This window comes from Onychostruthus taczanowskii, unplaced genomic scaffold, assembly GCF_017590055.1.
Source record: "Onychostruthus taczanowskii isolate IOZ18803 unplaced genomic scaffold, ASM1759005v1 scaffold4, whole genome shotgun sequence".
Lineage (NCBI taxonomy): Eukaryota > Metazoa > Chordata > Aves > Passeriformes > Passeridae > Onychostruthus > Onychostruthus taczanowskii.
Genome location: NW_024501459.1, coordinates 20,506,036 through 20,578,124, shown reverse-complemented (window position 1 = coordinate 20,578,124; position 72,089 = coordinate 20,506,036). Strand labels below are relative to the sequence as shown.

The window sequence follows — 72,089 nt, the reverse complement described above, 5'->3', positions numbered from 1 at the left end:
ACACTTCACTTTTTCAGGGTGCAGCCATTAATCCACAGAGTCCTGTTAATCTGCACAGCCAGGATAATAATCTAGAAATAGCTCTGATGTTGCTATCATATTTTTAAATTTATAAATTTACTTACAGTTGAAAAAAGCTGGCTTTGAACCAAAACCCCTTGAACGATCCTATTTCAATTAGTTACAAAACATTAAAAAAAAGAAAGTTTCTGGCCAAAAGTTTGCAGTGTAAATTTTTTTGTGGGGGAAAATAAGTAAAGTAAAAATTCCTGACCAGTTGTGCTCTGCGTGGCATTTCACTGGTGCTTACTCCAGATCTGCAAGTTGTTCTCCCCTTGAGAGCCAGCCTGGGGAGTGCCTGCCTCACCAGGCAGGGGATTTAAGAGGTTCCTGCTGTTCTCTGCCTCCAGTTACGCTACCACTGCCTCTGTGCCACTGGCTCCGTGTTTTGTGTTGTTTTCTTCTGGACCAGATCAGCAAGAAATGCAAAGAAAAGCCTCTGCTAAAACATGTTTTGGTTTCCTGGATCAGTTCCCTGATGCAGCCAAAGCATTACATTGTCCTGATGAGGGCAGTGAGAAAGAAATTGCTGTGGAGCATCTTGCACATCTGCTGGTCACTGGAGGAACCCTGAAAAGCAACTTTACTTTTAAAACACATTAATGGGCCCACAAACTGGTTTGGTCCCAAGCCCTTTGCCATCCCTGATCAAACAAACATAGATTCACTCCTGGGCAGTGTCAGACCATTCTTCAGAGCAGCATCATCCCCCCCATTCAGCTGAATTTTTTTATTGAGGTTACTGTACCTTACTCTCAGGAGGAGTGTGAAGACCTCCTGAAATCACAAAAGGAGAAACAAGGATCATGAAGCTGAATAGAATCATTGAGCTGAGTAGAAACTGCACCCATAAGAATAAGGTAACTATGAAAAAAACTTGAAGGTTCCAAAGCTGTTGCCAACAGCAAGAGTTGCAAAAAATATCCAACCAAACCAAAAAGGTTTCAGTGAATGAAGCTGATGGAGAAGGTGAAGAAATACTATCAAAAAGACTGGAAAATGCAAAATTTTAAAAGGATGCACAGTGCTTTTAATAGTAACAAGGGGACAGTGTGAGAACAAAGCAGGGGGGATGTATATGAGGTTTATTGTGATAAGTTAGATAGGTCATGCAGGACAGTTTAATAAAACTTGGAAGACAAAAAGAATTATCAAAAGCAAATGATAACCAGAAGCAATTTACTCCAAATTGTGACAATATGACAGAGCTAAGAGAGATAAAAATACCTGCTCTTAAAAAGGGTGAGAGGTAGAGAGAGGGTCTGGAAATTTACAACTTAGAGAGCTTTGCAATGATTTAAAGTTATTCAAATAAATGCACATATTTAGGAGCACCTAGAGAAAAAATATTATAAGAAACAGGAGCATGAAATTGTCAAGAACAGATCTTGTTAAAGTAATGTACTTTTCCTCTTTGAAAGGAAATCTACATCATGGAAAAGGGGAAGTATATGTGATGTCTCTCAACTTTAGTAATATTTTTTACATTTTTCTGATGTTCTCATGCAGAAACTTAGCAGTCTGGCCTAGCTGAAACTGCTGTGGGAAGGGTGCACAAATACTTGGAAAATGTAGCTGAAAAATACTCAGAAATTAGTTCTTAATAATTTCCTGACAAACACGAATAGTTGCATACATGAGGTTTCAGAGAAATCTGTCCTAAGCTTGGTACCATCCTGCATTTTCATAATGACTTGAATGATGGAAGACCAAACATACTTGTGAAATTCACACATGACCACCACATTGGCAGGCTTTTGGGGGGGTGGGGGTGGGTGGGCAGGAGAGGAATTTAAAATGATCTTGATAAATTTAAGAAATGGTCTGAAAGCAATTAGGTGAAATTCAATAAGGACAAGCACAAAGTCCTAGACTCAGGATGGGAAAAATCTATCATATAAAGACAAAATAAATGCAGGAATGATTCTTTCCAAAAATAAGGCAATTTTTGAAGCAGAAAGGAATCAAAATTACAGTCCAATTTTTGTGAATCCTGTGGACATTGAGAGTATCAGGTAATAAATGGGCACTCCTCTAAGACATAAGCCTTAATTTTTCACCCCCAGGAAAGATCACAGAAGTTCTCACATTGCCATTTCCTAAAAGACTGGAAAGGGGCAGTAGGCTGGCTTTGTTCTTCCCAGATCTTGAGACCCTTACTGCACTACTGCTGTAAGTTAAAGTGCATTTGGAAAACCTAGGAGGAAAGAATGAGGAAAAATATATGCCTTTTGTTTTCTTCATAAATATCAGTATCTCAGTATTGTGATCCTCTGTTTTCCTGGCTGATAATATCCTGCTTGCATGGAGTTAAATCAAAGCAGGCTGTTAGTGAGAAGCTAGCAGGAAATGAAACAATGTAGGGCCATAAGAAAGTATAAATATATGAGGTCCCATCATGGAGAACACCGAGACTCACTGAGAAAGCAATGGGAACTGATCCATGAGACCCAGCCCTGTCCATGGCTCTGAGTGTGCACGGGGTTTTTCACTGAACAGAGATTTTGTGTCCTGGTGGGGAGGCACGTGGCCACCACAAGAAATCTTTGTTGAATGCCAGCTTTGCATTCATCCCAACGTAAGATCAAAAGGAGAGCAGCAGGCCAGAGGTACCTGGTGTGGAAGGAAATTTGGGCAGGGAACCTGGAAGGAGCTGGTGCAGGACAGGCCATCCCCAGGGAGGGGACAGGCACCTCCTCTGCCTGTGCAGCGAGGAGGAAGGAGCTGCTGCTCTCACCTTCGCTGCTCTGCAAGAACGAAGAAATGAAACTTCCTTTTAGTGGTGTTATTGATCTCAACTCCCTCAGACTTGTTTATAGTGTCAGCATTTTAAATATCCTTACAGAGATCAAGGCAAACTCAGCTTTTAGAGCAGCAGGAGGGAGACACGGGAGGCTTTCTCTGCAGAGAAGGATGCACTGCCTACAGCTTCCTCCGCTCCCCGGGGACTGGGTGTCCTCTGCCTCCACCACTTTGTGTGGTGGGGCTCTGCATCTGCTACAGTTTAAAAAAAAACCCCAAAACATTCTCGTGGATATGCAGGGCGTAGGCATTTCAGAGACCTTGGGAGTTAAGTGGGTGTAGGAGATAGCGTGTATGTCCTACACAGAGCGGCAGAGAGAAAGGGAGAGACGGAGCAGCGCTGGAAAAACTGAGCAAGTGACAAATGTTCTCTCTCTTAGTAAATGAGTAAGCAACGAGAGAAAATAAATACAAATTCTCTGGTTTAACTCAGAGGCAGCTTTTGCTGGCTTTGGTGTGCATGCTTCTTCCTGAGCACTGCAGCCTCCAGCACCATGCATTTTTAATGATGTCTCCACAGACACAAAGATGATTTTTGGGAAGATCAGTGGGACACATGAGTTGCTACTGTCTCCTTTGCAACCTATAAGAAATTGGTGGCAATTCTGAAAACAAGCCAAAAATCTCAATATTAATATTCCACTTAGAGCCACTTAGCAAATAACACCCACTTTTCCAAGGATGCCACTTGATTAAAATAAAAGCTTCCATCAAGTCCCCAAAGAATCTCAGTATTAAATCCAGCTATATTGCAAGCAGTGGCACATTTTCTCCTTGTCATTATGCTTTAATGACAAAATAGAGACAATATTTAACCTTCTATTAATTTCTCTGGGTTTGATTACATTATTAGTCCCATAAAGACTGTCAACTGAGAACCAGGTTCACGACAATATGACTGGCTGGTATAAGTGAGCTGTGGCTGTGTGGTCAGATGTGATGGTGTCAAACCAGTTTTTGCTGCCTGAAGAGAGACACTATTTGCGGAGGAAACTTTTTCCTGTGCAGAGGTGCTTAAATCTAATTCGAGCACTTAAGATTTTGAAGACTGGTGATTATCACTCTGTGTGTATTTACCTTCTCTCCTGCTGAAACCAGCTGAAGAGAGATCATTGCTGTCAGCTCTGAAGTACCAAAGTGGATTGGAGGGGGAAACATCACCTGAGGCTGACCCACAGCCCTGCAGAGCAGCCTGGCAGGCGATGGGGACACCTGGGCTTTCCTCTCTGCCAGTGAGCACTGCAGGGAGCCAGCTCAGGGCATCAAGCAAGACCCACAAGGCTGCAGCCTGGCAAAGAGACACTGAATTCATATAAGGTATAAAGGGAACACATTTCACTTGCAGTTGTGGGTGGGACAGCACTGAAATACAGCCACCGGCCTTTCTTGCAGCACCCTTTTCTGGGTCCAGGTTTTCTGTTTTTCCACCACAAACACAAATATATTGCCCCTCCTAGCTGCAAAATATAAGAAGTCCAAATGTAGGAGTTGTGGTATCAAATGCTATGGAATTTATGTTTCCTAAATTCTTCAGCTAAAATCATGATTGTGTTCCAAGACCATGCTGTCTCTAGAGGTATGGACTTCAGGCTGTGGTGCCTTTGCTTGCCAATTCTAAAAGAAAAAGGAAGGATAAATTAATCTCTTATGTGCTGAGAATGTGTTCAGCGAGCCACCTAGCTTGGAAGGGGTTTATGAAAAGGCTCAGTTCTACAAATATTTATTGCTATATTACTGTGCTATTGTTCTCACACAAAATGTGGGCTTCCTATCAATTACCTAGGAGAGAGAAAAAAATCCTAAACCAGGATCTTAACTTTAAATTCTCGTTTTTCTTTTGAGGAGTAAGTAATTTCAACAACATTGGCTTTTATTTGTTCAGGTCTAAATTACTTGTAGTCAATTAAATTTTATGTAAGGGGAAAAAAAAATCACAAATGAGACCAAGCAGATCAGATAATCTCTTAGTCTCCCTGTGGACAGGGTGAGGTCAGTTCTTGCTTTTACTTTGCACCATACTGGTTGCAAAGTATTATTATTCTTGTTGCCATAACATCTTTTTAGTCCCGCAGAATGCACCCACATGGCAAGATGCTGAGTACATCAAGATGATTTTCAGTGTTCCTTCCATGCTCCCCTGCTTTGGCTTCTCTGTCCCTCACCACACTGTCCTTAGATGATTCTTTGTCACATGCAAATGTTCAATTTTTTATAAAGCTGAGACCTTGTGATTTTGAAGTATCTGCTTTTGCCTGTGGGAAATCATTAAGCACACTAGTCAGCTAAAGAGTTGGGGGAATGTCAGTGTCTGTTGGTGTACACCTCATAAATCATAAAGTAACTCAGAGCTGCAAGACTGTGTAAGTTCCTGCAGTACCTAGGTGAAGGTTGCAGCTGAGATCCCTGCTCCCCCTTGCTTTGCTCACCTTTGGAGGTATTTAGTCTGAGTTTCCCATCCTCTGCAGGGTCAGGCATCCCATTTGGGATCAGCTGTGTTGATGGAAAAGAAGCAGCATCTGCTCATGTTCTCCATCCCTGTGCCTTGCTCCTGGGGATGCAGGTGAATGTGCTTTGGAACCTGACCTGGGGATTGGCTCAGGCCAGCAATTTTAACTGTCTTAAGTCATACAATAGGATTTGGGCTTGCCTGCTTGGAAGGACAGGGGTGGTTATGTTCCCTTGGGTGCTTACAGAGTGGAGGACAGCAACCCCCACTGCCCCCAGAAAGGCAGGCTGCACCCTTGAATCTGACAAGTGCACTGGCTTAATGGAATCCATTTAAAGCTACCATAATTAATGCAGATGCAGAACAGATGTGAAGTCTCACCTGGCATTTTATGGTTGCATTAAATAGAATTTGAAGCACATGAGAAAAGAACTTGCACCTTCCTTGCACTGGCATCTTTGGACACTCTTGCAATACTTAGAACTGAGCCCAACATGAGTGTTGTTTGTTAGTCTTGAAACTGGAAAGAGACATTAGTGGGATAGTTTTCACTGGGAAATTACATCATGTTAGAACATGTTGCTGGAGATTCCTGGGGACTGCTACCACAGTGTAGCTTCCTGCCATAAACAAGGCCTGGGAGACAGCTGTGGGGAGGCCAAGCATCCTCGGGCTGGGCTGATCCTGCTCGTGTTGGCAGCTCCTTGGGCAGAGGGTGACTCAGCTGCAGCCAGGACAGGGCTGAGCCCAACTCAGCATCATTCCAATGACACGGTGCAGGCATGCTCTGCTTGCTGCCTGTAAGTGCCAACAAGCTTTTTGTTTGGTTGGTGGTTTTACTTTTGATTTTAACAGCCTATAAAGAAGTAGATCATGCTTTCTTTTTTAACAGTCTCAAAACAAGCAAAATCACCCCTCTTCTAAAAATTTTGCCTATGAAACCTCTATTAAATTCAAAGTTTTTGCCTATGATTATTCTCCACTGAATAAAGAGGAAGCATAAACTGTAAGAGTTTAGTTCTTGTAGGGCTACAATACTTTAGCCATCCCTTTGGGAGCTTTCTCTACTTAATTTAAAAACACCTCCCTTTCAATTCTCTTGTGGTCATTATCACACACAATTTTGCTGAGAAGCAGCTCAGACTGAACCACTTCAAAGACAACATTACATTTACAAAGGAAGGAATTTCTCTCTGACAGTTCAGCAGGCATCAGCATGTCCTGGAAAATAAGCATGCATCACAAGACAGTGTGCTGCACATGGGGAATCCTAAACAAAAAACTGCTTATAATGAGACTGCACACAGAGAGCTCACATGATTCTGAAGTAGCTGCTTTCAATGCCTTGGAGCACTGAATTAAACTGCTCAGAGCAAAGAGAAACTGCTCCTGGACTTCATGTGAAAATCATTATTAGGGAAAATAATTATCATTTACCATGTTTGTACAGTGAAGTCTTAATCGGTGTTGTCAGATTGCAAATTTTAAACAACAACAAACAGAAAGTGCCCCTTTCTTTCTTGAAAATATGGGGATTACAACTTCAGACAACATATAATTGATCAACTGGCATTGAACCAATTTATTGCAAAAGATTGATACTTGCAATATGCTGTTTAAAACTACTGACGCAGAGAACACTTGTAACCCATACCTGAGGCTGATGGGTGACCTACAAAAGCTAAGATGTCTGGCAAATATATTTTCCTTTGGCATTTTTCAAATCAGATATTTACTTTTCTTCATTATTCTTTCTCTTTTTTGTGGGAAGATGTGCTTTCCTGGCCAGTTTTTAAATTCTCATTCGGAAACCTGAGACTGAGTTCTGCTTTTTATTAGGTTTAATTTTAAAAACAAACAAAAAACATGATTGCAAAAAAAAAAAAATCCATTTTACAAGCAGCTTTACCACTGCTATGTGTGCTAGTGGTAGGAAATCCACATCTGGGGACATGCAAGACAAAAATAGCTCAAGGTTATTTTAGACCTGAAGGTTTGTGCAGTGCTACAGACCCAATCAGCTCCCAGCCAGCGGTCTGTGCCCTGACCCCCATCCTTGCACCCTGCAGCTCTGCAGCACACCAGGCAGCCTCTCCAGCAGGCTGCAGCACAACCTGCCATGCAGCAATGCCAGCTGAAAGACATTGTGTCCCAAATCCCCTTCCCTCTTGCCACTGGGGATGTACATCCATATTTTGACTAGGAAAATATGACTTGTGACACTGACTTGGTGCCTGCCTGGCCACTGGGTTTTCTTGTCTAACCACGCAATACTTTTCACTAGCAATTAGAATTGGTTTTTTCTTCTTCTCTTCAGCAGTCTCTGTCTACACTTGGAGTTTCAAAATTAGCAACCTCAAGAGTTATATAGGCTAAAAAAAATGCTATCCCAGAAGGATGGGATTACATGTAATGCTTTAATATATAAAGGACGGCTCAGAAGCCATGTTCAGGCTTAAGGGCATAATCTCTACTTTCCCATTCCCATATCCCAGGACAGAGGGGAAAAGGAGGATGTATACATACAAAAGATTCATCCTGACATAGCATAAAAATAGAAAAGACAAGGGGCTGAGACAAGACTTTACAGAAATGACAAACACAGCTTGCATCCAATGTAAAAAGTTATGGAAAACCTGTTCTACACTGCAAACTCCAAAATACTATTTCTTGGAGAATTAAAATCACCCTCTAGGAAAAAAGGAAAAAATAAAACCTCCTCAAAATGTCAAAGACACAAACTTCCCCTGGCTCACAGTTTCTGTGCGGATTTGAGCTATTTATAAAGGCAATCTCCACGGTTTCTGTCATGCATTGCTGTTCCGCATGTCCTGAGCTAGCAAACCGGTGGATACAAACCTGATCTATATAACCATGGCAATAAGTGAAGATATCTGTGCACACTCCATGTTGTGCTTATTAAAATAACAGGAATTGCTGCATTTGATTTATAAAGAGATGAGTAGGTTTCTGCATGAAACTCCACTAATAGTTGAAAAAGCCTGTTCTACTGTGGACTGAAAATGGTCTGTCCCCACCCACACATTCATCTGGGATTTGATCACCAACCTTTGAGAGAAGCTCACAGAACCTATTCTACTTAGCAGATTATATTACAGGGCAAAGGAAAACCCTGCAGGCTCAAGATTTGAGGGGAATCCATTTATTCCACATGTTTCCGCAAAGACTGGATGAAGAATTGGAGGATCCGCAGCACCAAAACCTCTCCATGTGCTACACACATAAGCCACTCTTGATTGAAATCCTATAAATCTTTTCCTTATATGATATGTTTCCTTGTCTGGTATAGCTTGATTTCAATTTCAACTGCTCTTTTTTTCCTTTCCATCATGTTCAAAACTATCATAAACAGTCTGTAAACTCTGCATCACAAATGGCTTTCTAATGATAACAAAGGTATTTTCAAATGAAAGATCAGTTCCTCATGTCTAAGTTGGAAAAGGGACAGTGTCATTCAGTTAGAGGTTAAAAAAATCTATTGATCTTAAAATTATTATAATATGCTAAAAATATAATAAATACAGAAAGGAATGTTCTGCAGACCCCAAATTTCTGGCAAGAAAATTAATACTTACTCCAAAGAAAGTTAAAACTCATGAAACATCCATGATGGAGGTATTTTTATATATATATATATAATTTCTATTCTATTTTTTTGAATACATATTCTAACAAAATGGTCTCTGTCTAAAAAATAACCCACATCACAGTGAAAAATATTTTTCTCCACTAGCAAAGTAAGGTTTCTCTTAAATGAGGCACTTAAAATCCATCATTTGCCTGAAGTAAATGTAATACACCTCCAGGACATACCCTTGCAAAATCCTGTTTACTTTCATGGCGATAGTATTCCTCACCAAAGCAAACATCTGCACTTCTGCAGCAAATGCTTCAGGGATCTCTACTTGCTTTTTCAGGAAACATCTGTGTCAATATACCTCATTGAAGATGTTCCCTGCAAAGGAAGTCTATCACCATGTTCTTGATTTATTATTATTTACTGTTGTTCTCTCCAAATAATTCCAAATTTTATCTCCATCTCTGAAGATCTGTATGTTCTGTGCTTGCTTGAATGGTTTTACAAGGATGAAAGCAACATTTCCAAAACACTACAGTGAGTATTGCTGTGGTTACAGCAGAAAAAAAAAAAAAAAAAAAAAGGGAACTTTGATCTTTGGTATTTATAAAAGCTAGTTTATAATCAGGATATCTTATGTGTTCTTAGAACACAAAATAGTTCATTTATGAAAACAGAACTCTTATGGAAATAAACCTATTGGATCTTAATTTAAAATGCAAAGGCATAAAAGGGTTTTGTCCTTTGCAATGTGAAGAAAACTTGTTTCCATTTCGTCAAATATTTTAACAAGGAATATTGTGTATATACAAGGTTTGTGATATCAATTGACTGGTTATTAAACATAGTTCAGCTCTTCCCCTGCTCCCAGCACACTCACAGACACATGTGATATTCATGTTAACAATTTATTTCTTGGAGGGAAGAAACCAGTGTGTTCTCAGTCCAGTTATCCCAGAGGTTGCCTCAGGTTATTTTACTTTTTATGTTTAATATTGCAGGGATTTTATGGATTTACCAAAATACCATAATTTTTATTTTTAAATCACTATTTTTTTAAAACAGATTCAATCCAGATCAGCCCTTATCATACTCTGTTTCAGTTCACTGCCACCATATGTAAGTGTTGTCAAGGCTGTAATCCATAAAGTATCTGGCTCCAGGGCTGGTTTCAGTGTGGTTTTGGAATACAGATTTTATAATATGCAGTTTCCTTCCTCTGAAGTCAGTGGGCTATTCAGTGGAATAAGGTTTCTGAGGCACAGGTCAGCTCTTCAAAGGCACATAGGCATCCAAATCCTGTTTAAGGATATTCCAGTGATTTGAAAGAAGGTGCCTGCCTTATTCCCTCCAAAGAAGGGGGATTTCCTAAACCATAGATAGAGCCAGGTTAAACAGGCACTCAGGCCCTCCCCAGGCAGTTTCTCAACTACTTGTCCCCTACCCTTACTGCCAGGGCACTTACACAAGACATAGGCAGGACATGCCCTTCTTTTGAGACTCAATTTATTCAAGCAGGACCATCCTCAGATTGATCCAGCTCATGCCATGGATGAAACTGAAAGAACTGATGGATTTTTGCCTTTGGATTGCACGAGTTTCAGTAATGTTGCTGCATACACATGTGCAGTGAGCTTGCTGCACAGACCATCTGCATCCACGTGCCTCTGGTGTGGACATCTGGTGCTTCTGGGAACACCAGACTTGCTGAGCTGGAGCAAAGCAGCTGAATAGCAAGCAGGCAATAGCATTGATAGTGTCCAGAAGCTCTGTGCTTTTTGTGTCTTCTCTATGAATGTGCAACCTCTGAAGTTGCCTCAAAGCATCAGATCTGCTGTGTTGGTGTGTGGTGACAAGAGCACGTGCCTCCAGCAGAATTTATCTGCTGCAGCACAGTAGTCACGGCTGTGAAATCTGGAGGGGTGCCAGTGCACTTGGAGCTGTTGTACTGGACCTTCAACTAAAGCTGCTGCACACCCAGAAAGTCAGCCAAACACAGCAAAATCCTCAAAACTAAAGTGAAGCTCCAAGACAGAAAAAGAGGACATGTTTTGGGAAACTCAAATGTATGGCTTTTTGACTCACAGCACCAAAGGAATGTCACTTTGCTCAGTTGTCCCTTGGGTTCTGACTTTCTTATTTGGACTTTCTGATAGATCAGTGTTTGGTGACTTCTTGGTATGTGGACAATGGCAGACCTAGGTCAGAATTTACACAATAATGGTTTCAGCTCTGTACATGTTCATTAGGGAAAGCAGTTTTGAAGGGGCCTTGTGGCTTTAGCTGTTTGAAATGGTGCATATGACTGGAGGAATAAGAAAACATGCACACAAGAGTGTGTGTATGCATGTACAGAACTTAAATCATCAAGCCATCAGGGTGTGGATTGGGCATGTTTGATAGTAGTACAGGTCCTGCCATAGGACAGGTAATAGGAAGCAGGGAAAAGTCTTGCAGCAGGTTACCTTACTCTGAAAAGCTGTCTTTGATTTCAATAGGAGAAAATGCAATCCTCAGATACCTATATTAAAGTAGAAAACTTAATTTGAGCAGATATTAAACTGGGTCATCCAAAGAACAGCTTTGGCCTTCTGGCATTTTCCAGAGTGGGAAGGAGTATGTCAGAGAATAAAAAAAATGCATCACAATTTTCCTGCTATTCATATTTTTTTCCCTAAGTCATCAAAAAACACTCTCTGTGCCCACCTCCTTGGTGACTTCTCATGTTCATTCATAGCCAGAGTAGATACTGCTGCAGTGTTTGGGGTAGAGGTGTATCTTCCCTAACTACAAATGTGAAAAACAGGGCTCTGGATCCTCAGCAAGTTCCCCTCTCCACTCTTGTCATGGATTTGAGGAAGATGCAGGTCTTTGGGTCCATGCTAAGAAACCCCATGGAGATATAGGTTGAGAACAGGACCAAACCAGGCCTCTCACAGACCTCTGGATGGGGAGAAGGATTGAAGGCAGAGCAGATGGGCACGTTCCAAGGATGGAAGAAGTAAGCAGATATTTGAGCAAAACCTCACAGGCAATTTCTTCCAGCTAATCCCTGCCATAATTCTTCTCCCAGCAAAGCTGATCTGGTTCATCATTTCCATGAGGCAAAAGGCATTTTTTGTAGCTGCTCACTTCTCAGAGGTCTTAGACACTTGCTTTTAATCATATAGTGTATGCTGACATCTGGTGGCATTCAGCAACAAAATCTTCATTAAACAAATATGTTTCAGTTTTAAGGAGTCAGCATCCTTACTTTCCCTTAGCTGGGTGCAGAAAAGAATTCCTCCCACATCATTTCAGACTGGGGTTCACTGTAACACATTAGTATGGGACTGGCATGTCCTGGAACTCTTTTGGAACGTGTATGTGAGCAGTGACCTCCAGGTAAGGAAGGGACCATCAGCCAAGGCACCTGACTGTGTTCAAATGCAGTCACAAAACGGAGCACAGGGCATCTTGTCATTCCCTCTTCTGATGCAAAACTATCATGGGTTTTAGCAGGAACAGAACCACTGTAAAATCTTAGGTGGTAACATTTCTGAAATTTATTTTATCTTTATTTCAATTTGGAGGAAAAAAAAAAAAAAACCAAAACAGCATGTATGAACAGCCAGAGAGATGTACCAAAACCTTGTTTCATGGTATGTAATAAGTAGCATGGAATCAGCTGTCACAGTTAAAAGATACCCATGATGTAGCTGTTCCATTAAAAGTTGGATTAAAATCATGTTTAAATTTCATTTCCTTCAGTCCTTATCCTGCTTTTGATTAGTTTTAAAAGCAGTTGATGGTCTTATGATTTGAAGATTTTGCATTTTAAATTTTGTGTACATGGTCTGGAATTTTATGTGAAATTGTGTGTTTGATCTTTGACCTCTGTTTACTACAGTCCTGATTTGCCACTAATTTGATAGCAAGACATGAGGGCCTACTGTAAACAAGCCGCTCACTTTACATAGCTATGTTTGGCTCCTAAATGAAGAAGTATGTATGGAATATACTTTGAGCACTGTAGCCTCCTAAAGAAATAATAAAAACCACATCACTGCTTAGTTCTCCAGGTAACGTTTACATTTGGAGAAAATAAGTTGCATGCCTAATAGAGAGAGAAAATGCAGTTCTTATCCATTTTGGGTTTGTTTGCTTAAAATTAATAGAGAGAGAAAATGCAGTTCTTATCCATTTTGGGTTTGTTTGCTTAAAATTATTCTTTAAAGTACTTGAAAGCTGAGGCTGTCTCTTTTGAAGTCAGTGGGAACTTTGACATTGATTTTAAAAGGATCAGGATTAAGCCTAAATTGGTAGGGTCTAAAAGGCAAAAATGAAAATGTCCAAAGTCTACAAACCTCTCACTGATCCACCATGCAGAAAGGAAGGACAAAAACCTTCTCCAAGGTCTGTAATTTACATCTTGATTCCAGAACTTCTATTTTTTGTACATTTGTAGACTTCAAGATGGAAAGCAACTTTCCAAAGGACTGTAGTTTCCAGCATATGAAGTAGTACACACTTGCACCATGGTCTTGTAAAGCTGCTGGGGGAAGGGAGATGAAAGCTACTTATAAAAATCAACTGACTGTTGGTACACATCTTCCACAAATTGTCCTGCAATATCCATTACACATTATTCCCTGCCTGCAACCTGCTCCAGGCAGATCCCCAGCTCACAGGTACAGCCTTACACATAGTGAGGGACCAGAAAAACTTTGCTTGTAGACATTTAACTCTGATCTTCCTGCTCAAGCTCGGCACTTTTGGCACACATCTGGCACTAGCAGCTGGGTAAAAGCAAGGTCTTCAACTCTCACCTGTACCACCCTGCTGGAATCATCTGTCCGAACACTGAATTTCCCATCATCTGGGCTCAATCCTCACAGTGGAACATCTAAGTACCCTGGAAAAAGGGTACTTTTGGAAGAGAAGGAAACCATTTGGCAGAGAAGGAAACCAATTTGGCAGAGAAAGAAACCATTGACTCTTTAATTCTCTGTCCTGGGAAGTCTCAGTAACTGTGACCAGAGCCGAGTAGTCAAGGACGGGGACTCTTCTCAGCTGAGAGTGTGGCTCATGTACAATAGCAAAGTGTAAGCTCAGAGAAGTCATGGGGCACAGGCAAGCAAACATGAAAAGCCCTCTTATTTCCTCTTCAGACACCCAAGTGCACTCACTGAGTATCCCATATGCAGGGGCGCCGGGTCAAGCTCTTCATGGATGACTTCCAGGGGTTAAAGCAACCGGGGTAGGAAACTGCCTACTCTGTTGGTTTATGAAGTCCCAATATCATACAAGCCAGAGTTCAGGGAGACACACAGATCAGGCACTGTCCCACATCATCTGAACCTGAGCTGACAAAGCATCCATTGCAGTCTCCAAATCCTTGTGACCAAATAGAGGAACAGAGGGATGATGTTTGGCCCAAGAATAACAGATAGAAATGCAGCGTCCAAGTGAGGGAATCCGTGCAATTAATACCCAAAACAGTCTCTTGCATCTCCATTGCTCAGAAATATACCAAGGTGTTAAAAACTAGATGAGATGTAATCTCCCAGGCTGTGAAGTCCCTTCTCTTCTACCTAAAAATTACAGGCAATAGAATGAGAGGAGTCAAACACTGCACCTGCAGCTTACTCTCTTTAACCAGCCTTGAGATTTCTCAGCAAACCAACTCAAGCAATGTCTACTCCATCTTCACAGGTGCTGCCTTGTGCTGTGTGCTACTCCACGGGAGTGAGATTCTACTTACAGGGAGAAACAGTCCTGTCCTGATACTGACATGGTCAGCCACCACAGAGACACAAATCTGCACATCTGTTGCCTTTGCCCATGTATAAAAACAGACAGATCCAGCAACAGCAAGTCAGGTCACCTTTTATTGAGGTATTTTTTGAGCTACCCCAGTTTCCCCACAGCACAACAAATACAACAACCAGAAATGCATAGAGAGATTTGTACATGGTGTGTTCTGCACATATCCCCAGTGAAGTGACCTTGCTAATGTGTTGTAGTACCCACTGAAAATGCCTTACATTTCCATGTTTTTGAAATGGCTGTAGTCTATCCTGCCGGCCCAGCTGGCAGAAGACACCCCTGATCTGAAGACGCCCCTGACCCTCAAATGGAACTTGAATTTGGGAACAAATTTTCAGCACAGCTGTGTGCCACTGAAAACTGGGAGTAATGTTCTCAGTTAAAACATCCTGCAGATCCCATCTTCTGCTTCCACTGCACGGGACATTTCCTCAGGATATTTTAGGATCCAGTCCTAAGGACTTAATACATTTATGCCAAACCTCAGCTTCACTTTTAGCCTGAAAATAGAAATGCACAAGTGTAGGGACTTTGGTATATAGTTGTTTTTCCTAGTGGAGGGTAGTAACTGAGCAGAAATAGTTTTTAAAATATTCTTTAATATTTTAATAGGGATGGCTTACAATGTAAAGAAAAGTTAAATTAATCTGAATAACTGAATAACAGTTTTATATGCAAGACAATCAGAGATCTTTAACAAATAAAGGATGCCATATGAGCCCCTGGAATGTTTAGACTGAGCTGGTATGTCTGGACCCAACTGTGGAACAACGATCTGTCACTGTTAGATCAACTTCAAAAGCAATTCAACAAGGGCTCCATGCAGACAGCATTACAGAAAACCTGTTCCAATAGCTTTCTTATGCAAGAGAAAACCACAGTCATATTTGTATTTTAGGCAGTGAACCAACAAGAATGAAGCAAAACAACAGCAACTGTCCCCAAGAGATATTTTGGGCTGCTCCTCTCCTCCCACTCCCCTTACACTCCTTTTCAATCTCCTACCAATCTGGGCATTTTTTGGCAGCAGAGAACCATACTGAAAAAGTCATTGGCAGGCTGATAGGGACCACTGTGGCTTTCAGCTACCAAAGACAATTTCTCCAGCCTGGGGGACCATCAACCTCTTTGCTCCTTATTTTGAGCTGGGGCAGAGGTGACTGCATGAAGAAGGGTGAGGAATGGGAGAACTTTCCTCAGCTCAGCAACCTTTGACAATCATTGCTGCTTTTCCTCTTCATCTCAGGATCTGCTATACAACAAGTGCAAATTGAGAATGACAAATAAGAACATTAGCCTGGTGTTTCTGCTCAAATGATCCGCCTTGAAGTAGCTGATGCTGACACTTAAATTGTCAGCAGACCTCTAGTGTAGCGCTCCAGTTAGAAGAATGGGTCCTTTCACACTTCCCTCTGGGCTATTGTTTCAACTCTCTCTAGACAGGGCAAATATCATTGCAGCAGTTTACACTCCAGTTTCACTGCACTGCTTATTTTGCAACCATAATCAAGATTGCCTAGAATTTTTTTCTATAATGTAAGCTTAGACTGCAGAGAATAATTACACAACACTGTAAAAATAATCTGCAGCAATTTACACAGCCATGAAATACTGGAGCTGGTTTTTTTCCAGCATACCTATATATACATGGCTGCAGCTAATTCCAATATTTACAAAGGACTCACTGGAGCTGTGATCACTGAAACTGGTATTTCAAGTTAGGCCACATGCATGAACAAAACATTTATTGTTGTAAGACAAGATTTTGTATTTTGGGGTGTTATACCATCATCTAACTGAAGCATTACCTTGCCTCTTCTGACTTTTCTATATCTGGATTCAAATAACCTTGCCTCTTCTGACTTTTCTTCTGTCTGGATTCAAATAACATCCTTGTGGCTAAGACATTATGCATTCAAGTTGGAAAGCATTAATTTAGCTACAGTTTCTTTCCTGTAATTGTGTTTCTTCTATTTTTGACCAAATTAATCATACTGGCAGTCAGCTTTGCTGCTGCTCATTTCTGTTAAGGATCATATCTCCTTGCCTGCTGGAAGCTCGGTCCCCAGCCTGCTCTCCTGCATGCTGACTTGTTCTCTCTCAATGCATCTTGCTGATGGTAGGACCACAGGCCCTACTGGGACTAAGCAATCAATACCAGTTCTTCTTAAGAGTAGGAGAAAGCCATTGTATCAGGGAGCAAAATATCTGCCTGCTGACCCTTGTCTGCTGCAATAATTGTCAGGATTCTGGGTGCTTTCAAACCCAGCTAAGCAAAGGAATGAGCTAATACATGTTGGTTCCTCCAAGGTACAGTATGAGCTCTCTGGATTGCACACAGTTGTATTTGTTGTCAACAGCCTGAAGATGTGGAATGTTAATATTTCTTTCTATGCTTTTCTGGAGAGGCCTACTTCTGATTCCTATGTAATTCTGCCAAGCTCAACCTTGTAGCTTTACACTCCCTTTAATGAGCTTGTTTAGTTATTGTTTTCCCCAGAAGAAACAAATTATAAAATCAAAACTAAAAGAATGAATGAATAAAGCCACAGACTGGGAACGAACACATTGCCTGAAGTCTCTGCAGAGAAACTATTCAGGAAATAGATAGAAGAGAAAAATACAGGACATAAGTAAGAATTTACTTATAGTAAGTGACTATCTGCCTTTGGGAACAAAAACTTCTAAGTTTTGCAATCTAGCAATGAGGAATTAATACTTAACCATTAGGTTTAGGCAGTGATTTGAAGGAGTTAAATTCCCAGGCTGCCTCTTCAGAGCAGGGTGGGGCATTGGGGAAGTCAGAGACTGAAAAAAAGGCACCTGAATGCCCTGGGAAGGAGCAGCAAAACCTTCTGTCAAGCTCCTCTTCCTCTCTTATGCTCCAACTACTCTCCAGCTAAGGGTGTCCTGGTGCACACCAGCAGCTGCATGCAGGGTGACCCATGAGAAGATCCTTCCTCACATCAGGAAAAGAGTGCCACATCCACCTCCTGTTCGCCTCACAGCCACCCCTCCCCACTGGTGTGACATTGCATGGCATGGCCAGTGGCTGGGACCTGAGGGCAGGGACATGGACATCATCCCAGGCATCTCGGAATGCATCCTTTGGGGGAGCAGGAGCCGGGAGTGAGCCCCTGTCCGGCCCCTGGTACAGCGCACACAAGGTAAGTGCCCAGCGTGCAGCACCAGCAACAAGAGGGCTTGGGGAGAGGGGGGCCAAATTCAGCCTCTGTCCTCTGAAGAGCCCCATTCCAGCACCTGTTTGCTGCTGGCTCTGCTCCCTCTTCACCCCATTGTCCAGCCTGCACTGGCCTGGCTCCCTCTCCGAGCCGTCCTTTCTGAGCAGGAACTGGGCAGAGCTGTTCTGTTCTATGCTAGAGCAGCACTGGTTTTTGTCATCTGTGTTTCTGTCATTGTCAGTGTTGACAATGGATTTAGGCAACTGCAAAAGAGACTGAAGCAGCCCTAAGTGCTAGCAATTTGAAGCATCTGCTAACAATAAAAATGAATTGGAGGTTGATTAAACCCTTTACCTTTTCTCTGCTTTTGTTTCCCGAGATAGAAGACATGGAAGGATATCCAGGATATTCTTGATTTTTCTCTGCATAAGAGGCAAAACACTTTGTCATGATGTAAAGTATTGATATAAATTGTGCAAAAAATGGCTTACAACTAGCTGCTCTCCTTTTCTAGGAGCAGCCCAGTAGCAGGTGACAGCCTGAAGAAGGTCCCAAAAACTTTCCCCTCTGGATTCTGCATTTGCTGCTGGGTGGATATCCATTTGGCAGGGTGCATTTTTCAGCCCCATATTCTCAGAGCAAAGGAAAACTGAGAATTCCTGTGCACAGGTCCCTGGAGCAGCAGGACACCTGGCTGGCAGTGCTTCCCAGGACTAGAGCTGGGGTCTTCTCCTGGGAGATAAGAATGTGGAGCCAATGGTTTTACTGTGGGTTTGTGAATTGGGGTCCCAAGGCTTGCCCAGCTGCCAAGAATATGGCAGCAATAGGGAATTCCCTTGGCACGGGGATACCCACTTTCATGTCAAAGTGGGGGGTTTTTGTTTGCTTGGAAAACCTCCCGGTCCTGTTCCTGTACTCCTTGGGGTTGTTGCATGAGTATTGCTGTTTTGTAAACGTGGTAGTTTTCTGGGTAGACCTCAATAATATTTTAGAGATGCTTGAGACTGATATTATTTTATTTTATTTACTTTAGTTGCAGCTTTGGAGATGTAATGGGTAACTATGGGTCATGTGTTGATGCCAACCTTAATTTTTCCAATAATTAAATTTTTTTGTCTGCCCCCTTTTCCACATTTTACTTTTTTTGAAGCCTCAGAAATAATTCCCTCCTCCCATTCATGGCTATCCTGGCTGTGATTCAGTGGATCATTCCATTTTCAGGTCTTCACACAGGGCTCTTTCCCTTCCCCTTTTCTTGAGGTCATTTCGTCCCCTTGTTTGAAAAGGAGCTCTTTGTTTTCTCCCTCTACAAGGACCATAACTGCACTGGCTCTGAGCTGCCGGGGAACAATCCAAGACAGCTGAGGTGAATTACTTTTGGGGGAGTATTTTTCAGCCCGTTCAACTGCATGAGGAGGTGAAAGAGTGAGATCCCCTTTCAAGAGCTCCTAGACATGAGGGGCTTGGCACAGCTGCCAGTTGCAGTTGCCTAGTCCACATGGGCATCAGACACATCCACCCAGGAGCAGGAGATCTGATACATTTTTTAGGGAAATCCATGGCACTGGACTAGGCCTTCAGTGATGTCTGTAAACACTCAGCTCCCTGGAAAAACTTACAGTGGCTGTGTCCATGTGGCTGTGTAGTATAATGCTTCTTTCTGTTGGAATTACATTTCTTTGTCTTTTGATTTAATTTGGATTATTCTCCTGAGAGGTCCCTGATCAGGCTGATTGTATGCTAGCTGTTGGCATAAGGGTGGAAGGGGGCACACATGGCCATGGGGAAGAACAGTGGAGGTAGGATTTCTCCTTGACATCATCACAGCTGATATAGCTTGGTTGATACTGCCTGAAGTGCTGCATCTCTGAAATCAGCCACACCCAGGCCGTGCTCCCTCAGCCCTCCCTGTACAGGCAAGGTGTGTTATGGGACATGTGTTTAATGGTGCAGTAAAATCTGATGAAATATGTACTTAGAAATACCTGAAGTATTTCCTGCAAAATAATATTGTAATATTTTTGTGTCTGCTGGAGTAATGAGTGTAGGAAGCCACAACATGTGGGCTTTGTCTGCTTAATAGAAAGTGTATGTAATTGCCTCAGTGTAATAAATTTTTATTTCCCTCAAGACTTCTCATAGGTTTTTTACTTATTTACAATATTGATGTTTATGGACAAAAACAATTTGCAGGATTAGCTGAGATTACTATCTACAGTACTGATCTTGGTTTGACTTTGTATTATCAGAGTAGGAGAAAACATCTGGATGAGAACGGTCACTGAGAGCTCAGATGTAATAGAATCATAGAATGGTTTGGGTCAGGAGGGACCTTACAGGCTGGCTGGTTCCATGGGCAGGAACAGCTTCCACTAGACCATGTTGCTCAGAGCCCCATAACAACTCTCCCATAACTCAGCATTTCACATATCTGTGGTGTGTAGACACAGTGTGTAGTTATACAAGTGCAGAAGCTGAGCCAGAGAAAGAAATTTATTTCAGTTCTGCTTTTTTCCCTCTTTGCCTGCCACTTCATAGACTCTGAGTTATTACTGGCTGCCCAGACAGACACCTTGAAAGATTGTCTTATATTGTGGGTTGCAGGAATAAATCATTTCTGCTGTGTATTTAGGGGTTGACAGTGCTGACAGTTCCTTCAGATGGCTCTGTGGCCTCTTGTCCCCTCACAGTGTATCAGAGCCTGTCAGCTGGTGAGTGTGTGCCTGATGCCTCGAGGGGTCTCATCAGCCAGCGGTGCTGGCTGCTATCACGTGTGGTGAGAAATCCCACAGATTAAGCAGATTCTTGTAGAAGTTTTTCTACTCTGCCTTCTAACATATAGATGAAATCTAGAATTTGTGTGGAATGCCACAATTGAGGTTTTTAGCTCATCCTGTTCAAGAGAAGCATCTTCAGTGCTTCAACTCTCCTCTCTTTACTTGGGGCTTGATGTCTAGTGCCACTGAGCCTCAGAAAGGTGGGAGCATCATTTGGTCTCATTTTTTTCAGTGCCTGCTGGTACTTTTGATGCCATGAGGGCTGCTTCACCTGTGCTGTGAGGGACTCAAGGCAGGAAGGTAGGGAGCTGTCTCCATGGAGAGAAACATTTTCTCTCCATTTGCCTTGGCTGAGGAAGCACCCCAGAAACAGTGAGGGTTCCTTCAGCTGGGACCATTACCAGAGAAAAGTGTTGTCATGGTTCATCACTAAAAACATTCACCAGGACATTTTAAACACTTAAGCAATGGCATTTCCAACCATGGCTTTCAATTAGGAAAAGCCCTAGAGCAAGTCAAGGTGTCCAGTGGAAGTGTGGTGGAATCACAGGACAGCATGGCCACAGCACAGGTGGGTTTCAATCAGGACATCTTTGCTCTGCAGGAGGGAAGAGAAAGGCTGTTGAAGGCAAACTTTCCTGGGGTTTTTAATGCTATTTTCTCAGTCTCTGTAGGATACCTCAGTCTCCAGTCTGCTCCCTGATGCACTGCAGATGTTGGCTTTTTCAGGTTAATCAGTAAACCAGTCCCTGAGCGTGGGGAAAATAGAGACAAATGTCCTCACCCAGCTTTCTGCTGGTGCACTCATCTCTGAAGACTGCAGTGAAGTTTTTCCTGTTCAACACCATCCCTTCAGCTCTTTATTCTAAAACTCTTCACTGAAAGCAAACAAGGGTATCAAAACACTGAGTCTATTTCATCCTGTTGTCCTTTACCTGTCAGATTTCAGAGTTCATGCAGTTTCAGTTTCTTTTATCTTATTGGGAAATGTGTTTGGGAGAAAATGCATACATTTCTTAGGTATTAGAGAAATGTGTATTATTTTCAGCCCTAATAAATCAAAACTTAGGAAGAGGACTATGTTCAGACTTTCAAACACAACCTTTTTGAATCTCTTATAGGGGAATTCAAAACTTAAATGTTATAATGAAGCACATGATCACAGAATGGGTAAGGTTGGAAGGAATCACAGAATGGGTAAGGTTAGAGATCATCTAGCTCAACCTCCCTGCTCGAGTAGGGCCCCCTAGAACACATTACTCAGAATTGTGTCCAAAAGATTTTTGAATCATTCCAGAGGAGGAGACTCTACAGCCTCTCTGGGCAGCCTGTTTCAGTGCTCTGTCAGCCTCACAGTAAAAAAGTTCTTCCTATGTTCAGAAGGAATCTCCTATATTTCAGTTTCTGCTCACTGCAGCTAGAAGCAAGAAGCTTTGCACGATTTTCCGGTGTTGTTCTGCTGTCAAGAATCCAGCAACTTTCCATGGTTTAGTGCCCATTTAACTATTTTCTGGTAGAAAACAATTTGTGGCTTTGGCTCACAAATGCAGGACTCTCAACTGGGCTAGCTTGCAGACAAGCTCTCAGGCTCTGCCAGAGCTGTAGGTCTGATTTGCTGAGGGTTTGTTCTCATTAGCTTTAGTGTGACCAAGAAGCCGACACAAGAAGACAAAATTGAACACTGCTTAGAAAATATTGCCCATATCTTTTTTTAACCTCATTCATCCACTCTGCTGTGCTGAACATCAACTGTCCCTGCAGATGTAAAGATCACATCTCTGATGTGAAATGAGCACACAGCTTATAGACTGCAGCCTCCAGCTTAAAGAGAGATCAGCTGCTGTTTGGGAACTTACTCATGACTCAAAGGTAAGGGAAATAAGTACAGGAAAGCATTAGCCCTTGCCTGTCCTTTTGCACAATACTGTAAGCATGTCTGTATCATCCCAGCTCTCAAATTCCATGGGAAAATATAGGGGTTTTTCCCATCAACCACTGCAAGCAGAGTGGGAGCAAACCATGAAGCTGTTTATACCTGTGAATATAGAGGAGGCTGGACATGGGGCAGAAGGTCTGGAACAATGCTGCCCAAAGACTGGAGGCAATATGCAGTTTTATGAGCCTGCTTGAGGAGTCACCTGCTTATCTGGTTTCCACCAGGCACTTTTTGGGGTCCCAGAGCAGAATTTCCGTGTGTGTGTCATTGGCAGGCTCTAGTATTCTGCTTGGGTTCCCCCTACAAATCCTGGAAGGAGCCATGTGCCCGTGGCAGTTTCCTGCTAAGCCCAGCGTGGTGCTGACAGCAGAGAACAGCAAACCAACCCAGCTCCACACCCTGAGCTTGGGGCACACAGGCTCAGAGCAAATGCTGATGATGGGAGAGCTCACAGTCCATCTATTCTGGGCATTTTCTTCTCTTCAGCATTGCTGGCAGAGCTGCTTGCAGGAGTGTTTTCTTGCCTGACAGACAACAGAAGCTGGTGAGAAAAACCCTTTTATTTAGGCTGATAGCTCACAATTAATTTTGAAAAAGTCTTGGTAGCTCTTCCTGGACACCAATGCAGGACATTGGAAATGAATGCTCTTACAGAGCTGGGGCCATGCTAAGCACCAGCTGTATCTGCTCCAAGTGTCTGTTGCCTGATTCTCACTGGGCTATTGTTCACAAATATTGTTCACAGTTCTCTGACTGTTTTCCATGCTTCCCTTCCTAGCAGATGCTATAGTAAAATGAGTTTTAATTTTTTTCTGAGGACATCAAAGAATATTTGCATTCGATTTTTTTCTTTTTTTTACTGATGATTGAGGTGACTGCAAGTTAAACAGGAGCTTTGTAATTATACTAATCTGTTTTAAGAGGCGTGATAATGTTAATTAGGAAATTTCTAGGCTGTAAGGAACATTACAATACTTGTCATTTGTCAGAAAGTGGGGTGCAGAAGACAGATGCAAAGAAACTTGAGTCACTAATTACACATATCCTACCTAGAGCAGAATTTAGTTTTGCTTCAGACTACTTCAAAATGGTATGTTGAAGAAAAATGGGGTGCATAGTGCAGGCTGTGTCTGCTATCCAGCTTAGCCACTGACTGGAGGGCTTAAACTGTGGAGCCAGCAGAGCAGGGCAAGTCCTCCTCTTCCCTTAGGCAGCACTGAGTGGGAAAGACCAGGCATGGCATGAATCTGAATCCCTGCACTGCTTTGGACGTGCCTGGCTCAGTGTAGTGCTTTGCCCTTTCTGTCCCCATCTTCCAGACCTAGTCTACAAAGAATGCCTTTAAATTAAGCTGGCTGTGGCCGCTGTGTTGATTTTTCAGTCTCACAGCATGTCTGTGAGTTGCAAAGTGATGGAGGGTGAGAGACTGGCTGCTGATACAACACCTGTCTGTTCCTGAGATTTCATGAGGTTGCTCTTTGGATCTAGGACATTGCTGTCACACAAAGGAGTAGTGCTGATCCCACCTTGAATCTCTGCTTCTGCTGCTTCATTTGCCCTAGCACTCATTTGACCCCTTGATGAGGCAATTTTTCTGGGTAAATTGGCAGGAGAATACTCACTGATGTAATTTTTAAAATAAAAGTCGACTTTCATGTAAAATCTCACCTGTAATACCTTAAGATTTTGTGATCCAAAGACTGCATTGCTCTTTGTATCTTAAGAATGATCCTTCTTTTAGTATGGTCTTGAAGTTTGCTTTGGGAATTAACAAAAAATATGTCTGAATCTTATCCTTGCTTGTCTCCAATAGTCTGCCATACCTGATTAAGTCCTCTTTGAAGGAAGCACAGAACCCCAAATTATTCAAGCAGAAATCTGACCAAACTAAAAAAAAAAAAAATCTTTAAAAAGACGAACATACAAGACCGTGCTCTTCAGTCATAAAGGAGGTGGGGACCTTTGACTAACCTGGTAACTGAAGATTGAGATTATTTCACTTGGAGTTTTGGTGACATGTATAAACGGTTATGCTCATGTTTATAATGTCACCATGGTTGTCCCAGAAGAATGGCATTCACTAATGTGAGCAGTGGGGAGATATGCTTTCCATGCTTTGACTAATATGAACTTTGAAACATGCGGCCAGCAGCTTCAAAGAACAGCCAGTTGGTGTGTGAATCAACACTGGCCTGGAGCAGAGCTCTTGTGGAAGGGATATTTGCAGTGTGCTCAAAAGTAAATAGTCAGCATCAAACTGAACAGATGTGTGCTGCTTGGACTGAGGTTATAATGGTGTAACTCCACTCTCCTCAATGACATTCATGGCTGATTTACATCATCTAGCCTAGAAGCTTTGGCCTTGTTTGGTGATATGAACTGTTTTGCCCACAATGGGGAAATGAAGAGAGGTTATGGAACTCTAATAGTGAGAAGTCACAGAATTGTGAAACTCTTGGATGAGGCCACAGCCACTCTGGCTATATTTCCCTTTGTATCCTGCTGAGGTTTGCAGAAATAACACTGTAATGTAGAGCTCTCTGGTAAAGTGCAAGGTTTGGAGGAAGTCCCTCCAGGCACAAAAACAATGACTCAGAGCAAAGCAAATACTGGCTCCTTGGGCAGGACTTCATGGTGGTGAGGTGAGGTGGTAACACAGAAATGCACATCCCTTTGTGGGCAAGTCTACCTCTTGCTGATTTAATTCCCTAGAACCAAATCAGCCGCATGGGAGCTGAGGTCTCCACCAGAGTCCTAGCTAACACGTTCAATGACTTGGCTGTCATCCTGGTGGAAACAAAGTAATTTTGCCAGCTGATACGGATTGTACTCGAAGCCCTTTTCTTCAACAGCCAAGGATATTCCACTGTAAATATGTTCCTGTGAAAAACAACAAAAATATGGGGTTTGTATGTATAACAGACTTGTACTCACACAGTTAACTCTCAATTAAAACCTAGTTTATTTTTTTGGGCTCCAGCTTGGGAGTAAATAGATCGTGACTCCATTTACTTTGCTTTATGACTCTAACATACTATTTCTTAATGTTTCTTTTCCATTTTTATTGAGGGTATTGTCATGGGTTTGGGGATTTTTTTCTGCTAATTGTCAAAAGGTTCTTTTATTTTTGACTTCATATCATATTATTTACTTTCCTTTGTTTCTCTCTCTTTCAGTAACAGCCTTTTGCTCTCAGCAGTGACTAAAGCACCATGAACATTTTCATTCAGGTCTGTGTTATCATGCAGCAATGACTCAGTCATCATGTCAAGATGACCAAGAGCAAAGCTTGCCATGTCTGCAGAAGCTTCTGTCAAATAAATAATAGTAGCTTTCACCTGATCAAGTCTCTAGATCCATCTCTTGACTATTGTACTTGTTTTTGCCAGAGTTAATGTTCTTCATAGTAATTTGTGTGGCTTATGTTTTGGACTTATGATAAAAAAGTATTTCTAGCAATCAGGATGTTTAGTTACTGCTGAGCAGTGCTTGCACAGCACTGAGGTGTGCTTTGTTTCTCATACTGCCCCATCAGTGTGTGGGCTGGGGATGCACATGAAGCAGGAAGGGGACACAGCTGGGACAGTGGCCCCCAAGTGACCAAAGGAATATTCCATACCATATGGTGCTGTGCTCAGCATGTAAAGCAGGGGGAAGAAGGGAAAAGGGGGACATTTGGCATTGGCTCTCCTAGGTCACCATTACCCATGATGGAGCCCTGCTTCTGTAGAAGTGGCTGAACACTTATACACCGATGGGAAGCAGTGAATGAATTCCTGATATTGCTTTGCTTCTCATGCAGCATTTTCTTTATCTATTAAACTGTCTCTGTCTCAACCCACAAGTTTTTGCACTTTTACCCTTCCAGTTTTCTCCCCCATCTTGCTGGAAGAGTGGCTCCAGCTGCGTGAGGTTGAGCTGCTGGCTGTGTGATAACCACACATCAGAGGCTGCCAGGACAAACTGAAAAGCAGTGCATGGTTAAAAGCATGCATGTGAGAGATAATAGCATCTGGCTCATGAAAACAATACTCCGTTCTCCTTCATCTCTTCAATTCCTGAAAAGGAATTTATCTTCCTCACCCCATTTCCATAGTAATCCCTGTCAAGAAGCTTTATAAGCATTATATCCCATACTAATGATAAAATAGCAGAAAAAAGAGGCAGCAAGTTCTATATTGGAGAATCCACATAAGATACAGTTGCTGAAAGATCTAAAATACTCAAAACTAGGGAAAAAAGATCACGACCTTATTATCTCTGTAAGTATAATAGAGCATAACAAAGATGTTAAAGGTATGTAGAAGGGATCATTCAGCTACACTGATCTTAGTTTTCTCTTGCAGAAGGCAGCTGTGATGTAGATGCTTTGGATTTTTGTGAACTAAACACCTACTCTTTATGTCAGTATTCACCATGAATTCCAAAATGCTAATAATACTTTTTATATTTTAAACCAGTAAACTAGAGTTTGTAGTAAAATGTCAAGATGTACAACTGCAATGTGTCACAGGCAGACAGCGGAGCAAACATGAGCCCACCTATATCTTAGGCTCTTGCAAGAAATTTGCATGTAAGGCCATTTCTTTAGAGTTTATTTTTTTATTCCAAGATTTGCATCTTACAGTTTTTAACATAAGTATCTACAAATTAAAATCATCCAGCTGTCTGTTTATGTGTATGCACCCATCTACATACGTGTGAATATTTCAGGGAGTGCAGGACCTCTTGTTTTAGGTCACCACTGATAATCTAGCAGTTGCTTATATTTAAATGAATAATGCTGCTAAGCAGAAGGCTCTGCCTTCTGGAGTCCACTCACATTTTTTGCATTAGGCACTATCTGTAAATGATTAACACTCTGGAAATCAAACTAGGAGAGCCAAGTACGAGAGGTGCAGGAAGGAAAGCAAGAGAACTATTGCAGAGCACCCCTCCTCTGCAGGAACAGCAGACTGGAAGGGCCTTTGGGCAGCTCCTTCCCCTGACATGAAATCAAGTAATTCTTTTAACAGATGGATCCAACTTCATTCTAATTGCAGTTTGGTCTTTCCTTTTTTCCCTGCCTCGTTTTTACTCCTGTTAGAATATTTCTGAAGTGCCACTGACCTGGGAGCATTGTGATTTCCTGCCTGTGTTTACCTCTGTCTGACAAGGGTGACTTTGTGTTTCAACAACTGAGCACGTTCACTCAGTTGTGACATGGAGAAGCATTTTCTGTGAAGATCAAAGGAAGGGTTAGTTGCAGCCAACAGAAGATTATTTGAGTTAGGATGGGAGACAAGCCTGCCTTTGTTTGAAAGTGATGCTGGAGAGGTGCATGCTGGAAGAGGCATGCCATTCCTCTCAACTGGTAAAGGGAGATCCTTATATAAAAATTCTTTTGAGGATTTGCTAAATAATGTATTAAGCTGGTTACATTTCTCTCAGGGTTTTCTGTTTCTGATTGAGGTGGAGTCAGAAATAGCTCATTTGTACTTTAGCAAGTGTTGTACTGCAATAGCAAGAGGGAGTGAGCTCTCTGTGCTTGGCTTGGAGACCCATTTGTGTGCCCATGCAGAGGTTGTGTGTGCATGCAGAGTGAGACATCTCTCTGAGAGTACTCCTTGTGCCTTGCCCTGCCTGTTGTGACCCTGAACAGCTCTGCTTACTCAATTGTTCAGATAGCTCCCTTTTGAGCTTGCCTCCAGCTTGCCATAAGCCTTGTGTCATCTCCTTGGCTCTCAGTTTAGGGGTCCAGGGAGCCACATTAAGCATGTGATATGAACAGCACAGCCCCTCAATGTGAGCCTGTAGCTTCTGGGGATTAATATTCCTAAGTTTGGAGTGGTGTGGCTTGGATCTTACCTTGTACACCAGGAATTAGCCTGGTCAAACAGGAATATCCAGAAAGTCTGCTCCTAGGCAGCAATGGAAGCATTTCCCCAAGGCAACTGGCCATTTTGGGGGAGAAGCTGGTCAGGCAGTGCTAGCCTGCCTCCCTGTTTCTCCTGTGGGACCTGGAAACTGGCAAAAGTTTATAATCCTATTCTTGCTTTTCCTGGTGTTTAATTTCTGTAGTTGCCATGGAGATGGTATGTGATGGTACTTGAGAAAATCTTTTATTAAGAGGTTTTCAGCTGTGATTGATGTTTTTATACAGTCATGGGAGAGGTTTTTATTTGCAATCTAGCAGACATTATTAAAAATATGAAATAGTCTTTGATTGTGCAGCAAAATGTCCCAGGAACTAAAATGTCCCAAAGTATCACAGGCTGCTCATGGAAACAGTGTAAAAATCTATTCTGCCCCTTCTCCATTCTCCCATTTATTTCTAGTTTTAAGACTTCATTCCTGAGAAAAAGAAATTGAAATGTAGAAGTTGAGAGTTTTGGCTTTAACTCTTCAAAAAGGAAAAAAAAATTGCTACTAGGTTGTAGTGAGGTGGGTGATTCTTGTCTCCCTAGTAACAAGTGATAGAACCAGAAGAAATGGCCTCAGGTTGTGTCAGGGAAGGTTTGAATATTACAATAGGAAAAATTTCTTCCCAGAAAAGGTTCTCAAACATTGGAACAGTCTGCCCAGGAAGGAGGTTGAGTCACCATCCCTGAAGGTGTTTAAAAGCCATGTAGATGTGCTGCTCAGGGTTTAAGTGGTGGACTTGGCCGTACTGGGTTAATGGTTGGACTGAATTATCTTTGAGGTCTTTTTCAACTTAAATAACTCTATGATTCTAGGGTTGTTAACGATACAGTGAGTGGATATGTTTGTATATAACCTTAGTAAGCACATAAAAAGTTACTTTGGTTACTTTATTTCACAGTTCATATTCTTCAGCTTGGTTTGTTACCTGCTATGTATATGAATTAAAATAATCAGAGTGATGAATATAATTAGGATCTCAGGAAAGTGATTAAAACACAGAGAAAAATAAGAGTCCTATTTCTGTAGTTGCTGTATCCTCTGAAGTTCCCCCATTTTTTCTTAACTTACCAGACTCTCATTCTAGCCTTTGCAATTTGTTACTTTCTGGAAAAAGATAAATTTTAAATTTGTGAGGTAATGTAGTTACCAAGTCTTCTCTCTCTATTCCTAACAATGATGATGCCAAATGTTTTAACTCTCTCCTTCTCATATATTGAACAATGCCTCTTTTCTTTTATGTCACAGTGAAAAAATCAAGTGTATTTTCATTTTATGTTCCCACACTGGTAATTGCCCTTTTACTCTAATTTCAGCTGTCCTTCAGTGCTTCATATGGACCTTAATTGATATCTGAGTATACGAATTGCACTATGAAAACCATTGGAACAAGGACCTTATTTTATTTATACATCTGTGAAGTACTGAGTACAGCCAGAGCTCTGTGAATAATAATAGCTAAAAGATAAGCCTCTCCCAATTCCACATGGTAGCTCTTTGAAAAATATGGTTTTTGTTAAGGACTCTGAATTCCTCTTGCTTCAGAGTTAACTCATAATTGGAAGTTTAGAACATGTTCCACCCCTTTCTCTCTTTTTTTAATAAGATCCATTGAGGTCTGACAAAATCCCAGTTATTGGAAATGGTGCACAGCTTTTGAAACAGTACACGCCATTAAATTTGTTGGGAACACCTTTAGATCACAAATACATAGAGAAATCAAGAAAAAATAGAGCAACAGTTTAACTAGCCTTGATGAGTGAGCTGACAACAGATATTTAAAGTGTTTGGGGTTTTTTCTGCTCATCAGTTCAATTTATATGCATAGCAAGTTTCCATAAATAATGGTGTATACCTTTTAGTCAATGCAAAATATGTTCCTTTTTCTAAGTTTTCATTTCACAGACCTGGCAACTGCAGTTTAATGTGCTTTAGGAAAACACACATGTAATATGGATAAATTGCTTTTCACCATATAACTGAGTCTCCAATGCAGATTTTAGTCTGCAAGTGATAAACTTAGTGGAATTATTGCCAAAGATACAGATTTTAGCCTGGCTTTCATTTGCCATAAAACCCTTATTTTACTTTGACAATAAATAGAGACTTTGCATGTAAAATGTCATTTTAAAATACTGTCAAAATGATGTGAAAATGTTCTCTGGTAAACAGTCATCAGGTCCTGCCTGGGTGCTGGGAGCAGGACCGTACCCAGCCAGGGCCACACTGCTGCTCACTTATTTTGAACAGCAACGTGCTGCCACTCCAGGATTTCTCTGACTGATGGTTCAAACCTCCTTCCCCATGGCTCAGCTTGTGCAGGACCCTCATGTGGCTGGGATGGGGATGCCAGGCAAGTGCTGAGGGTGCCTTGCTTGAGGCAAAATTGTCATTTCTTGAACTCATTTACCCCAGGACCCCCTGTACAGGTCAGTGTCACCCCTGACAAACTGCACAGGGTCACCAGTTTTAATCTCTTGCTGTGAATTGTGAATTTGACCCTCCTTTAGTGTTAAACATTGGCAGGTGGCTGATAAAGAACATAATGGTAATGGGGTATGTTTTGGATGGATTATTTCGGGCAATTAAACGAGGCAGTGAGGGAGCAGCAGGCCAGAGGAGAGCAATCCCCAAGCCTGTTTTGCAACCAAGTAAAATGCTGGCAGATCCACAATCTCAGTCCATGGTCTGTGTGCTCAGGGGTTATCTAGGAAGGACTTCAAAGTGGGTAGGTGACTTTCATGGCTTGTTCCAAAACACATTAAAGTGAAGTAAATTACATTTTTGTATTTTTTTTTTTATTTTATTTTCTGGAAAACTTAAGGGCAAGATCTTTCTGCAACAAGCCTCATGCATTTGGAAGCACTGGAAGAATGTGTCAACAGTTTGAAATCTGGGGTCTGACAAAGTGGCCTGTATGCTCAGACAGATGTTTCGGTGATGAAGAAACTTGCATTTTATGCCAATACTTTTGAATATTTAAAGCTCTTTCCTGTAGAAGTCCTTAGTTGACTGAAGTAGTACCATGGCTCTGAAGTTGTGTCTGCAACTGAATTCCCCAACTGAGGTTTGCCTTGAGACTTATGTGTGGGAAGCTCTGCAGTGCTGTGGATGATATCACAACTGGATATCACAACTGGAAACTCAGAGAATATCATGTTTATTACTTATTAAACTGGCTGTTCCACCAGTCCTTTTTCCTCTGAAGCATATTAAATGGCAGGCACTGCACAAATAAGATGGGAACAGAAGGGCTCTGGTGGCTTTCAGGGCAGTACAGCAATTACACTGCACAAATAAGATGGGAACTGGTGGCTTTCAGGGCAGTACAGCAATTTTGTAATCTGTCTTCAGTTGCAGGTTGTCTTTCATGAATGGTTTTTCTAGCCTGAGATATGCTTTTTCTCCTCTGAGCGCTGCTGTATGTGGTAACCCTGGTTCATTAGAAATTGCCTGCTGATTTGGTTCACTCTGATTTGAGACGTTTGCAATGTAGTTTTCCTCTTCACTGCATTTCCCCCCACTTTTTAATTTAATATTAGCATGTGTGGGTATGAACCCACATGAGACAGTTTTGCCATGCTGCAGCTGCATGGTGTTGCTGTGCTTTCATCTCATCTCCCTGAATGGATCCATGTGATATTTGACCTCCTTAGGGTATCGTTCTCTGCTCTTAATCTCAAGGGGTCTGTCCAGGCCTGGCTTTGGAAGGATGCTGCTGTCTCCGTGCTAAGCAGGCTCACTAACAGCTGCCAGCCTGGAGCAGGCAGTGCAGTACACATGGCAACAGCAGCGCTCAGGTGAAACGTGGTCAGTGCCGTAAGGGGACCCGAGCCATGCGGGTGAGGCTTGAGCCCAGCCTGCAGTGATCGTACACAGGCACTGCTTGTTCTTGGGTGCAGACCAGGAGGCTGCTTAAGTTAGGCACAGAAGAGTGTCATAGCGTAAGGATTTTAAGCTAAAAGATGGTAGATTTAGACTAGATACGAGGAAGAAGCTTTTCACAATGAGGGTGGTGAGGCTGGAACAGTTTGCACAGAGAAATTGTGGATGCCCCATTCCTGGAAACGTTCAAGGTTGGGTGGGGCTTTGACCAGCGTGGTAGAAGGTGTCCTTGCCCATGGCAGAGAGGTTGCAATTAAATTATGTTTAAGCTCCCTTCCAACCCAAACCATTCTGTGTTTCTCCAAGAAGAGAATTGACCTTTGTAAGATTGTTTCTGTTCAGACACAGGCTGGTCATCATGATAGAAATGGTATGTGTCCCACAGTGATATCTGAGCCAAGCTCACAGGTACCTGGAGAAGCAACCATTGTGGTGCAAAAGCAGTTGCTGCTCTGGGGAGGACACCCCTGATGCAGGGCATTGGAAAACCCACTGCTGGAGATTTGATTCACAGCCTCTAGAGGCACACACTCAGGTCATCACCAGTACCCACACATGGATCTGATTTAGCACATTATTTCAGATGACCAGTGGAACACATGACCTCATTCTCTGCTTACCAGCTGCATTCAAGAGCTGGATGGAGACCCTCCTGTGGTCTGGCTTAAGATCAGTGGTGTTTCCTCCCTGGTGTGCTGGTTGCCTACTGAATCCTGTGCAAGGTTTGTGACCCCCAACTGAAAACTGGGAGGAAGGAGCTGCAAGGGGTTGCAGCCAGAGATGCAACCATAATGACAGGATCAGCCTCTGGAACAACAAGAGCCATAGAGAAACTGAGTTCTCTGCTGGGAGTGGTGGGGATTTGTTACAATTACTAATGTAAGTGCAATAAAACGATGGGGTAAATGAGGGGGCAGTTTCTGTTTTCTATTCCCTTCTGTCTCCTTTTTCTTAAACACTTCATGACAAGGCTGACAAGGCCACTTCTCCACCTCCTCACAAGGGAGCATGTTGTCATTTCAAAAGTACAAGTCTTCAGCAGCAAGAAAACAGTTTGATTTAGTTGGTGTTTTTTTGAAGATGCTGTGTGGGCAGGATGAAGTGGTCAAACTCTGGGCAAGATCAGTGCTCAGGATTTGATGCTACAGCATCAAGGCATAAGAAAAGAAAACACATCCCCTCTGCTTCTGCAAGGCCTGGGTGGTGTCCCTGTGACAGCGTTCCCCCAGAGTGGGAGGAGGCTGCTTGTCCCTGTAACAGTGGGTGCTGATCTCTGCAGGAACGTCTGTGCTGGGGTGTCACATCACACACTGGCTCCAGTGAGGCGTGCTCCCAGAGCATGCAAAACACAGTGTGTGTGTGTGAAAGCCCAGAACATGCTGCTGCATCCCACTGGAGGATCCCAGGGAGAGGATACAAGTGGGGAAGGGCCTCCAGAGGCCAAGCACCAGAGGCTATGAGCTAAAACTTTGAGTGATGCTTCTCATTGGATGCTTCTTGTACACAAGCTGTGGCACTGATGCTGTAATAGTTAGCAGAGGGAGCCCTCTCACTTCCTGCTCTCTTGTCTCTGAATCCCTTTGGACCCATCAGTCATGTCTTGGTGACACCTGGCAGGCAGCCAAGACTTTCTCTCACAGCAGTTCTGTTGTCTGCTTCTCCTGCTGACTCCAAGCTGCTACAGAAACAGAGGGGCTGGAAACAGTTGGATTCTGCTACTTGGCTTAAATATTATATTTGATTTGTAATAAGGCTGTTGTTTCTTCACACTTTTGGGGATGCCTTTGCTTAGTCTGGGAACTATATAGCCACAGCAACAATCCCCCCTCCAAGTGCTTTTGAGACAAGATGTTGCTCTTTGTAAATGTTGAGGGGTAGCAGTCTCTATGGCTGGTAGGCACTGCCTGTTCAGAGCTGCCCAGGGACCTTCTTGGGTAAGTATGATGAAACATGAGGCTGTAAGCACAGAGCTGGATGCTGCTTTACAGCCTGGAAACAGTTGTTATGCTGGGTTATATTACCATGACCTTGTTTATAAAAACTGATGGTATGTTTGTCTTCTCTACAAGCTAATGGGGCTCCTCACAGCGCTACAGAAGTGACCTTGAATGGGTTTTTAATACACTTAGGATGGCTTGCAATGTGTTAGAACATTTTGACAGTGGACAAGGAGCTCTATCAAGTACATGTTGTTTGACCTTGCTGAAATGGCATCTTTAAATGATTTCTTTCCAAAACAATGAATCCTGCTTGAGTGTTTTTAATTTCTTGGCTTCATAGAAAGCTTGCAAATCTTACTGAAATTTAGACAGCCTGATTAGAAAGTTATTTAATGAAATAATGCATTAAAGAAACTTTCAGGAGACCTATGTTCCTGGCTGCCCTGTCAAATAGTGGATATGTTAACACATAAGATAATTGTGTTCCAGTAGGAATGCTTTGATTGCTGATGGTTTTCCTTCTGGATAATGTAAAAACTAGGTCCTTTTTAGGGGGAAAAAACTCCTGTCTTTGGGTTTCAACTGCCTGGTTTTGTCTTTCTTGAGATTTGCTGAAGGACAGCAAAACCAACATGCCTTTCCATTCCCACTTGTTTATTACTTAAGCCCTAATCAACTATGCAGAGGTATTTCTTATCACTTTACTCACTGCAGCAGACACTCAGTGCCTGAGAAGTACAATAATTTGGTTTTGATTGAGTCATAATGTGCTATCAAAAAACCAGCATTATATTGCTCTTCTTAAACTAATAAGTATTTTTGTATTTCTTTGCTTTGTGATTTGCAGACTCAACTGTTTGGAGTTTTACTTGCTGCTGCTTCAAATTTTCTCATCAGTGTCTCTTTGAATATACAGGTATGATATTGTTTCTCTTTATTCAGTGTTGTTTATATTTAGCAAGTACTTACATTGCTGTTTGGTTTTGATGAAGTTCAAAATGCAACTTTTGTTGCATTTAATAAACCTTCTCTCTTTCATTAACTGTAATCTAGTAGCGCCTTGCTATAATTGCTGGGATTTGGGAGTTGTTGGGAGCCTGTTCTGTGTTGTGATTGTCATACAGGAATACAAGAAATATTCATAACTCCTCCTCCTCCTCCTTTTAATCTGCCAGAAAGAAATACCAGCTGTGAGTCACTCGTGGTCCCACTGAACCTGGGAGTAAGGGAGGACACTATAAGAGACAGTATCAAAAGCTTTGCTGAAGTCCAAAAAGATTACATTAACTGGCTTTCCTAGATCAGCTGGGTGGGTTACCCTGTTACAGAAGGAAATCAGGTTTGATAAGCAGAACTTTCTCCTGATGAAGCTGTGCTGGCTGTGACCAATGACTGCGTTGACATAGAGGTGTTTTTCAATACCTCCCAGAATAATCTTTTCCATGATTGTCCTGGAGCTGGATTGAGACTGACAGCTCTCAATTCTGATTCCTGTCTGACTGACAGGAATTTTTCAGGGTTCTCCTTCTTGCCCTTGTAAATTGGGCCAATGTTCACCAGCTTCCAGTCAGCTGAGAGGTCTCCAGATTCCCAGTTCAAAAATTAAGAGAGATTTTGTGATGACATCAGCTAGTTCTTTGAGGATTCTTGGATGAATCCCATCAGGCCCTATAGACTTGTAGGGATCCAGCTGGAGCAGTACAAGTTCAGAACCAGCTGGGATTTGCTCATTCTCACAGCCATGGTCCTCCAGCTCCAAGCACTGAGACCCCCTTGGTCCATCATCTCTGTTGAAGACAAAGGCAAAGAATTCATTAAACACCTCTGCCTTGTCCATGTCCCTGTTTGTGAGGTGCCCATTCTCATCCTGTAACAGGCTGATGTTATTTCAATGCTGCCTTTTGCTGTTATATATCTGAAAGATCCATTTTTATTGTCCTCCACATTTCTGTCTATCTTCAAGTTGAGTTTTGGCCACACGAATTTTCTCCCTACAGTGGCAAGCTGCATCTCTGTATTCTTCCAGGTCACCTGACCTTGCTTCCACTGGGTACACACCTTCCTTTTCTGCCTTAGACCCCAAAGAAGATCCCTGTTCACCAAGCCAGCCTTCTGCTTGGCTTCTGACACTGGGGAATTGCTGCTCCTGTGCCCTTAGGAGGCGATGTTTAAAAAGTGACCAGCACTGACAGACCCCAGCACTACTGAAACATTTCCCAGGGGACTTTTCTAACTAGGTCCCTGAGCAGCCTGAAGTCTGCTCTCCTCATGTCCAGAGCTGAGGTTTTGCTGCACTTTTACTCCTGTCAACAAAGATTTTAAGCTTGAGCATTTTGTGGTCTCTGTGGCCAAGACGGCGCCAGTCACCACGTCACTCACGAGAGCTGACAGGCAGCAGATCACGGAGGGCATCTTTCTGAGTCAGGTCCCTGAGGACCTGGTCCATAAATGCATACAGACATAAATGTTTTTACAATATTGGACCCCAAACCAGCTTTGGCCAATTTAGTTCTTCTTCTGCAATTAAGATAAAATAACCTGAGTAAACACTATTTAAATAATAAAAATAAAGGAAGGTGTTGTCCTCAAAACTGTGGTAAAGCATTGTAGGATGTCAATTATAAAATCCTTTCTGTTTTAATAATTAGAATACTTATCAGTAGAAAGTTAAATTTTTTATTATAATCTGTATCTTGTAGGCTTTGTTGTATTTTGAGGTCTTCTAAGAAAAGTTTTTAAAGCACAGAAGACATTGTTGTGTGAATTGTGCAGAAGTATTTTTGCTAGCTAGTATTTTAGAAGAAGTACAGGTCTCATATAAAGCTACTTCTTGCTTTTTCTGTAAAGGATGAAAGAGAAAGTTGTGAATATGAAAGCTTCTGTTCATAATAACCCAATTTATTAAAGTTAGAAGTTTCTTCAGTGATTCCCTTCTATTTAAACATCATTAGCTGGAGAATCCCATAGAAAGAAAACTATTAACCAGAGGAGGTAGCCAAGGTGAGAACACTGCTGCCTTTCCAACATGAGTTCCAATGGGTAGTGACAGCGCTAGGACAGGCTCTAGGAAAACCTCTGAAGTTGAAGTGGAGAGGTAAAGATGAAGTGAAGAAAAGTGAAGGTGAAGTGGAAATTCAGTCTAGCCATAATAATGAGGTTGTTCAGATTGAATATCTTTTGTCTGCTGAGGGTACTGGGTGCCAAAGTAGATGCTTTGCAAGGGGATATACCAAGGCATACAAGCAGACTTCCATTGGCATGTAATCATAACAGCCTTTACTGGATTTGAACTATCATCTTTTTAAATGCTGATTAGGGAAACCCAATGGCTCCCATTGCCATTTAACGGAAAATTTAAACTGATTTTTTTATCCTTAAATTAGGTTTTTCTCCATTTAGTAACAATATCTTCTAAATATGAATAATGACTTTCCCTAGATCTCAAGATTTATTTTCACATCCTATTAACTGGACAGGCCAAATTTTTTTTCTTCTGTCCCTTTCTGACCATGTGGTCCATTATCCTGCTTCTCTTCCTTCTAGCAGGTTGTCTGCTAAAGAACAGCTCATCATTTGCAATGAATTTCAGCTGAGTTATAGACAGCCTCCACTTAAATACCATTTGCACACATCACTGTGCAAAGACAGACATCTGGAGAAAGAAGGCTGTAGGGGAGTTGCTGAACTCACCTTCCTGGGTTTGCTGCACATCTTTTCAATCTCACTGGACCTTCAAAAGTTAATCCTACAGGAATCTGGTGTGAAAATACACTTCAGGATTCAGTTAAGAATTTGTCCTATTTAATTTTTGGCATAAACTTGGATTCTTGAATAATAATTTGAATATTATTTACTATTAATTTAATTTGTGTCTTTATTGGGCTTTTTTTTTCTTTGTTTATAAAAATGGAAAATCCATTTTGGATGGGTGGCTCAGGTTTGATTTTCTTTTGCTCTTTTTTCTTCTTGGAGGGCTAAACTTTCTCCTAGAATTTCATCCCCTGAACACATTCCACAGCACGAAGCTGCAATAATGTGCTGCATCTTCTCAACAAGAGCACTGACTAAGACTATGGGCTGTTACAGACATTGCTGTTTGTCCCATGCTCTGTGAAGCAGCCTACAGAGAGGGAGGGGAGAATGAGGAAAATCCTTTACAACCTCCCTGGACTCTGCAGGGAGACTTCTAAAATCAAATATCGAGTGATAGAGAAAAAGATTTCTTTTACTACCATTTGTACTGTAATAACTGTATCATTTGATTTCCACCTTTTTGACCCATGTGCAGAAAGGCTGGAGAGTAATTTAAGAAAGGAAAATATAATCTGCAGAATTAATTTGATAAACATTGCATCATTCCCAGTTATGACGCTTTCTTGATGGAGACTGCCTGGACTCTGTTTCAGAAGATCAGTGTGATCAAAGACAAATTGTCTTGCTATATACATGTTCTTGCTGTACAGCCAGAGAAAAAACAATTACAACTTGTGCCAATGATACCTTCTTCATGTAACAGGAAGTGTTGATGAAGTATTACTTGAGTGTATTTTACACCTGTGCCAACTGTTTTTTCTTTAGAAAATAATGCTTTACTTATGATCTCCTTCTGAGATCAAACAGGAGACTGTAGCCTGTATTTAATAATTTAGAGTTCTCCCTACAGAAGATGTAAGTGCTGCTTTTTTCATTTTGAAGGTATTTGTGGTGAGGATAGGTTTCACAGACAGGAACACGCTGTTGTCTGTTCCCCCTGCCCCAGTTTGTTGCCACAGTTCTGATTCTGCCCCGTCTCCTGCCTTTGAGTGTTTCCAGATTCAGAGCACAACTGCTGAGCTTTGCTTTGAGACAGGAGCAGCTGTGTGCAGCGATAGCTAGGAAGCACTAGCTAGTATTCACTTAGCATTTTTCAGGTTTATTCAGAGGCCTAATTTTTCAGCCCTTTCCACCACGGCTGAGAAAGCACATCTGAAGCAGCGCCGAGTTAACACACAGCTCTGCAACAACATGTTCAAAGTCATGTTTAAAAAGAAAACCTCAATACACCTGGAATTTGAAGTTGACAGCCCCCTTAATTATTCCACTTTTGTCAGACATAAGAATACAATGGAAGTCTTTCTATTCATGCCTGTTCCTAACAATTAATTTTCTAGAAATGCGCTCATCTGCGACTGCTTTGCCAAGTAGAGCCGAAGCCCTGCTACAGGAGCAAGCTGTGGTGGTGTGGGATTGCCCTGCTGGGGCTTGCAGAACTGGGCAATTTCACAGCCTATGGACTCGCCCCCATTGCTCTGGTCGCTCCACTGGGATGTGTTTCTGTCATAGGTGAGACAATTTGCCATTTCTTGCTCGGGTATGTGCTTTAATCAAATGCTTGCTTCTGGCTAGAGGAATAATACCACAGAAACTGCAGCAGGAACACAAGAGGAAAATGTTAATGTCGTCGTTTGAAAAGAAATTGTTCATATAATTACATGAACTGACAGTTTGACAAAAACTGTCTACTTAAATCAAAGACTCTTCTAATGTATTTCTTTTTCCTTGGTTTTGTCTTTTGTGTCACTGTGCTCTGCTAGCTCCTGCCCAGTGCTGTAAGTGTTGCCAGCTCTGCAAGCCCCCAAAGAGGGGGACTGGCATCCTGCTGCGTGCTCAGAGCTGTGCTCTGATCTCGAGTACCCACAATGCATTTTCTGTGTTACCATCACAGAAATGGTTTCTGCTGCCTGTTCCCTGCCCTTCACCATGATTCATGTTGATGTGGACAAACTCGCTTGACACCCCATAGTGTGTGACAAAAAGGGCCTCAAAATTTCCAAAATGTTTAGTACATTTAAGGACATTATTAAACATGTTCATTTGTTCCTTTATGTACAGATTAATTGGACTTTAGCTGAAGCAACATGATCTCACTCTTTACCTCATGTGGGGGTTTTTATTATTAAGGTGCTCAGGTATGAGATGTCTGTTTCTTTGACAAAGTAACACACATTTGAAAATATGTCTTTATGTTGTGCTAGTGTAAAGCAGGGTAGACAGGGCAATATTGCACAGAAGCTGTAAAAACAGGAATAGAGGGTGCAGCTACATCCCTTAACCTGGGCACTTCACATCCACGGCTGAAACATCCTGGACTGAGAGATCTCACCTGTTCTGAATATGCTGGAGCTCATTTACTTGCTATTGGCAAGTGATAACATTTCTGTTCTGTAGTCTCCAGCTACCAGTTGCATGCTTGGAAGTGACATTGCAGTGAGTGATTCTCCGTGGGAAGGTAGACAAGATGAAATACCTTCCCAGTGGACTGCCTAGCTGTAGTGGAAGGAAGCAGCTAACAATATGTAGGTGCAATTTAGGAGAGGGAGAGGGAGAAGGAAACTGCAGGCAATTTACTGCTAACCTTTAATGTTAAACTATTGCAGAATTTCAGATTTAAAGCCATGTTAGTTCATCATAATAGGAAAGAGTTCTCAAAGAAATGAATGACACATTACCTGAGATGAAAATGTAAATTAATATGACATATCCCAGTGTGATTTTGGTGGCAGTAGTTATATCTGTAACAATTGTAGGCATTGTCAGACATTGCTGAACATCCGAGAACATTGGCTAATCTCATTTGTTGTCCAAACTGAATAAAATGCAAATATAGACAATTAGAAAGAAAAAGCAAAAATCAATGAGTAGGAAGAAAAATCCTAATATTTATTAAACTCAAAAAGATGAGATCACATTTAGGGTTGATTTTTATCCAAGCAGATTCCTTCTTTGCTTTTGCAAAACGTGAAAAAATGTTGCATCTGGTGATTCCTTCATTCTCTACTTCCCTTACTTTTTTTTTTTTTTTTTTAAACTGTCCCAGAATGCTTATTCTGGAAGATCCCAGAAAGCACTTTAATATCTTATATTCCGTTCCCATAAATCAGCTGACAGTATCCATTTCATAGCCCAAACAATAGAAATATCTGAAATTTTATTTAGTCTAGCAAACATTCCCTTAAGGAAGAGCAAGTAAAAATTGTGCAGACAGCCAATTACAGCAATAACTTCCCAGTAACACTTCCTACTACAAGATACTTTCATGTCTTCTGAAATTAAAGCCAGAGAGAGAGCATCCTTTCAATTTCAAAAGAGTTCATAATTTAGGGCAATGACAAACTGCCCAAGTCACATGTGCACCCTCTGCTAACAACTGGGCCAAGGGTAGTTTAGGCAGCAGGTTTTCCAGTTTAAAAGATCAAGAAATAGTTGTCTCATTGAGTTGTGACCACTTTTAAGTGGTGGCGGGTAGCCTTTGCAGAGTATAGCTCATAGGTTTTTTTTGAGGTATTGTTGAATGTCTTTCATAAATTAATTTTTTTAATGAACAAATTAAGTACTTGATAACAAACTCCAAATGCATACCTGAACCCAAAGTCCAACCTTCTGAGAAGCACTTTGTTCCCAAATTCGGTGTCAACATGTCCCATATGGTAGGGGCTGACTCTCTCTGACATTGGAAATGCAGTACCTGTGGTGTGCTGAGGAGAAATGTGCTTTGCACTATGTCCAGGCATCAGGGGGAGTCTCTGCAGGTCTCCGTGACGCTGGGTTTGCAGGGAGAGTTTCCTTTGCTTGGAAACCAGGGTTTGGAGGAGGGTAAGACAGACTGGAGTCTCTGCCCAGAATGAATTTGGGCTGCACCCATCATATATCTCCAGACTTCTGAGACAGGAAGCTTCTTAAAATAGATGGAGCCAGCATCTATTATCTCTGCTACCACATTTAACTACATCCAACTGGGTTTTGCACTTAACCCAGTATCAATTAAATAGTGAAAACTTTGTGCCTCTTTCTATTGAGCCCGATTGTTCCAGTGTCTTGTTTTAAAAAGAATACAGCACCAAAGATCATGAATTGGCATGGTGCCAAGAGATTTAAATTTTTTTTGGTTTTTTTTAGAATTAAGCTAGAAAAACTATATCTTTTTCTTCTTACACAGTAGAAATATTTCTGTGTGTGTTTGCAATGATGCAAGCTCTACATCTGTTCAGGGTTTTAAATAGTTTGAGAAGACAGCAGTTGTTTTCTTCAAGAGGAGAAATTAGTAAATTTTTAATTTAAAAGTGGAGGAGTAATACATGTTTGATGTGATCATTAAGAAACTTCCTATACTTAAAAAGTAAAACTCATGTTTTGGGTAATTTTAGGTTGCAGTGGTTTTTAGCTCATCGTCTTGCTTTTGCCTGCAGGAATGACTTGGAGATGGAAAAGGTGAGGAAGGTCAGTGGCATTGGAGACCATTTCTTCTGCAGTGTTCATCATTCTGTGGGGAGTTGTTTTACACTTGCCTCACCTAGCCTGACATTGTTAAGATCCCTTTGCATTTTATATGCTTCTTGTAAACAGCAGTGGGGGGCTTCACTCTTAGGAAAGTTATATTCCTGAGGTGCTTTAGGAAGATTCTCAGATGCTCCTGTAGAAATGGATTTCTCCCACTCACTGTGATGTAACATCTTTGTGGCCCAAGAACTTGGAATTCTGAGGACTCTGTTACTAATGATATCTAAGAAACATTCACCAAACTATTTTTTAAAGGACTTGATTTGTACTTGTCTAGAAAAAGCAAAAAAAGGATATTCAGGATTTTTCCTTCTCTCTGCAGTGTGTATGTCCTATAATTCAGGTTCCAGAACTAAGCTCACCTTAATGGTCGCTCATCAGAGCAGTTTCTCTGATGGGGAAAATGTTTCATGTTTTGTTCACCACTTTTCCAGTACTAATCTTTGATCATGTTAGAAATGTTACAGGTTCAGTGTGCAAGACAGCTGTCAAGAGGTGTCTGTAATGTATTTCTTTGTATTCAGTGGAACATTAATCTCCATCATATAAACTAAGAATAGGTTTTAGAAGTCAGTTAGATGTAATGAATTTGTTCCCAGGTGTCATTTGAGCTGCAGCAATTAAATGCACTATGTAACTCATCAACTATCCAGATTTTCCTGACTCTGTGGCAGATTACAATAGCTTGTGTTTGAGGATGGATTGAAGCATCGTCAAGTTTTCAGTACTGGGAGGGTCCTGAATCACTTCAGCTTGGAAGAGGGGCTGAGGGTTTGTTCATATAAAGCATAATCTGAGGCCACATCTTGGAATGTGGCTGCCAGCAGCTGCATCCTCATAACCTGAGCACTGCTCAACTGATTTAGGGCAAAATCAACTGGTGAACTTCATCTGCTTGATTAGATGGAAGCACATCCTTAAGTTGTATAAAACGGAGTAAATGCTTGGTCTCAAACTGAAATATTGTTGCATAAACTGAGAGAGGTGCAATAGTCTTTGAATCATATCTAGTTCTCTTCCCTTGGTATTTTCATCCAGACCACTGGTGAAGTGTTCTTCTGCATGGGTGAGTTTAAATGCCTTTACCTGACTGAGTCTGTTAAGCTTAAGAGAATTTACATTTGAAGCAAATATGAAATTTTGTGGATTTTTTTTTTTCTTAAACTGTTGGAGAAGACAGTAATGCAAGCAGTCTTTGCATTTGTAAGGAGAGCACTAATCGTTTAAAGAGTGCATAAGCTAATGTAGAAATTGAAAAGAGGAAAAGAAATAATATAATAATATTCGAAGTTATGAGCAGTTGTTACAAAAACTATTTAGTGTAAGATTTGACAGTAAAAACAAGAAGTAAAAAGATCATATTCATAAATTGCTTGAGTATTAGGAAAACAACTTGATAGTGAATTGTAATGAAATAGTTTTGGATAGGAAAAATAAATCATGCACACTCACTTGAGTTTTTATGGCTGGATTGGACAAAATACACAGAACACATGCAATGAGTCACTATGTATTTTCTATATTTTCCTCCTGTTGTGTATTATCCCTTTCTTAAAGAAACAAACAAAACCTTATCCTAACTGCAGCTTTCATGTCTAGGAAGCAGAGGAGTTGTTTTGTGAGCTGGATTCTCACAATTCATTGTCTGCTAGTGGCAGAACCCACACATCGCACAACTCTTTATTTCTATTTGTGCTGGAGAAAACCAACATATGGAGATAATTGTAAATGATCACTCTCCTAAGAGAATGAGCAGCTGCCTGAGCTATGTGTAGCACCATTACAGCCCTTCCTCAAGTCACTTAATTGCATACCACAAAAAACCTCAAATTTTTTTATCATTTTTTCCAATTTACATTGAAGTTCACATGCTGCAATGAATACACATTCATTCAATATACGTGAATATACGATCATTCAATATATAATTAATATATTCATTCAATAATGAAAGTAAACCAGCCTGGTTTATGCTGATGTATGAAAAGATGAAGATTCTTAGATAACAATGATGCTCCTGAACAAACCAAACCCTTTCCCCCCTTTTCCACCCAACAGTTTTTATTTTATTTATCATCATTCTGATGTAGTGTCAAATCATATTTTCCATTTGAGTTTCAGGAGCATTAAGAAAGGCTCTGTAGTATAGATACAAGTATTTTACAGGACCCATTTATTTCTCAAATTATGGGTATTAATATAGGCATGCAATCAGGGCATGAAACAAACTCAAGGATTACCTTAGGATGTGCTGGTTCTGTGATGTTTAATCCTTAACAGATCATCTCACAGATTTTCTGCCCTTCTCTTCATCTAGCAGGCTACCATTGTCACTGGGAAAGGGAGTTGCATCCCTGCCTACTTTTGGAAGTTTTACCTTAATAATTAGTGAAAAAGCTAAAAAATTATTCTGATTCACCCAAAAGTACACAAGTCTTCTCAGGTGACCAGGCTTTGCCTTGATGACTTGAAGGCTGATAATCCAGGCCTAGGGCTGTCTGTGTGTAGCATTCCCAGAGACAGTGGTTCAAAACCAGCAAGGCTTCAGACAATGATAAATTGCTTGTTTTGCTCCTGAGCTACTGCCAGCTTTGGCATGATTTTTTTGTCTAGGTTTCTGTATTGTTGCATTCTATTGCTAACCAATTAAAAACCAAAAACCAAACCAACAAGAAGAAAACTATTCCTCACTTTGACACAGATCTCAATCTCTATAACTATGTGTCTTTTTTAAAAAAAGAAAGCAAATTTAAAAAAAAATTGCGAAGATGTATTCATACTTTTTAGCACTGCAATTACCCAGGTTCCTCAGTCTATTCACTCACAGACAAAAACATAATGTTCAGTAGTTTATTTCTCACATCAGTATAATGGTGGAGGAGGCGGAGGTTTCTGTGGAGGAAGAGCAAAACAACTCTGGCATGGGAAAGGAAAAATTTGGGCTGAGCGGTAGGGAATCAAACTTACACTGTGGTGATGGGGTGAAATCAAGGGGAAGTGGGCTAGGAAGAAAGTATGGGGGTATAAAATCACTGGTAGAGAGGAGGAGAGGTGGGAAGATGCAAGACACCTCACCTGTGATCAGAGAGAGGGTAGGAAAGGAGAGGAGAGACTGGGGAGTTTCAGCAGGTCTGCATTTAGTAACTGAATTTGGGATACACTGAGGGCTTATATTCATATGTCTGGTAGGCCTAATTATCAGCCTCTGGATGTCCACTCACTCTCCTGCAAAGAGTCCACGAGTCCTGGGAGAACTCAGGTTAGAAGGAACCTCAGGAAGTGCCTAACCCAACCTCCTGCTCAAAGCAGCATCAGCTTGGAGGCCACCCAGCAGAGGGGAGAGCAGAGAGCGTGTGTTGGCCTTTTGGCAAAGTGCCTAAAACTGCCTCTTCGGGAGGAGTTGATGTCCTGAGCCACTGAGTGCACCCACGGTTGTAAGTGGGAGCACAAGGAGGCTAAGGAAGAGGAGCAGAGCACTAGGAGTGCTGTGGATGTCTCACAGGGCTCCTGGGGGACACTTTGATGTCTGTCATTTGTCTCACCAGCCAGAAAAGGCTGCAAAGCCAGCAGAAGTCAAAACTGGCAAACACTAGCCTGCATTCCCAGGCCTCCTTTCATATTCCTCCTCCCTGACCCATCTGCAGCAAGACAAGCAGCTCTTGGATTCTTTGCTTTAATCTGAGTCAAGCCTACCTCGAAAATTGAAGAATATGGAAGACTACCCCAAGGTCAAACCTGGGAGCTTAGACCCCAGAAAACTAACAAAAGTAAAATTAAAATATCACATTCTCTTGGCCATGCTACCATAACTTGCTTAAAGTTTAGTTCTGGGGGTAACAGCCAGAGTTTGCGAGGCTTCTGATCAGTCATGTATGTCTTCTAGCATCTCATCAGGTCTGTGCAACTGTTCTCTGCTTATTCTCTTTTATTTACCCCATTTCCTTTTCTTCTTCACTTGAATGGAACTGGAGCACTGGCAGCTTACCCCAGAGACAGTTGTGTTTTGTGTTCAGAGTATCTCCTGGGTCTCATTCATCTTGGTGTTGTACCTCCCTTCCTACTGCAGCTTTTTCTCTACTCACAGATGGTCTAATATGTGTTCTTAAAATCTCTCCTATTTTTAGATTCCTCTACATATTCTCTACATCATAGAGTATTAATTATACATAGATTCTGTTAAGCTGATGATCTCTGGTGCAATACCAGCTGTCTCTGGAGACAGGGCTTGCTGCTTTTGAATGCATTATTAAAGCAGAGGGACAAGTCTCATCTGGCTGCATTCCAGCACTTCCTTGTGCCCACTGCCAGCCTCAGAGGTTGTGATCCCCCTGAGCTGACATTTGGGCATAACTCATCTTACCCCACATTGGATGCCAACAGTGGAACTGCATTTACTAGACCTCTGCTGAAGGCAGAGAGTCCAGACATGGAGTACTCAAAACAAACAAACAAACAAACAAAAAGAACAGCAAAAAAAAATCACTGAGGTATCAGTACTTTAAGCAGCAGCTCTTTGCTGTGACAGAGACTATCTAGGTTAGTGGCTTGAGGTGGGATTTGTAAAAGCTGTGAGAGCAGGGAGACAAAGCAGTAATTAATTCCTGCACTATCTTGGATGCTGTTGCTTCTTTACCGGTTTTCGTCTCATTTTTTCTAAACCTACGTAGCTCTGCTATTACCAGTGTTGCCTGGATACCATCAGTGTCTTCACTCCAGCAATGCCATCACTGCAAAATTGAATAAAGAAAACCATATCAGGAAACCTAATTTCAATGAGGCATTTTCAGTTGAAGATCCTTTTATTGCACTTACTCGTTTGCACAGATCCCCATCACTCTTGCTGCAGTTTAATTTTATGGCTTCTGCTCTATCTGATTTTCTACTGACTGGAAAACAGAGGCCTGATGCTGAATTCCAGTTCTCTGTTTACTTCTTGGTATGAACCTCTCTAGATTTTTCTAGAGTACATCTACTAGCTAACCATAAATTAAGTTTTCCATGAGAACAATAGAGATAAAGAGGCAAAGATAGTTGTAAAAATGTTGAACAATTATTTCAAGAATAAACCATGCTGTAGAGAAGTAGAGAGCTCTTGTAGCAGCATCCCATGACTGTTTCTATGTGTTCCTTCACTGCTTCTCCTGAGCAGTCTTTCTTTGAGGTTTCTGAATGAATCTAACATTGCTGATGCACCTCTCACAGAGGACTTTACTCATCTCTTTTATCCAGCCTCTTTTTCTTCTTTTTAGAGGTAGATGTTGTGTGCTGGAATAGAGCCATGTCTCCCAGCCTCATCCATCCTAAGTTCAAAGCCCTTCTTTCGTCTATAGCACATGTCCACACTGAGCTGCTAACCACAAAACCTGCCCTAACCACTGCTGCTGCTCATCTGCCCCCTGCTGCTGCTCACCTCCCCACTGCTGCTGCTCACCTCCCCCCTGCTTCCATCCTGAGGAGGCAGGACTAGGAGCTGCCACAGGTCAGATGCAAGAGCTGAATGAGAGAAAGTGCTTCCCAGAAAACAGGAAATCATTTCTAGGACTCACTTCCAGCTTTCTCCTTCCTCAGGGCAAGTCACTGTGAAAGACCACGGACAGTGCTCCCGTACATGTGTGGGGTTTTCTCCCTGTTTGTCTGCAGACGTCATGACCACTTAGATCATACTAAATACTATGTTCTTGCAGTGACTTTCTTCTTCTCAACTGTACTGCTGTTACTTTGCTTTTAAGCCTCTAATACATTGAAGACTAAAGAAGCAGAATTTTATTGTTCTATGATGCAATTTGCCTTGGGCAAGTCCATACAGTGACTTGGTAGCCAAATGGGCAGTGAAACAGTAAGGTTGATCAGTGCCCAGTTTTCCTGACATTTCCACACATGACTGAATCAGAGCAGTTTAAGCAGTGTCCCTGCGTGGGAGATAAGAAGGGCATTGCATCTTTTCAACCACGTATCACTGCTGGATACATCTGAAATCTTACAGAAACTGAGTTTTGGTGGCTTGCACAAATGGACTGCTGGCTGTTTATATCTTTGGTATGGTGCAACAACAGCATGAGGTATATTTAAACTTGTCCCAGGGCAGGTTTTTGCTGTAGCACTTGATATTCTAACAAACATATGTGTATATATAAAGGTCTTTATATATCTATTCTAGGTAGTGCATTTATTTCTATCTTTTTCCTAAAGAAGACCATGAGGACTGCTGATATATTGGGTAAGTAAGCATTTGCTAATTTAGACATGTGTGCTGCCATATGCTTAGCAAGCTGTAACTCTCACGCAGCACCCCACCTTCACACTCCCACTTTCCCAAGCAAGTGTTTCAAGGCAGATACTTTCAAAATTAGGAAGAAGTGATAAAAAGAGACAAAATTTTCAATGCATGAGGAAAAGACTGTATTCCCAAATCCTCTGCTCTTACACCATAACTCATTCCTTATGTGTCCTTATTGCTCATATTTATTTTCATTTTCTATTTTTGCCTCTGAGGTTGTCTTTAGTATTATCTTTATGAGTACAACAAAAAATTAATAAAATCAGGGAAGTTACTGAGTTACTTCTTCAGATATAAGAATTTTTTTTTCTTACTGCATAGCTACTGCAAAAAAAGTCAAGCTCAATTTAAAGTGATAACTTCCCTTTGGTTGTAGTTTTATCACTTCAAAAAACAAATAATCATATTGTCAAGTGTTCAGTTGGGAAATATGGTCTTCACTGTAAAAGCCTGTCAACATTTTGTCTGTGTCCAAGATTCTTTTGCATATCAAAACTGCCCACCTTGAACACAGTAATAGTGAGAGAAAAGCAGATTTCGGGGTTTGGGCTTTGCACCAAGCCATCTCAACTGGGACAGTGCACCTGATGCAGGGCACCTGATATTTCTGTGGGTTCCTAACATCTAGGCTTGATTGTCCAAACTATAGTGAGGACAGCTGTTCTCATGAATGTGTTGGAGAGATCTGTTCAGTATCGTTCCAGGAATACTATATACGATTTATTTAGGTTTGGAATCCAAGTTTGCCAGCTCAGCTGCTAAATTCAAACCCCCCCCCCCTTCACAGATCATGTTTCCCTTATGGCCTTAAACACTGTGTGTTGCTTTAACTAGCGTTCAGCTGATTTATTTTATTTCTGTGAGTTTGACTTTGCAAGATGGATTTAACAATGTTGCTACATTCCATAAGAATGAGCTGTATGATGGGAAATATGGTGATGGTTTTGCAAGAACATAAATATAACACAGTTCTGCTTTTCCAAGAGAGCTGTTTGAGACAGCAGTGCCAACAAAGCCCTCCGGATGTGCTTTGTTTTGTATTCCTGAGCCTTGCATTCCTCACCGATTTATAGGTTTACCAAGAATTTTAATGATTACTTGAAGAAAAATTGATTAGCTAATATCTTCCTTAATCCAATACAGTTTATGATCTTAGGATCATCTCACTTCTATCTTGATACTTCAATGAACATCTGTGTTTGTCACAGGCAGATGTCCACAATGCAGAACTTGCAGATTTTTATTAAAAGCATAATAATGCAAGTTCGACCTTGAAAAGGGGCCCTGGCAGCCTAGTGGCTGAACAGTCTATTGCAAATCATCCTTTTATGAAACAGTTCATAGATCTGCAAATACAACAGGGAGCAGCCAGAATGTTGGCCCTATGACAGCTCCACGTGAGCACTGGACTGGCACATGTGTGCTGCATCTGATGCTTCCAGGGCAGGTTGATGGCTGGTGCAGATCTCTGTGGCCACACTGACTTTGGGACAGTCATGTTTATTTGCACTGGTTAATGATCTGACTGACTGCACTAGTAGGAAACTTGTCCCTTCAGTTTAGGCTAAGTTTGTGTGATGAGCTTTGTGCCTGGGGGAAATACAAAGGATTAATTCTCCTTTGTTGTACACTTGGGTTTAGAGTTGACAGTATTTGAAAATGCATTGTTGAGTTGTAACCCTAATTTACACGGCCTTACTGATAACTTTTTTTTCACATTTCCAAAATTCTTTGAGTTTTTAATAAAAATTAGACTAGATAAGGCCACAAATGCAAGGCTATCCAATTGCCTAGGTATAGATCTGTTTAAATGGACTTAAATTTTCTTCTAGAAACTATTTCCTAATTAGATGGAAGTCAAGTATAACCATGATTACCAAATACTGTATTGCCAAAGTAACATGTCCTTTTCTTTAAAGGAGGAGCACTGACAATAACAGGGATATACTTGTTGGTGACATTCACTCCAAATGTACCTCAAGAGCTCACAGCAAGACAAGTGCAGAATTACTTAGTGAGCTGGCCTTTTTTGGCATATTCAGTGAGTATCTGGTTCATACTATTCCCTTAATCAGAAAAACTGGGCTTACTGGGTTTTTTATAGCATTATGAATTAGTGGTAGAAAAACTGCTCCTGAAGATAAATTGTGTGATTTTCAAAGGAGAGAAAGTCCCTCATCATCCTACTGAATCCAAACTGAAAATATGTGGCAACAAAAGATTATTTTTAACTACATGTCAGGGGAAAGCCATAATTGTGCAGGATTAGGAAGAGCGGAAAGATTTTGGTATTTGGAGAACTTGAGGGAAAACTTAAATATTGGTACTGTTTAAATTTCCTATATATGTGTTCATGCCACCTTGTCTGCCTGTACATCTAAATTTCAGGGCTTTTCTGGAGTGTGATGGAATTGTGCTTTTAAAAATCAGGCTGTCTATGTTCCTAGTGCTTTTTGTCTTTCATATCACTCTGTTTTATTCCCATGTTGTTAAGCCTGGCTGAAAGGAGCTTTGTATGGAGCTGAAATGTGAAGGGGTGGCCTATTTCACTGCCACTTAGATTAATCTGAACCTGAGATAGAATTCAAATACAAATATACCATTTTGATTAAAGTATCTCTATGCAAACTTCAAACACCATACGTCTTCTTTGATGTATTTAATTAACATCAGGAAAAAGACCAGAGTGAGTAGGATGAATTTCTGTTCCTCTTTTCCTCCAGAAAGCTGAAAATGTTTTCTTCCAGCTGAATGTAAAGATGCAATATAGGAGCTTCAGAAGCAGTTACTATTTCTCAGAATAGGAAATCACTCAAGTTAGATTCTTAGTGCCCAAGCTTTTCTTAGTAGGAATCTCAGTTAGAAAGCCACTGAGTAGGCAGTTTAAGGACCTTAATCTTTTAGCCAACTTGCAGACTTTACATGCATCTAACTATCCACTAACTACCAATTAAACACAAATTACATGCTACCATAAAACATGTTGATCCTCTCTTTCAATTTGTTGTGCATTTGGAACTCTCTTTCAATTTTTTGTGCCCTTTAAAAGAGCCTGAAAGATGCTGATTCAGGTCAGTGGAAAAAATTTATATTCATGCTGTATAACTGACAACGTGTACTTTTAATCAGGCAGTAGAGAGGCTTTTGAAGGCAATACCCAAGAGTTTTGGGGTACCCAGTAAGGGTAGCTTCAGCATCTACAAGTGCTTCAAGAAGTCCATACAATCAGCAGAGTAAGAGGAGGGAGTTCAAAATAGGGATGTCAGTGCTCTTTCTTTTCTACTGAATATCACCCTCTACCATGCAGTTCCACTTACAGATGATAAAGTAGCCTGACATTTTAGACACTGATTTTAAATTGTTGATTCACCCATTTGTGTAAAAAATGGTGGAGAGAGAAAACTTCCTATCCACACTCAGTGACACCAGAAATTTCTGTGTGATATACCAATCACATTTTCTTGAAAACAGCAGGTTCCTGGAAAAGGGCTTTTCCCCACCTGAGGACTTTTTGACTTAATTTCAGGAAAAGTTTTCAAGAATACAATTGAATGTGTAGGAAGCGTGTGCTGTATTCTTCTTAGAAGACATTGTGAGGAGGTAGAAGTTAACCTCTGAACTTTGTTTCTCCTCTTATTTCTTTTCCCTACCTCAGCCAGCATCTAATTCTGCATGTATAGCATAGGTTGTAGGGAAGGATGGAGCAAATACACAGCAAATCTTGACTCAACATTATATCAAACTTTATGTGTTAATCCTGTTCCGTAGGATCATCTGTGTTGAGCTTCCTCTGACCAAAGAAAGGGGACAAGCTAAAGGCTCCACAAGAGACTGAGATATCAGCCAGATTACCCTGGTATGCTCCTGGAAGATCAAAAAAACCCTGCTATAAACATTCTCTTTGGGCAGGCAACAAGCTCTTCAAAATTGGTCATAAAATACCTAGCACAGGTTGGCTGTTGAGATATAAAAAAGTGCAGCAGAAGCGGCAGAATTTCCAGAATAAATATACAATGAGGAGACAGTACAGAAGTATAACGCAGTCCAATGATCTTCCTAAAAGTAGCCCCAAAGTGTGGTCTGCTGAGAAACACAAAGCTCCAATGGTACACAATGTTCTCTGTGGGTGGTAAACCATCCCCATGTGGCACTCCACTGGTATATTCTGGAGAAGTAGCCTCTAATTCCCACAAGACAACTTTGAGTCACCTTCTGAGACTCTGCAGTAGCAGAATTATGTCTGAGCAAGAATGACTACCCTGGCTTGTTTTTTTCTCTTTTGCTTATGTGCACTTGGAATCCCTACAGAAGACATAAATTATAGATGAAGCTCTTAGGTTTCCCTAAACAGAATCATAGTAAGAATTGGATTGTTAATATTTAATCTCTGCAAAATCAGGTTCAAAACACTTCTGCTTTTCTTTGGAGTGCCTAGAAAACCATCCTGTATATGCCAGAAAAGCATTTGAGGCAGCCAATGTGGTATTTTGTTTTGGTGCCTTCTGGTAGAGCTTAGAAACATGGAAAATATGATTATTAAAAAATGTTGATGATATGTGGGCTTGAGGAGACCTCAGTAGAGATTAGTTGTAATAGCAAAGATGATTGTAAGCAGGTGAAGTTCCTTCATTTCCTCTAAACAGAGTATGTGAAGCTGATATAATCTATGCCCTTCCCATTCCTGGACTTCATGTTTACCACTACCACAGCTATCAGTAATGACTAAGAGTAAGGACTGTTTTGGGTAGTTCTTAGAAGACAATTTTAGGCAGCAGCTGGGGCACCCCAGCTGTGTGAGGCCCTGTTAGGAGCCATGGACTCTGCTTGCAGTGTCACTTAATTGTCACAGACTGTCCCTTGTCTTCTGATTAAAAATGACCTGTAGGTGGGTCACCAAGTGGCAGAGAACCACAGAAGAATAGTTAGGCTGCTGGGCAGCACTGAGAACTAATTGTTTGGATTTCCGTCTTAGTATGTGAGACTTGACAGAGCTGAGTAAACTTAAACAGCAGCCCTGAAAAGCAAACATCATTTGTCTCCCTAGGTTTGATCTTAGTATGTGAGACTTGACAGAGTAAACTTAAACAGCAGCCCTGAAAAGCAAACATCATTTGTCTCCCTAGGTTTGGCCACAGGACTGCCACCTCTGGTCCTACACCACGGCTGCTCTTGGGTTTCCCCAGGAGGTAGGGGTGGTGACACACACAGCCCTGTGCACCCCTTCCAGAGCTGCCAAAAGGGCCTCCAGTGTCCTTTTGATCATTTTGCTTGGCTGTTTTCTTGCAGACGTGTCTTCTTGGTGGGTCGGTGTGCTTTTAAGCAGGAGGAGATGACAGTGGAGCTTTATTGTAGCTTTAGCAAGAGAAGAGATGATGAAATGACGAGGACCAACAGAAGGCTGATGGACAGAGCCAGCTATGATGACCTGGTTCAGTCAAAGCTGGTGCTGCTTGGCACTACCTGCCACTCAGGTTGGACTGAGGTAGAAGAGGGAGTGGAATGACAGAGCTGCTGAGATGGAACAGCTTGAGCCCGTGACTGCCCCTTGACTTGTTTTTGCATGATTGTTCTTGCATAGTTTGAAATCTCAGTGACAGGACAGATGGTGGGGCTTCCCCCTGCTGTGATTGCCTAGAGGACATAAAATGAATCAGTGTAGGTGTAGCTGCTTGCAGTAGGGCTGTCTCTTGGGTTTCTGTACAACCTCTGGTAACCACACCAAGGGTCTGGAAGAGTGGCTGGTGCTCGGGTTTGCACTGGTGAGGGAAGCAGAGGTCACAGTGCTGTTACCTGGTGCCATGGCCCAGGCCCAGTCACACCATCCCATGGACTGTTGTGTCATGGAAGAGGATACCTAGGGCATCTCTGGGACTCCTTTCTTAACATGGGTACCTTTCTGAGTGGGGAATATTTACTTAGCACAGGTTTCTTCTGTTACCAATTGTTCCCTGTCAGAACAGCCTGGTGGCTGTTGTAGCTGCAGCCTGATAATGTGATATTCCCCTCTGGCCCTAAGACGTGTTTGGCAGCGGCACAAAAAGCAAAGCTGCCACCTTTACTTCTCTTCTCAAGTCCCTTCAAAACCTTGCCATAGTTTTCAGCAGGGAGGCCAAGATGAACTCACCTATCTGCAGATCTTGACATTTCTTGTGCCTTGGCTCCTGATTTAGACTTACCCAGTGTTGCACAGTTGAATAAAGCTGGAGAGGCTGGCCAAGTTACTTACTGTGAGACTGAGGCAAAAGCCTCTTTTCTCCCAGCTGGTGGCCAAGTTTTCATCTCTGGATGCAAGCCTGGTAGGGAGGGACATCAATCTGGAGGAAGATGAGACCAGCACTTCACAAGAGATTGCAAAGATTATTCAATTAGGATTAGCCTGGTAATCCAGGAATGTTGGGGTTTTTTGTTCTTTTTGGGTTGTTTTTCTTTTAAATTAACAGCCAAGTGCTTTATTCTATTCAACACATTAGAAAAATAAACAAACAAATAAACAAGCACAAGCAAACACCCCCTCCCCCTCAACTTTGTTGTTTTGGTTTTTCTAATCTTGTGATAAATATTTGACATATTTTAAAGAAAGGTGGTACAAAATCCAAATTTGTGTTCTTTGTGCTTTGAAATACAATTGTCTCTTGGTTGTCTTTGGGAGCAAGGGATCCACATGAAGGTAACTAAAAATTGAACTAAAGTATAATTATCTTCTGTTAATGTTTTTAAACAGTGCTGAATTGGGGAGGGTATAAGTGTGGCAAGGAATTTTAGTAACTGGGCAGAGCTGACAGCTTTCCTGTTGCAATCACTCTCCAAAATGAGAAATGGGCTACTTACATTATATAACCATCGCTGGTAACTGTTCAGTCGCCTCTTTGGATATTTCAGCAGCACAACACCCAGGTACTTTTGAGTCTATGGCTGCCTTAAGGTGGCTGTTGGTTTAAGAGTGAAGTGGCATTATAAAACATAAAATAGTATGCAGGTGACAAAATCAAGGAGATTAACAGGTGTTTCTATGATTTGCTTTGTTGGCAAAAAATAACAATAATGAGATTCAGTAATGATGACAATCTAATTTTCTGTCTTATTTCCCCTGTTTGATTACTTTCTGACATGCACAAATGAACCTGTTCATCTTCATGTTGTCTCTAAGGCTACCAGGATTCTGAGCACCCCTTAGTGCAGAGGTGCATCTCTCCTGCTTTCACAAGTCTTCTGGGCTTCACAGAAGCTTTATGGCCCTTGCACTGACTCTTCTCTTTAGGCATAGAGGGATATTTGGGCAACCCCTTTGGGTAGGTGGCAAAATACCCATGCTACCCGTGCAAGAGTTACTGAGGGAATCTGCAGAGATATAAGAACAGGAAGTCAGCAATTTTAACTGTCATTTAGTTGTCACATGTTATTGAAGGAGCAAAACTGGACCATGCAGGTGTAGGTGGAGCTGCTTCAGCATCTCAACATGTCCAATAGTGTGGTCTGCTAGTGTGCCATTGAACTTTTCAAGGTAAGGTCCTGGCAGGTACCTGTGATTTGAGAGCTACCACATGAAATAAATGCTTTCCTCCTTATGATGTATGGCAGAAAATTTGGACAAAGTCTTGATGGGAGCTTTGCATAGGAATGGTGAGAAGGGCAAAGAGGGTAACAAAAATAAGCTTGCACATAACAAAGAGTGAGTGACATTATGAATACTATAGCTAGAAGGAGAGATTCCTCTTTCTTTAGCTAAGTACATTACTCCATAGGAATTATAGACAGACTTTCTGTAAGTATTATTATTTACTGATAAATATTGGTGCTTTTGCTGTCACGTTAAAAAAGTATTTTCAATATTACCTGTGACAAAATATAGATAGAAGTAAAAAACAAAAAAACTGAAGATATAAAAATACTCAAAGTTTAACTTATTGCTAAACCAGAAAAGATAAATGACAACAGTTGTTTGATAGCTCAGTCAACTGTCAACAGTTATTTTTTAGAAGAAGATATTTTATAAAGCCATTCTTTCCTTTGAACATATAGAGCAGCAAAAATGAATGTGACATCTCAAAGATTTTGCATGAAACATTCATTACATAGTTTCACAACTCTACTTTCTTTTCTCTTATTTTCAGATTTTAGAAATTCTAATATTCTGCATTCTCCTCTATTTTTACAAAAGAAAGGCTGTGAAACACATCATGGTTTTGTTAATGATGGTAGCTCTACTGGGTAAGTATACATTATTCACTTTAATGTTCCTGTCTGTTACTTGATAATTCCTTGTCACTCCATCTCTCCAGACAGTTTAGATTAGAGCCATTTCAAAACTGTGTGCTGAAGAAGAATCATTGAAACATTTCACATGATTTTTACTGGGGTCTCTTTTTGAAGAGAAAAGCTGATTATTAAACAGTTTCTATGCTTATTTCTGTGACTATTTCTTTTTACAGGTACCCTCAATTTAATATGCTATGTGCAATGGTATTCTGAAACTTGTTTTAAATAACACTTTAGGTTTTGATCCTGGGAAAGTGGACTATTCAAAACTTTGTTTTGGAGAGCAGGCTGTGAAAATCTGTTCTCTAAAACAGAGCAGCTGAAGACCTTGCAAGCACTCTAAACAAATGCAGTGATGTGCTGAGACTATACAACAACTTTAAATTATCTATGACTATTTGCATATCCAACATTTCATATTTTACCACTTTTTCTGAAGAAGAACAAGAACTCAGTGGGCCACTGCAGTTTGTTTGCTATCTTTATCACCACAATCAATAACCAGGGAAAATACGGGAGATAATTTTGTCAGCATCTTTCAATAAAGTTAAACTTGAATCCATTTTGAGAAATGTCAGGAGTTCATCTCTAAAGCCCCTATTCTTGTAGGGTTATATCAAGAATTTTCACCACCTCATGTGACAAATTCTCTTGTCCTTGTCTTGTCATTTCTCTGTGAAATCCTCATGGGACACAAGTCTTTGGTTGAAGTGAAAGGTGCCATTGAAGTCAAAGGTTATTTTTTCTGCAATTTCGGTGGCTGCATGTATCAGTCTACATTTCTAATGGAGATGACCATGAGGGTTTTTGATAAAATAGAATTTCACTACAGTTTGCCAGGTACAAAACTGGATTTAACTGAATGTAAAAACCCTCACGGATTTTTATTAACCCCCTTCCTTCAGGGTAAAAATCCTGAGTGATTTCTTATTCAGCTGAAAAAAGACTTTCAGAACAACTTTTTGGGGACAGTCTTCCTACGTAGGTTTCCCAGCCCTAGGAGTATTAGGATCTGTAGCTCTGCAGAAGCATTGCAGGATTTCCATGCTCCCTGCATAAGGCAGAGATGGAAGAGCCCCCAGAGCCTTAGATCTAACTGCTCTTGGTTTGGAGGAGGGAAGTGTGAGGGTGGCTATCCCCCAGCTCCTAGCACAGAGCCTTGGAGCTTTGCAAAGCTCTCCTGAGCTGCTCCGCAACTTCCAGCATGGCCGTGAGGAGCGTGGAGCACTGTGCACTCCTGAGTGAAGGTCCAGCCAGTCCTGGACTGGGTCCAGGTCCTCCTCCTGCATAACTGGAAGCCTGAAGATTTCCAGATGTGTTCCTCCACATCACTGCTGCAGTTGTGGGCTGGCCCACTGTGACACTGCCCCGATGAAGCCCTGCGATGGCTGGGCAGGAGGTGTGGGCAGCCCTGGGATGGCTGGGCAGGAGGTGTGGGCAGCCCTGGGATGGCTGGGCAGGAGGTGTGGGCAGCCCTGATGCCTCTGCCCTGTGTCCTGCCAGCCCCGGTGGCAAAGGGACCTGCGGAGTGCGGGATGGCAGCGGCGCTGCAATCCTGTGCCCTGGCAGGGAGTGACTGCAGTCCGCTGCTCTGCCTGCAATCAGCCAAAAATATATCTTCAGCTGGGGGCTGCTGAGGTTGGTGTGAGCTTATGCAACCTGATGAAAAATGTGTCATTGGTTCTGCTCTGTTAGAAAAGACATGAACAAGCAAATCCTGGTTCACGGGACCTTCTGAAACACTGACATTTCCCTTGAGCATGAAACTCAGAACTGCATCTGACTCTGGTTCCTGCAGCTGTCCTGGAGCCTGGCAGTCCCCACAAATCCACACATAGAGCACTCTGGTTGGTCTCTGACCTTTTTGCTGAGTGAAGTGATGGAGAGGCTGAAAAATTGTCCATGACTTTGCTCCCAGCTGTGTGACACAGGCACTGCCCTTGCAAGGCCCTGCCTGCTGAAGGGTGCTCATAGAAGAGTGCTCATAGACGGTGATATAGTCCTGGTGGAGTGTTCATACAGATGTAAATTGAATGTGGAAAGGTTTCTTTACAGAGAGGGCAGCCTTGTGTTTCACTGCATATGCAAGCTACTTTCACCTTCAAGAAAATGCAGAGGTGATCACAAAACCTGATGAAGTTTTGCTTAGTACAGCTCTGCAGATTCATTTGGTGAGAATCATCTTACCTCATGTATATACTCAGTTATCATCAGTTTGGGGGAAACATTTCAGATTATAGTGGGATTTTAGAGGTTTCTGCCCTGACAGCTGGAAAGTGACATAATTTGTCACATTAGCTTTGAGGGGAGGTCATTCTGACAGAGAAAACAACTCCTGGGTTTGAAAATTGTTTTGGAGTTACTTTAATGAAAAGGTACTTTCACTTCTCAAAGAATATAAACCAACCAACCAACTAAACACCCTGGTAATTTCATTTCTGTCTTATTAAAATTTTAAGGCCTGGAAACTGCCCTTTCATAAAAAAAAAAAAAAAAAAAAAAAAAAAAAAAAAAAAAACCTGGAAACTGCCCTTTCATTAAAAAAAAAAAAATTTAAAAAAAAATTAGCAATCTTTACCCTTAGCATGACAATCCAAAATATTAATTTTTACCTGCAAGTGTTCTTTTAAACTTCCCCATGTTAGAATGCAAATCTCAGTTTTATGTTGATGTCTTGTTGGGGCTTGAGTGTGTTTTTGACTTTCTATCATAGCATTTGCAGCACTGCAGGCCAGTGTTTGACCTCTGCTCAGTTTTACAGCTGTGTTTGCTAAAGCACTTCACCTGTTTCCATTACAGAGAAAGAAGTGAAGCGCTGGGGGGAAAGGTTGTCATGAAAACAGTGAATTTTGTGGTGATGAACAGGATCATCACAGGATGTATGCAACTCTTAAACTCCTCCTGAACTTTTGGAGTTTCTATAAGAAAAATGCTTGCAATCAAACCCACAAACCTGCATTCATTCTTCTTCCCCCTCCTTTTCTCCCAACCTTTGGCCTGAACCTTTTGCACAGCACAGGTCTCCTTGCCAATCTGAATGTTACAGGAGGATGAACGAGACCACTGAAATCCAACACTCCTCAGCTCCGCACGAGGGTGGAACTGGATCTCAGCTGGGGGATGGTGCTCCTGACAATTAATTACCTTTCTTCAAAGGTCATCTCTGCAGCCTGACTCTTGAATTTTTTAAGGTTTTTTGAATTTGTTACATTTCATTTGCAGTAATCACAGACTTCTTGGGTTAGCTTCCACAAACCAAGAGCTCCAAAAGGAAATCAAAAGTAACTCTTAGCTAAACTCTCAGCCCCTCTCTTTTCTGAAAGATTTCTCTTGCACCACCTCTCTAAACTGGTGGCATGTATAAAAACCATTGTCTGCTGTCTGAAATTTGTTTGTGGTGATACAAGGATAGTGATTAAATGGATTGACAATACACTACTGAAATACTCTTTCTGTGGGATAAATCCAGTAAATGGTCTCAAGAGCCTGGCTCTTGAAATGAACTGCAGACCCCTGTGTTGTTTGTCTGCTCTTCATATGTGTAATGCCTGAGGAGAGTTAGGGGCTTTGGGATGTGATCCCAGAAGTCAACTTTGTCCAGCTCCTGTTTCAGAAGAGAAATCCTGAGGATGATGAGTTATTTGAGGCTGCCAGTGACACTGCAGGCTGCTATAAAGAGGCATCCTAACTGCTTTGAGCAGATAGCCAGACCTCTCAGATATCTCCTGAATACTGTAACATGGGCTCCAAATTTTCAAAATAAAGTATGTGGAGCTAAATAAAGTATGTGTGGAAGATGTGGAGGCTGTTGTGCCACCTTCAACTGGGAGTCCAGTGTGCTAAAAAGACCTAAAGGCAAAACACAAAGCATACTTGTACCTAAGACCACTGAGCTTAGACAGTAGCTCAGCAAGCATTTATCAAATCATACACTTGGTTTAGGTGCCCAAGTCCTTCCTCAGTCTTATTTTAAGTGATCAGTCCTGTGGCTCTGACCTGAATCCTTGTCCTCCCTCACTGATGCAATGAACTCACTGCTAATCTGAGTCCTGCCCTGCTAATCTCTTCCCTTCCCTTTCAGCATCACTGACTGTCATTGCTGTTAAGGCTGTGTCCAGCATGATAGCACTTTCTGTGAAGGGGAAAATGCAGCTAACTTACTCTGTTTTCTATATCATGAGTGTTTTAATGGCAACTTCTTGTGCTTTCCAAATCAAGTAAGTGAGATTCTACTTACCTATTAACCTTCATACATGTTTTATCTGACAGTTTTATTTGGTATTGATAATGATTCCAGATACAAGACGCAAATTAAGGCAACAACTTCTGGCAGAGCCTTGACAGATGCATAAATTGCCTCCAGCTGGTTGTATTGTTTATTTAAACTTTATTTCTTAGTTTATAATTGATTGTTATGGACACCACCTCCTCTCATTATCACCTTCAACAAGGTCTTTTAAATTTATTTGTCTAGTTTTGGCACAGGTCTTAACACACTAAGTGAAATTTATGCCTATGTAGTCATTTGGGGGTTACTTTTAGAAATCTTTATTGCTGAATAATCAAATGACCGTGATTATGCTCATTATTCATGTCTGTTCCCCAGCTTTATGGCCCTAGTCAGACTGAAGAAGGGAGTTTTCCCCAATTTTCTCCCAGTCTCTGTTAAATCTGCATGTTGCACTTTGCTGTCCTGCATGGCTGTACCTTTCAAGTTTCCCCTGCGGGCCCCTGCTCTGTGAAGTGGTTGGTTCATGCTGCCTTTGCAGATTGCTGGGGGTGGCAGCACAGTAAAATATGTCTTGCAGCTGAACAGAGGCTGTTCCCTTTCTGCCTGTCCCTCTGCTTCTGGTGCTGATAGCAGCCTTCAGTAATCTCATCTAGACTGCTCCAGCGTGAACCTGAGTAGTTACTTGCATGATTATTTTCCGGTAGAAAAGCCAACCCAGCTTTTTCATGGCAGAACATACCATTCCCATGTGGAATCAGAAAGTCCATGCATTATTATGCACTGACTCTCCATGGCTGACTCAGGAACTCCCCTGTAACAGATTATAAAGTGATTTACATCCAGCTTGTCTTCGCTGGGAGAACAGCTCCGGGCATTTACAATAGGAAATAAGAGCTTGGTAAATAAGAAGCTGCTGAATTAACCTCTCCATCTTGTAATTTTTTTTCTTTCTTTCTTTTGCTGGCCAAAATTAAGGCAGGAGTGAAATGTGCCCATTTCATTCCCTGGGCTCAATGTCCCTTTCTCTCTACTCTTTTGGATGCATTTACTAACAGGGACAGTGCTGTCAGTCTAAATGTTTCATTTCATTTGTTTTCTCTCTTATTTTATATGACTGTCATTCATTAGCTGAGAACAGCCTGGCTGCAATAATCTCCTGGATCCAACACCAGGCTTTGCTATCACTGTTTTAGTCCCTGTGACCAAGTTTGTTGCAAATGGGAGAAAATAATGAGGTGTTTTCAATGACTTCAAAATCCTGACTATCCTGTGGATATGTAGGATTTCTTTATTTTTAAAGCACCATGGAGACTGTTCAACAGTTGCTAAAATAACCACGCAATTATTTTAATGGCTAAAACAGATCCAAGCTTGGATTTTTACTGTGCACATATATTGCACCAGTGAAATGCTCAAGTGTGGTTCTTTTTACAGGCTTGAATACAGTCTGCAGACTCTTGATTTTTCTCTCTGAAATGACCATTCACATAACAGAATATCTGCAGGTGCATCCACAAAGTCAGCTCATGATTCATCACTCTGTGGGTGAATGGTGATAGCTGTGGTCTCTGTACAAGTGGGTTAATTGCTCTGCCTTTTTTGCAGATTGTACAGGCTGCTACATGTTCCATGGCCAGTGTCTCAGTCCTGCAGGTCTGTGTGCAGTGCATGCTCCTGTGGTCCTGCACACTCTTGCTCATGGTTCTGGTGAGAGGTCATGTTGCCTTTCTGAAGAGCAGGGCAGAGAGTTTCCAACCCAAGGAGCTTGAAGCCACCTTCCTGGACTTTCCCTGCAGGACAAAGTGTTTCTGGGTGTGATTGCATGGATAAACATACAAACAGGTGTTCCAGCCAAGCTGGATTGAGCAGTAGCAGCAATGTGAACTTCAGCAAAGTGAAACAGTTCCTACAAGAACTCACATGTTCATGTCCGTGATGCCAACGTACCCTTAGCCAACCTGTTTGAATTAGAGCAACTTGTCCCTGGCTGCTTGCAGGCAGCCCTGCTTCCAAGAGCCAATGCAGATCATAAGCAATAATACCCCAGCATTCCTCCCTTATCTGTCGCAGACAAAATTTTTCCAGCAATGCTTCAAAAATATGTCCATTGAAAGCCTATGGCCAGAAGGATCCATGCCAACCTTCTTGCTTTCACCTATTCATTTGTACACTGCAGAGTCAAAACCAGAAATTCAGTATGTGTATGCTGTCCAGGGCTACTTGCTGTTGTGGTAAGAAATGGTCACACTTATTGTTAAACTGACAAGAAGTGGCCTAACCTGACTTAAAGTGCAAGGAACCTCCTCTGGGAAAGAGATACAATAATGTTTATCTTTCAGGTTCTTGAATCAAGCAATGCATCTGTATGAAGCAACAGCAGTTGTCCCCATTAATTTCGTGTTCTTCACCACCAGTGCCATCATTTCAGGTTTGTTTCTGACCTTCTTCCTCTACAGAAAGATTTTTTAAACATCAGTTTTTTAAGAACAGGAACTCTGTGAATAGAAACCCAAACCAGTCATATGTGTCTTCACAGAAATTACTTCTTCCTAAGTTATAGGTGTCTAAATTCTAAAAAATAAGTAAGCTCACAACTTCTGAAACAAAATAAATGGTAGGGTGTTAGAACTAGATCATCTTTAAGGTTCATCCCAACCCAAATCATTCTATAATTCTATAAAAATAATCAAATTCTAACCTTTCCAAAATAGATTATGTGTGATTCACTGTACCTTGCTGGCTTACTAGAAGTACCTGCATTTATCCTAGCCTCCTACTGACATCCAGTAAATGCATTTACCATGTGCACACCAGTCCCTCCCTATATGAACTGGTAGAGTAATTTTAACAGCCTGGCAAACTACTCAAATGACAACCAGCTGTGCTTCATAGTAGTTAGCTTATATTCCATTTCAGAAGGTGGAATCCTGGGTTAAGTGAAGGAAATAAAATGACTACAAAAACTTTTTAAGCATTTAACATTTTCTTCTGGGTGAGAACTTTGAACTCAGCATTGTTAAAGAGGGACTACAAATCTTGGAAATGGTGTGCAGCGTAAGAACATGAGCTGGGAGGACGACTAAGATGCTGTATCAGCAATGAGCCAAAATGATCATGTTGTTAGAACATTTATGACTCATTTTAACACACGCTGGGGGCTTTCCTGTCATTGCTGTGCAGGAGTTTCTCATGCAGAGCTGCCATTAATGAGAAGGGGAGTTAGCTTCACGCACAGATTGCCTCAACACCTGTGTTAGAAGAGACCTACACTTTGTGACCAAGAAGAAACTTGTGCCAAAAGGAGGTTGTGTTCCTGTGACCATATGGGGAATTTGGCCTGGTGCCTCCATATAAGATCAAGTACCTATTCAGGAATGGCTTAATAGCTTTGAGAGTGGATACACATGCATTTGCACCAGGTTAGTTAAACCAGTGTAGGGCTTTGAAAAGCATCCTCTGCTGAATCTTGCTGGGGTGCTCGTGGAAGGTACCTGGTGTCATGATTCCCCCATCCCCAGTTACAGCCTCTGAAGACACACTCACACTTCAGCTGCGCTGGGTCCCACTGGCATTTCTAAGCAGAGCTGTGCTCATCAGTGGTTTAAAGCTAATATACTTGGCTGTTAATAGGGGCAGCTGAGATCCAGATACACATCTGGTTCTGTCACCTCCACTACAGAGGTGCTAATTCCTGGAAGAGGGGCGACCAGAAAGAGCTAGTGATCCCTTCAGCCAGAAAGATTTGGCAAACTTGGCCACTGGAGCCCTTCCCTTGGTGTAAACATCAGGGACACAGTTAGTTATTGAAAATCTGTTCCCAATTGGAGTTAAAATGTCCACATGGTCTGCTGGAGTAGCTTAACGAAGTCCATGAAGAACCTCTTAGCTGTATTGGTATGTCGCTGCTTGTGAGCAAGACCTCGAGTTTGACCTGCACAGAAATTGTTGCTGACAATGCAAAAGATACGTGCATCTGTGCAATTACTAACCCAGCACGTGTTCCAGCCTGGTTGACTAAATCTTCTCCAGTCCTGTGCAGCATCTTGAGAAAGCCTAGATTATGGGATATAGGACATAAAGTGAACACATCACAATGTGTATTAATACCTTATTTGGGATTTTTTTGCTCCGTTTAAGCATGACACTTCTCCTGACCCTCCCAGCTGTAATTCATATCACTTGGAAGCCAGTCAAGATCTGCAATTCTTGTTTCTGTCACATTCCAGGGGTCATATTTTATCGGGAATTCCAAAGTGCAGCTTTACTGAGCGTGTTCATGTTTCTGTTTGGGTAAGTGTATCAGCCTAAAACCTGCACTAAGGTTTGCACTGAAACAGCATTGCCTTGTGGAATCTCTTCTTTTCTCAGTAAGAAGAAACCCGCCTTGTTATTAAAGTATTATGGAATAGCCATTATAGTAGGATAAAAAAAAACATTAAAGGAAAGATTGATGTCTGTGCTTTGGGAGTTTGGAGGCCTGGTTTTGAATCCAAATATGTAAAAATGTAAGACACTTGTGAACTACTAATCTCATGATGGAATGAAAAACCAGCATCATGTGTTCCTCCAGCAGGAAGGAGAAGCCGCAGCTCTCCACCAATATCAAATTATAGGGGGTGCTTTTTCAGCTCTGAGATATCTCCTCCCATGTTACCTTCCACTGGTGTGTCTGGCTGGCTTTTTTCTTCCCCTAGGCATGGGCAGTTATACGAGCTGCTTGCCTGGAAGGCAGTACTGCTGCAATAAGTCTCCCCCATCTACCTGTGTCAAGAAAGACACAGTGTGCCTACAGAAAAATTCAGAGCATGCTAAATGATGTTTTGAAGAATGGCCTAGGTGTTGTGAGAGCAGAAACCTTCTGCTGGCTATCAGCACCACAACACCTTTCGGGAGAGGTGCCAGTTATAATAATGGACACAAAATGTTTAAAAGATCTCCTAGAACTGCTGGAGGTGTCTTGCACACAGTACTGTCAAATAAATGGGGTTGATAGCTACAGACAACTTAATCTTTGGCAGCTGGGCTGGAGTAGGTGCACACAGCCACTATCTTGTCTGACTGCTGGAAAAGACACAAAAACTGGAGATGAGCAACCATGTACTTGGCTGCCAGGAGTTAGGGGTTGTGTGTCCAAGACACAGCGGATAGAAGATGTGTCCAGCCATAGCAGTTTTTCACTGCTCCTGGCTTACAGCCTGCCCCTGAGACACACAATCAGATGAGAAAAACAACAGAGTTGTCGATTGTCCGCAGCTAGACTGAATTGTTAATGAAATTGCACATGCTAGAATGCTAGCTTGGATGCTCTGTGAAGATTTGCTCAGGGATTCAGATGTTGAGGTCTCACACCCACAGGCATCTGATTAGGTATATATTGCTGGAAGTGTAATTTTGGCTGTGGAGCCTTTGGAACTGATAATAAAGCTTCAGGAGGCAAAAACTAGACTGAAAGAAGCCCAAAATAAATTACAGAGCTGCCAGGAAGAAGTGTTTCTTTATAAACTCAGCAACTTGGGTTTGGAAGTCCTTGAAAAAGAAACATGGAAAGAAATTCTCATCTCAGATGCAGTGAACTGTTTCTAATGATAATGTGCCACTGTTATGTTGCAGGTGTCTCCTATCTTTCCTTGGTGTGATTATAATTGTAAGAAATAAAAAAGAGGAGCATTTACAAATTCCTTTTATTGACTGTGGACATATTCCTGGTAAGTAGGGCTTTTTTATGTCTCTGTTTAAATGAGGTATCAGATAATGGGATGACCTAGGAGAATTGAGTCACAAATATGCTCTAGTCATATTTAATAAATATACTTCTCACTTAATTTCTATTCTTGTTCCCAACAGATTTTTCAAAGAATTTTTCAGGGTTTTTCCAAGCTATTGTTACAACCAGTCAAGTGAAAACAATGATTGCTGGAGCAAAGAATGTTTAAATGATGGATTGGTGGGGAATTTGTTTTATTAAAATTCTTCACAAAGTTGTTGTTTTTTCCCTCTCTCACCACATTTCCTTAGGACAAAAGCTGACAGGCAAAATACAACCAGATTCTCACTGTTCATGCTATGGCACACTGAACAAGGAAGACGGCTTGGTGAAAAGGCAAAGCTGAAAGAAGAAAGCACTTTACATGCCAATTAATAGGAGGGACGCCACGGAACAAGGATCAGCACCTTTTTATTGAACATGTTTAAGTATACATTGAACTCCTGTGTGTTGATGAGTCATAGGATTATTTAATGCAAATTAATTTATCCCATGATTGTACCAAATGTGTCCTAAAGATAAAGGAAGCCTTAACAAAAACCAAATAACCATTAATGAAATGGAATATTCTCCCAGTATCAATGCCTCTTGAGGTCATTTTTAGAGTTTTAATTGCTTTTAAATGCAATGAGCACAGAACAGGATTATAAAAATTCCCCTTTGGAACCCCTTGGATCTGTGTAAATGTTTAAAGACAAATGTGAGAAATTAGAATTTTTGTAAGTGATTTCAAAGTATTCTGCTATATATATAATCCCTTTTAAACCCTTTCCTTCCTGTTCAGGAGTCAAAACTGTAAGTATATATGAAGTAGACATGAATAGAATTGTGTCTGCTAAAATACAAAAATAATTTTGTATTGGGCGTAGCAATCCTGATTATCTCCTACCATCAGATTAATTCTCTTTTCTTCCAAGGAAATCAGTATTTGTGTGAGCAGTGGGAAGATAGTGCTTGCCATAAACACAGGCACATGGGCACACACACATTTGAGGTGCCCAGCCAAGGCTGGATTAGGGTACTTGACATTTTACATCCTTCCAGAGGAGTCCTGTGCACTGGGCTGCACTGGGCTGGGCTCTATGATCTGTTAGCATAGTCTGGTCTGAATTTTAGCTTCTGTTTTCAGCAAAATAAGGTTTTAGTGAAGAAAATGCATGGTTCTTCAGAGGAAGTGGGGTAGCCAGGGTCCCTCTCTTGGTATGTCTTGTAAAATACCTCTAAAAAAGTAGGGCAGCTCCTGTTACCACTGGTAATTCTGCATGAGGAAAGGATGTAAAAAACAGGACCACGAAGAGTCACAGTAATTGTACAGTTTGCCCTTAATTTAATGGTTGTGTCTCCACACTGATTTGAAGAGCCTGCAGTGATGGGAACAATGACAGTACAGGCTTTGTGTTCAGATGTGGGATGTCTTGGTGCCTCTCCATCCCAGTGTCCCATCAGAAAAGCTTCTTCTAGGCATTCAGTATGGAGGCACTCATCCCTGCGTGGTACCATTGATCCACCTCAGGGGTGTTGGTCACATCCTCTGCACAGACAAATGAAAGTGCTCTTGAAAAGCGTTCATGTCTTGTTTTAGGATTGAATTAATCTGCAGTTGTGGCTAGAGGCACTAATGGGTAGGGGTCATAGACTGTGTGTACTTTGTTTCAGGTCTATTTTTTTTCTCAAATAATTGTTTATTTAGTTTTAAGATAGGTACAGCTGAAGATCCATAAGACAGTTTCATCCCAAATGCTGCAAAGCACACACAGAGCTGCAGTACTTTGTGTGCAGCAATGTCCCAGGAACGATGGCATTTGGGGACTTGTGAAGCTGGTTTGCAGTATGAGGCTTTTCCAGCTGACACAGGACAAAACTCTGTCTGCACCTTACTTGTACCACCTGCTTGGCTTGGCCTTCCTTTCCCACCTAGCATCTTGAGTTCAAGTATCTAAAGATTTAAAAAAAAAAAAAAAAAGCACATGAGTTTTACAGGCTTTCTCCAGGGAATAAGGACATGCCTGTCTTTCTTTTGCAAGTCAAATTGAAGCTGCTTGCTAAGTCTCAAGTGGGAGTACGTGCTAAAGATGGAAATAAGAGACCTACAGGTTTTCATTCTGTGACCTCGGAAATGAATGGGTGAAAGGATTTGGTATTGTTGCTCTTTTAAAGGATTGGCCTTGGGCATCTTTCTGAAATCTGTTTTCATGGCTCAGGAGGGCTGCAAGAGGTCATAAAGGTTACCAGGTCTAGGATTTTCTCTTTAAAGCAATTAATCAAAAGTAAAAATCTGTGGCAAAAGTTATTTATTTCAAATTACTGGATTTCTTCTTGAACATTTTTTTTTCTTCCTATGGTTTTATTAAAAATTATAAGGGTTAAAGTGTTTTATTATATCTCTAGTGTATTTCAAAAAAAAATTGTTAACCAAAACACTGGTAGAAATTATGTGCAATTAAAAGTTATGATTTGACATGATCTTTGAGATGTTAATATAGTCCAACTAATTAATGCATTACAGAATTGGAAAAACTCAGTTGTGAGAATTCATTACCGCTCTGCCAAGAGACAGACATGACTTGTTTCAAGAATCAGTTCCTAACCAATGTTATTTTCAGATTCTGCTTGCCATACTTAGGTTGCAAACACCACAGACAAACGCCTGCTAAAAGAAAAGCCTCTGCACTGGAATAAAAAACATCTCTGGAGCCCTTCTCCTTAATAAAGAGTTATTTTCTTGCAGTGCTTTTCTTGACATCAAAAATATGGGCCAGATAAGCTGCAAAACTTGTGCCTGCAAACTGAATTTTCCTGAACAGATCCTCCATAGGATCTGCAGAAATCAAACCAGGAGAAGGTGTGGTAGGCAGGCAGTGTCTCACGTGGTCCCTCAGGCTCCAGCTTGGGATTTTTGACAGACCAGGACCAGCAGGACTCATTTAGTGCTTGTTCCACTGCTGGTCACGCTGCAGCAAGAGATGAAGTATTAACTGGCCAGGGGCCTGGAAATGGGAGCTCTGGAGCAAAGCAAGACTGTTTAATTTTTTCTGTAAAATATCAGGGTGCATTTACCAACAGTTTCAGCTGGCAAACAAAAAAATAAGTTTGGACTGGATTAGTCTGTTTGCCCCTGGGAGGGACCTGGTGTTCACCTGGCAGGCTGATTGCCTGCTACTCACTCCAGCCCAGCTTTTGGCAGACTCACATTTTGCATGAAGGGCACTGGCCATCTAAAACCAATGGAAAGAGGCCGAACTTTATAAGGGTTTGAGTTTCTGTGCTTGGAACCTGTGGTTTCATGCACCTGGCAAGCTGCTTGAATGGGTCAGCACTGCCAAAAGGCTCATCCTCTTTTTCCCAGCTGTGAGGTCCTGTGGTTTCCTGGGGCCAGTTCAGCTCGCCCATCCTGTAGAAAGCATCTGCATCCTTCTCCTTGCTGGGGTGGCTCTCTGAGCTGACCCAGCCAGACTGACTGGAACATGTGATGGGACAGATGTGAAAAGGGGGAGAGGGAGTGAGACCTCTCTTGCTTTGGGTGAACCATAATATTATTTCTCTCCTTCTGAGATTCTCTATATAGCAAGCATTCTGCTAAGATCACTCTTCTTGTATCAACATGCTCCAAAAGCAGCTGAGAGCTTCCTGAAACTCTTTTAAGTGCCAGTCTCACTGCCTTGTGTATACAGTGATGAATGGCCCCAAGTGGGGCTAGGATAGCCAGCTTGTGGCAACCAGCAGTGTCCCAAGGTAAGCTAAAAGCCCAGACATGTTGACTATTAATGATTCTAAGGGCTAATTTTTTTTTTCAGTGACTGTTTGCAATAAGGTGTATAAACAGTGCCAGAAGAATGGACTGAAAAGTCTTCTACACTCAAACTGTTCTCACCCATGCACTATCTCCTTCCAGCTCTCTTTATGCAGGATTGATGGTTGCTTGCAGAGAAAAACACTCTCTTTTATAACACTGGGTGCAGATGATTATACTGAGCTGTCTGTCAGTGTGCCCTTTTTTTACTGTCCTCTGAGGCTTGACATTTTTCTTGTTCAAGTTTGTTTGTTCATTCCTTCTGCAGAAATCAACTGGACTGTGTTAGCAACTAGCTGAAAGGAGATAGAGGCTAAGTACCATAATTATTATTGGAGAGCCAAGCTGGAAGATTTACAAACCAAGGCCATTTCAGGAGCAAAATATAGAGAAATGTTTAGTGGTCTCCATTCTCAGGAGTTTGAGAAATCCTGAGTTTGCAATGTTTTTGGGTTCTGGGATAAAGTCAGGGACATCTGTGAATAAATAGTGTTTTCATCTAATTTTGTTGTGGTTTTAGTTTGGGTTTTGCTTTTTTATTTATTTCCCACCAGTTTGGGAGTGAAGGATGACTATTCTCCACCTAGAGGAGCAGGAAGGAAATACAACATTCCCTTGGCGAATGGGAGATGTTTCAAAATTTGTAGAGGCACCTCCCAAGCACCTGGCTGATGTAGTCCTTTAGTTATAACACAAAAGGAGGCAGCACTGGCAAATACATCACTACATATTAACCATTCCTGACCATGTAGGAAGGATCCTTGTTCTCTTGCCATGTACTAAATCTGTTCAGAGCACATGTATCCAATCTGGCCCTCGAGGCTGCACATAAACATATTTTTGAGACATGCTAAATGGGATGCTTTGAGCATCATATCAGTGCCTCTTGGGCACATACTGTCTTTCAAGCAGAGCTCTTGCTGGGTCTTCCCTTTAGGGAAATTAGACTGTGTGATATCTGTACAACCCAGGATGGCTCTGATAAGAAGATACTGTACTGACAGAATATTCCCATGAAGTGTTTATAGAGAGTGCTCAACAAGGAAGTTGTGTAAACCTTAACCATGCAGTCTTGGATTACATTCCTTTTACTTTCTGATTACCACTAGAGTAAGCCTGG

General features: G+C 41.5%; 1 protein-coding gene across 1 annotated transcript; it reads left to right on the top strand.

The window, feature by feature from the left end:
- The first annotated feature begins 17,755 nt into the window (after window positions 1-17,755).
- Window positions 17,756-67,525, top strand: NIPAL2 (NIPA like domain containing 2). Its single transcript, XM_041412546.1, has 11 exons — window positions 17,756-17,881; window positions 35,183-35,251; window positions 39,486-39,657; window positions 48,809-48,868; window positions 50,848-50,969; window positions 57,040-57,136; window positions 61,266-61,401; window positions 63,755-63,843; window positions 65,642-65,705; window positions 67,026-67,120; window positions 67,431-67,525. The coding sequence occupies exons 1-11, from the start codon at window positions 17,756-17,758 to the stop codon at window positions 67,523-67,525; spliced, it is 1,125 nt and encodes a 374-aa protein (XP_041268480.1).
- Window positions 67,526-72,089: the final 4,564 nt, after the last annotated feature.

Coding starts and splice junctions, on each gene's coding strand:
- NIPAL2 (XM_041412546.1), top strand. CDS start 17,756: ATGGCCAGTGGCTGGGACCTGAGGGCAGGGACATGGACATCATCCCAG. Junction 35,252..39,485: donor GTGTCTCTTTGAATATACAG/GTATGATATTGT, acceptor TTAATTTTCTAG/AAATGCGCTCATCTGCGACT. Junction 57,137..61,265: donor AATGATGGTAGCTCTACTGG/GTAAGTATACAT, acceptor CTTCCCTTTCAG/CATCACTGACTGTCATTGCT.